Below are 61,020 nucleotides of genomic sequence, written 5' to 3'. Positions count from 1 at the left end.
TGGACACAGCCAGGGAGTGGGAAGAGGTGTGGCAAACAAATACACAAAGCATGTCTCCACAGCAAATGCCACCTAAGTTTTAGTGATGTGTTGAATCCGAGAGGGACCTGTATGTTCAAAAACTTGTTTCTTCAGCTGCATAAGTGCATCTGATCATACGCAAGTACTGCTCTGTTGATTTGCATAAACTATATGTGAAACTGCCATGTGCAAGTTCCACAATGGTTTTGTGCTTACTTTTGTGGAAGGAATTGGGATAGTAAGGAAGCATTAACCTAAATAATGGAGAACATAAAAAGTCAGGTGAGACAGAAAACTAAAGCACTGTCGGATGCTACAGTAAAGAAATGACTGAGTAGACATATGAGGGGCTCCAGCCTGCTGCAGTCTTTTTCTAACTCTTCTGAAGCATTTTCTTAGTGTAGTACTTGGGCTTTCTCCTTTCAGTAGACTGTAGTAGTACAGCTCTGAAGCTTTTTTTAGCACTTAGTATAAACATTTTAGTAGTTAAAAATTGGCTCCTGGTTATTCTGGCATTTTAACATGAACAATGAGAATAATCAGAATAATTTTAGAATAATAACTGGGGGGGGAGAGAGGCAACCATTTTAGGTTTGAATAATGAAGGGGACCAGAAGCAGGTTAGGGATTTTTGGCTTATTGTTAAAAATGAAACAAGATTTCTTCTCCCATCACCTCCAAATAAAAAACATTTTTAATTTCAGAAGTTTCAACCACTGCCTGAAAGGCAATAGAAAACCAGTTAGTGGGTTCAAGATACTTGGCACCTGCTTTGTAAAGACTTTTCCTTTATAAATGTGGAAACCACAGTTTGGTCCTCTCCTGCAGCTCCAGGTCACTTTTTAGCATAATCGTTCTGATGACAGGGCTTGAAGTGAGCACGATGGTGATTCTCTTGTCTTCATTGTCACGTTCTTGCCTGTGTCACCAGTCTGTGGTCCCAGTGAAGCGTGTTGCACAATTTGCTAAGCTTAAGACAGAAAAAAGTTGTTACTTCAAGTTCGTATAATGACAAGTCATGCAAGTAAAACAAAACAGAGCAAGTCCAGAGACGGAAAAGCAGTGATAATCCAATACGTGAAAATAAAGGATTAGAAACATCAGCTCCAGGCATGACCATATCTGATTGATTCCAGGGAAGATTTCTTTTCCATATGGGGACCAATTTCCCTGTCAGGGTGGTATTTCTCGTACCTGTCCTCTTTCAGTCCCAGACCTGCACCCCTGCCCTGGGCTGACTGGTCTGGCATGTTCCTAAAGAGGAGTTGCTCATCACTTTCCATACTGATCTTGGGTTTCCTTTCTCGTCCTGGACCCAAACAAACTCCCTGTTTGTACTGAAGCCTGATATGATTCTATGACACCCACCTCCTTCAAGCTACATTCTCCTTTTGGGGGCCGGTATTCAGTGGGCAAATGCCAGAGGAGGGGCAGGGGTCTTGCTGAAGGGCTGGAAGGAGGTGCTGCCATTGAGAGGGGTTGTTGGGAAGTCTGTACTGGATATCCAAGATGGGTCTCACCCCCCAGCTCTGCTGGAGCGTGATCTTCCAGTGGCAGACAGTTTGCATGGCCGTAAGTAAACGCAGACTAGACACTACCCTGAAAAATAGTGACTTGTTCCTGGGTCATATTTGCAATGTGAAAATCTCATTAGTTATGTTTGTACAAAGTGTTTCGCAGCCGTTCTGTCTCCCTTTCATCTGGTGTGGGAACCCAGGTTTCGAAGCATGTTTGATGCCTCTGTTTGTGTTCCCTGCATGACTAATTCGAACCAGAGCCATTTCAACCTGTTTGTCCGATAGGCCCAGAGATACTACAGGGGATGCAGATGTTTAAGGCCAGACATTGCTGTTAGTCCTCCGGCCATGCAGTGGCAGAGCTGTTGGTCTGAGCTGCCAGGCTCCCCACAAAGCCCCATAAGACCCAGACCCACGACCATAGGCTGAGACAGGCACCACCATGGGCTGCTAGTACAAAGGGTTTTGGAGGGAAGTTGTGCCTAAACCCACTTGAGTTGTTGGCAAAGTATCCAGGACCTGGTAGTCTTTCCAGAGAGTTTTTCCAAAACCTGGAGCTCACTAGGGCTTTGAAACATGGGCGGGCGAAGAGTTGGGAGGATGGTGCCTACTAAGGGCATGAAAGCCCAGTCATTAGAACAGGAAGAAGGAGACTTTCTGTTCCAATGTAGGAACATCTGCAGAGCTCACAGTACTGTCCCCTCCACTCCAAGACCTCATGGCAATGTGCCAGTGCTGCTTTACACCTCATTTGGGTGCTCTGGCAAAGGTCAGAAAAGATTTCAAGATCTGTAGGACCAGCATGACTGTAACTGATGCCAAAGGCACTGGCTGGTACATGGATGTCTGTATTCTGCTTCAGCCCTGGGCCATTTCTGCACCCAAAATTGAACTGCCCTAGGAACAACGTGGAACTGGAAATGGCCCTGTGAGCTCACACCGGTCTGCAGGCAGCTGTAGCTCCAGGCTGTGGTTTTGAAGTAAAGAAAAAGCGAGGGTTCTGCTCTAAAGTGCCGTATTTTTGAAGTGCCTTTCCATGTTGGGCATGAGCCTGGCACACCGCGGGCACTAGCAGACCTTGTCACCACTGCGCCTGTTGTGATCCCGCACTCTGCACCAAGACCTCCTTCGCCGTCGTCTTGAGACACCCATGAAGGCTGGGATTGCCAAGGCAGGTCTGAATTTCTGGATGCAGCCAGCCCCTGGCCTTACTCAGCTGTGCAGCTATTTCATCCAGTTGGGACCACAGTGGAAACTGAGCTAGAGAGAATTTAATTTGCAGTTGGCCATGATGGGAGAGTTAACACTGTAATGATCCCAAAAAGTATCAAGTGTTGTGCAGCATCGTTAGGCACAAATAAAAGGATATGCGGAATTCTCAAGAGTGAAACTTGAGCTGGGGGTATTAAGTTAAATTACTTTTCATGCTGTATGCATAATAGTCCCTTGGTGAGGTTTTCACTTACAGTTCAGCAGGCATTTACATCTCCTACAGTCTAATGCTGCACTTTCAGCAGAAACATAGGTCCAGAAAATGGCATTGCCTTTACATTAGTTTGCACCTAAAGTCTTTTAAAGTCTTCTGGGATAAGGAGACTATAAAAAATTGCCTCTAATCTGTATAATCAATTAATATTTTTTGGCTTCTATAAGCTAGCAAGTGTTCACTTCGTGTCGCATGAGGTACAAAAGCACGTTTGACATCAAGGTGCTTTAATAAATTCCCATTGGCCACAAAGGATGGCGTTAATGTGGCCACATACTGACAAACGTTGCAAAGATTCTTTAAAAACACACAGGTTTTTATAGCTGGGGAGGATAAATGAAAACGTGGAAGTACTTTTTGCTGGAACCACACACAGGGAGATAGGATTTGATGGCAGTCACAGGTCCACCTGTATTTCTAGCAAGAGAGGAATATAGGTGAATAGCATAATCCACACTGCTGTTTAAAGAAAGTACAGTTAATGAAGAAATGGTGGGTTTATTTTCCAGAAAAGGAAAGGTATTCCAAAGAGCTGACAAATAATTTTGCAGAGCTAATAGCACTGCTGTCAGTGCAGGACATGGTATTGTTTCTATGTTTAAACAGTAATAAGAGGTTGTGTGTACGTATCCTGATACGGTCAATAGCATTCCTGTTCTGTGACAAGACAACGAGAGATACAAGAAGTTGCAATACTCAAAACACACGGGTTGGAAACGCCAAGTGGCTGCTGCCGCTAGCTTGTCCTCCGTGTCCCTTTGGAAAGCCACCTGCTGCTTTCGGAGCCAGTTTAAAACTAACAATTATTCTTGGCAGCTCAACATGTATAAAAGCAAAGGTGTGAGCAGGGACACGTACCATCACCAAGAGCACCGGTTACAGTGAGAAAACCTAGATGACCCATCAACAAGGCCTGCAGAAGCTAGGATGGGAACTCAAGCCAAAAGGTGAATTTGGAACTGTAGAAGAAAAATCCTCTCCAAATTTCATGGCATTCTGGAAAGGAAGGAAGGAGTGCTCCCAAAGCCCCAAAGTTCGGAGTAACTCTGATATCAAATGATACCATTGAATAATTTGATAAGGGTCTCCCAGGCTGCAGGTTCTCCCTTCTTCCTCAGCTCAGGCCAAATTCTTCTACATGAAGTTGTGAGCTTTGCATCCCTTATTCCTTAGGTGCCTGACTTAAAATAAGCTAGTTTGCAGAAGAGTTCAGGACTTGCATCTGCTGTAGAAGGCAACAGAAACATTTAAAGTACATCCCACATCACTTTACAGCAGTCCCCTGGTAGAGCAAATGTACTTCTTGGACTGAGTAATCAGGCTCTGGTTTTCTGTTTGCAGTATGACAGCACTGCCCTTCCCTGTGTTTCAGGGATGTTCAACAAGCACTTTGTTCTGTGACGTTTTGGAGGGGTTTTTTATAACATTCACCATGCATCACATTCAACATTCATATCAGGAGGAAAAGTGTGATTCTGTCTTTGTAACCAGGCTCATTTAACATACAGTCAGTAAGGTATGGGAAGGCCTTCTATGCGAGCACAAGTGTTCCTAAGCGACCTCAGAAAAATGTGCAGAGAGGCTGAAATGGGATCCCTCGCATCCTTTCCCAGTTGCGTTGCCAGACTGCGCTTTGCTATGCCACAATCTCCTCTTCGTCTTCCAATTTCCCCCAGTCTGTGCGCATTTTGGGTCCCCCGGCTCTCTGCCAGGGTTCATTTTGCCTGCTCCAAGCCTCCTTTTCCAAGCTATCTATCTCCTCCTTTTGCACACCTAAAATGCTCTGAACGCCGTTCACCCAATGTCCACGCAGCCTGGAGACAAACAGGTAAAAAAAGAAATGAAAATCCATGCTTTTGACTCTGAGCATCTGGATTTAGAGCTGCTTTGGCCTGGAGGAGGTAGGAATTGTAGTTCTAGGGAAGTCCTGCTCTGGGTCCTGGAGCGTGTCCCGTGCTCATGAACTCACCAGAGAACGGAGCCTGCAAGCGCTGGCTGGCCTCTGGCAAGCATGTGTGAGCTACAGCTGGCTTGTTTTTTCTCCAAAGCCTTATGAATTGGCCCAATGGAGACGGCATTCTTGCTGAGATCAGAAAAGCCCATCTCAGGAGTAAGGTTATTTTTTTTGTCCGGTTCCAAGTCCCACAGCTTTTCGAAGCAGATTGCCAGAGTCTTGGGAGGGGAACGTGGGGTTTGTTTGTCTAAAACCTGGCTATGATTAGGTTAAGGATAAAGTTCGTTCTCAGAAACGTGGAGCAGTTGTGACTGAACACTCTGAAGAAAACCCAGTCTTCAACGCGCACCTGGCAAGGAAAGCTTTGGCGTAAATATTTGCTGATTAGGCAAAAGTATATGGAAATAAACCCAGAATCCAGACAGGAAGATGCCCTGGGCGTCATAACCATAGGTTCACTACCAGTCATGTACGTAACTTCCATCTTTCTCTCCCTCAGCCCTGAACTCTGAGAAAATTCGGGCTCAAGGAATCCGTGTGGTTTGGGCCAGATTTGGCTCAGTCTCTGTTTTTAACTGGGTGTCTTCAGTGAATCCATTTTATGGCTGCACGTATCTCAGATTCTGCTTTCTGTATAACGAAGTTTGGCTGCTTGAGCCAAACCTAGTAATGTGCCAAGACAGCTCGGCTATACAAATGAGGTTATAAAGGTTTAACTAAACCAAAGGGCTGAAACGGAGAGTAACTAAGTCATGTAGAGCATATCTAAGCGGGGTTTTTTCCTTGTGTAAGTAAATGTTGTATTTTGTTCACAGAGTATTAATTTCTAACAGCTGTTCCTCAGTATACCTTCATCATCCAGCACCGATGGGTCCCTAAAGTGCTCACAATCAGCCCTGCCACCCAGGTGAGGTCAGTGTTGCTATTGCAAAACTGGCTGGCTGATGTTACTGACTTCTGCCTGGAAGAAGTTTGATAGTTTGATCATAAAATGCATTCAAACCATGAGACAATGCTGGGGGAAGAATGCAGCCTTTAACTGAAAGGAGAAAAGATTTCTATCAATCATTAAGCAAACCCTGCAGCACACAGTTCATACAGCATACCAGTACTTGGTGCTCAGCAACAGCCGCGTAGGTCATACGTTCAGGCTCATGGGGCTCCTTTTCTGGGTTCCAGCATCCTCTGTAGCCCCTAAAACAAGGGACCTGCCAGGGCAGCTGGAGTTTGCGTTTTGATGCTGTGTGAGTCGGCTGCAAGAGACAGGGCTGTAAGACCCCAGCACTCTGCCAAGTCTCATGGTCCTTCTCTTTCCTGGATCAGAGAGGTCCTTTTACACCACCTGCCATCTAAGTGACTCTGCTGAGTCTGCACGGGAGCAGAGCCAAGGAGCAGCTTCATGCAGACAATGGAGGTCTTGGTCAGAAGGCAGCAAACGTATGAGCCAAGAGGCTTGCCCAGTGTTAGTAAGGATCTGATTCGTTCACAACAGCAGCGGCTCGGCCAGCGTCTTGGATTAAACCCCAGAATCTGGGCCCAGCTGACACACAGCGTGGATGCTGTCCTACAGGTTGCTTGACACGAGCCTCCCCTTGTGCATATCCACTCCCGCTGTGCTTGGCTGCCACAGTGCTGTGGGGCTCCCTCCCTCCTCTCCTCTGCCATGGGAAACTTGCCGTTGAGTCCCTCCCAAGCCATCACTGACCAGGCTGCAGGGACCAACACCGGGGCACCAGGTACTTTCCCCTGTGCAAATGAACTCCAACTTGCCTGTCCCCTCAGCACGCCACCACAGTCACCAGTGGGTGACATCCCATCTCTGCAAGCTCATCTTCCTCTGGAGGCAGGAGCCGGACACCCCATGTGGTCCTATGTCTGTTCCCTGGGCCCCTGCAATGACCTGGTCTACCTGGGGGTTTTGAAACGTGTCACACCAAATTCTTACGTGGGTGAAGCTCCCACATGGAGCTACCCAGAAGGACTGGAAATGATATTACAGTCTATAAGACAAGGGGTTAGAGTTGCAAAGCACTATTTGTTATATGGCAGCAAGCACTGTCAGTGACTGCAGCAGTGCACCTCATTGCACTTGCCCATGGGGATCCAGCCAGGGTGCACCTCACATATCCGCACCGGGGCACACTGACATACTGTACTGCACATGTGTTTGGGTGTAAGGACTGGTGCTTTTTTCTTTCCCTTCTTCTATGTTTTTCCATATTAAACTGCAAATGCAGAAGGCACACACTGGTTTTTATTGCAGTGAAAAAGTCAACCCTGAATCTTTCTGTGCAGCTTATAATGAAGCTTCGAACCTGAGCTGTCTTGCCTGCACAGCTTTTGTAATGCAGTGGCTGCTCTAAGGTAGTGAAGACACATTAAGAAGGCACTTTCTGTAGGGCAGAGATTCCCCAAATGGTCGTGTGCTGGCAGCCAGGGCTGTGAGATGGACTTTCTTTCCTGCCCTATGCAGATAATCCCACTTTGCCCCAGCAAACCCCAGTTAGTTTGCTTCCAGTGGTGGGAGCTGTCATCTTTTCTTCCCTGCATGGTGCGGGACAGTGGATGCATGACACAAGGCTGGAAGAGACTTCTACAGTGAACCCCTAACTCCAGTGGCAGCGCCGGTAAAGGGGTAGGTAGGAAGGATAAGTCTAAGCAGCCGGGGTAGCGACTGTAACATCAAAAGGCAAAGGGCTCAAAGGAGAGAAAACCAGGGTATAAAGCAAATGGATGCGCCGCCAGCTCTTGCGGATGCCCTGCAGAACCCCGCCGCTCCCTCTGGTTTTGCCGAGGCGGGGAAGAGGAAGCCGGTGCCGGCGGGCGATGCTCCGGCAGCGGCCCAGCGCTAGCATTTACCACCATCTCGTGGTGAACCAGGAGATAACAGCCCAGCGCCGCCCCCGCTCACCAATCGCAAGGGGAAGGGCAATGAGTCGATCCTCCCGTCTTGCAGCCTGCGCTGTCCCTGGACACCCCCGGCACGAAGGCGATGCCGGGAACAGGGTTGACCAAGGCTGCGGGGAGCGTCAGCGGGTTCGTTCCCTGGAGACCGCCGGAGACGTGCAATATGTGCGCAGCCTGGAGGAAGTCCAGCCGACAGACCCGCGCTCCCCACCGCACTCACAAAGCCCCAGTAAGAGACCTGCCTCCCGAAGAGCCCTCCGTCCTGAGCGGTGGTGCGGGAGGCCGCAGTGCTTCTCCTCCAACACTGACATAACAGTGACATAACACCTCTGGAGGGGGAAAGAAAACAACCTCCCTGCTCCCTTTCCTGTGGGTTGGTAAAATACATGAAACCAGCGATGGCAGCGAGTTGGGTTCACAGTGAAAGAACTGATGGAGATCAGTTTAGAAAGCAGAATTCCATGGGAGGGCAGAGGAGGAAGAGGGCTGCCAAAACCATGGGGCAGATTTATGATTTCCTACTGAAAATACATGAAGCAATTCTGAGCTTTGCTCTAGCTGCTTTCAGAAACCTGTGGCACAGTTAACAGGCCTTAGGGCGCCACTAACTTCTGCGTCTGAGCATCCCCCCAGCCTGATAATAAGTCAGAAAATGTCTTGGGTGTGTGTGGAGTGGGCATTAGTGAGCTGTGATCTGAAACAGACAGAAGGGAGCTGAGGATTAAGGCAATGCAAACCCAGTGATGCTTACTGAGTGCCGTCAGAAAGCAAATCTAAACAAATGCTCATCTCATGAGCCGGCTGGTTTACATCTTTACCCCATACAGAGCTGGACCTCAGGTTCAATGCATTGATTAACCTGTGGCCTACAGGAATAAGTTACTTTTTGCTTTCCCCTCCATCTCTTATTTTGCAACAAAACCAGGGAGAAGAGACATCCCTGTGCTCTGACTTGCATCTCCTCTAGAAAAAAACAAAGACTTTCTCCTCTCATTTTTGAAGGATCCCTAGTGTGGATTGTTTTGCCTGTGGATCCCATGCCAAGCTCCCTTTATTCCTCCACTCAGTTCTTGGCTGTCCAAGATGACCAAAGCTTACTACCATTACCCAAGCTGAAAGCTCATCATAGCAAGATGGCTGGGCCATGGCCTCTGTGCGATGTTCAGCTGTGGCACATCATCCCCATTGGGTTCAGAGTAAATTGCTCCTCTCCAGTTTTCAGCAGACTTGCAGAAAACCTTTGAGTCCCTGGACTGTTACAAGTTTGATTTCTCCTCTCAGGCAAGATCACTTTCTCTGTGGCGTTAATGATATAAGCATTCCTGTTGTTTATCTTTCCATGCAGAGTGATGCATGATGACAGCAAGGCTGTATTATATTACACTATAATAGCATTTTCCAAACTGATAAAACAAAATACCTGCAGCAGAGCCAGCATGTCCGAGGCATCCTGGTGTGTATTCAACAACACACGCAGCTGTGCATATTTCTATCTGCACAGCCTATGGTCAAAGAAAACTGAAAAGAAGAAAATGGAGGAACTTTTCTATTGTTGCATTAGAGGACTGGGTGCTGTGACAGAGCCCGGGTTATCTGCGGAGCACCGTGGGGCCTGTGTACTGTGTGAAGGACAGACAAACCAGAACCGCCTCTCTAGAAATGGGCCATCATTGTAACTTCGATCCTCACTAACACACTCACTGCAACCTCCCACCTCCCTCAGCTCCACAGTGTACCCCTTATCTTCAGGATCTAATACACGCTTTTACTGCTCACAGAGAACATAACTTACATTGCCAACAGCTCAGTTTATATTTAGTCGTTATTAAAAGCTGGGGGAAGCAAATAAAAGACACTATTGGCTCTGAGAAGCTCTCTGCTCTGCAGGCAGTCAGAGGGGATGACCTTGAGAGCTCCTCCATTGCTGGCTGCTGCAGTAATCACTGCTGCTGAGAAAATGAGCCTGAACAGGATGAATTCAGCACATGATTTCAATGCCTCTTCCTGCACTTGGGTTTTTTCCTTTCTTTTTTTTTTTTTCCTGAAAAAGTCTCCCGTATTCTCAACTTTCAACTTCATTTCTCTGTTGTTCAGTTGCCCTAGAGGTTTCTATCCCACTCACTTCATGCTGTCTTCCCTCTCATTTTCCCTTCCCTCTGGTTTCTAGATCACTGCTTTCTTAGCCAGACACACTGTGTATTTCTTTGTGTGCAGTTTTCTTTTATCCTTGCTATTCTGTTACTTTATCTTGCTCCTTCCCTCTGTCTTTTATCTCTCTTCACTCTCTTCCCCATCGGTTTTTTGCACTGTGCTTTTTGTATCCTGGCTTACATCTTGTTACTTGGACTGGCTCTTTATGAGCATGTAAAGCTCACTGCATTTCTTCAACCTTTTCTAGTACAGTCTCACCATCACTTACACTACACTGACTTCATTGATTTCAGGGGTACTAGGAAGAATAAGGGGATAATTCATTTTGGAAGAGATATGAACTCAGATATTACAAAGTGGTAAAATGAGGAAAAGTATGCTTACAATAATCCTTAAACTTCCTGTTCCTGTGTTGCAAAGGGAAAACTCTGCCAGATGTATGGATTTGCTAGAACCCTGGAGCAGCAGGAGACCTGCCGGCATGACTGCAATGTTCAGGCTTCTTTCCAGAGCCAAGCAAATACAGGGTCAGATCACCTGCATGACTTCCAGAATCCTTATGGAAAAGCAAAGTGTTCCTCCACTAGCCACAGTCCCACATTAGACACTAGAAATGAAATTTGGAACTACAGATGTCTGGGAAAACTCATGTTATACAACCTGCATTTGTGTTGCCTTTTCCCCCATGGCCAATGACAGAGCATTTCTTTTTCCCCACGTTATCTGTCTGTGGGCTATGAAACAGAACGAACATCTGTCCCCTTGTCCAAAGAATCTGCTGATGCAGTTTGTTAAAGACAGAGAAGTGCCAAGATTAGGAAGACAATTTCTATTTATGAGAACTGCACTATCAGTCCAGTCCCTAGCGCTAGGCAGTTACACAGCACAGCAGCATCTTACATCACCTTAGCTTGTTCCCTGGCTTGTACTTGGGTCAGCAGGATGGCAGCTTAATTGCCAGACTGCGCAAAAGAAAATGTGAGAGCAAAATTAAAGGACCAGACCTCATAACAATGAGTATCTGAGCAGGCTGTCAGTTATTTCAGTCACCCTTCTGACGACTGAGCTTGCAGGGCTGGTAATGCCGCTACCAGCAGGACTGCAAATAGGGTAAGGCTTCCTAACAGCTGCTTATTAGCATTCATAAAACGTTGTGTCTAATCCATCCTTATTTAGTCACAGTGATTTAATATCTGAAACATGCTCATCCTCTATAATTCCCATTAGATACATTCAAAACTCCTTATGTCATTCAAAGCCTTTTCAAAGTCCCCAGGCCACCAGGATAAACATATCCCCTCACTGTTGCTGCAGCTTACGGCCGTTCTTTTTCATCTTCAGCTGAAGAACAATTTTCAAGCGCTCAAATGCCCTCTCCAACACAGCGATTTAAAAATCAAAATAAAACCAAAAGCAAAAGAACATAAACTGGCAGGCAGGCCCTGTAAGGCTGACTTTGCAAAGCCAACCTGCTTAATGGCCTGTGGTGCCCAACTCAGCCCAATGGATGCTGGCTGTGCTGTGGATCTCCATCAGCCTCTGAACACTGCAAATGCAGAGCACAACCCTCTCCAGTGGTGACAGGAACTAGCAGGGATCACACTCTGCATGTCACATTGCTACTAACACACAATCTGAATTGCTGTCAACACTGAAATTGCTGTAAAGCTGCGATTGCTCTGCGACAGGCTAAAGGACTTGAGGAAGCAGATGCAACGTAGAAATATATTTAATCATGTCTTTTTAAATTCCATGTACTACAGATTTTTCAAAATAGCTGCATTAAAAGTTGTCTTGACAACATTCCCAGTGAAAATACAGTAATTTAATCTATGTTACCTAAAGCATATTATAATGAGGGTATGAATATATCATCCCTTAAATAGAATTGCTAGCTCTTTCACTGAAATAAATTGTCCCTTTGCACTTTACAATGAATACATTTTTCATAGCAAGAATGTTTAAGAGTTAATTTTCCTAATGAACACAGACAGTGGCATGGCTTTCCCACGCTGCCCTGGAGACACAGTACCGACTTACATTTTGTTACACAGAGCTGTTAGGATTGTAAGTCACTCCTGCCACCCAGCAGCCTAGGTCACTAGGGGCTGTCCTTGGCCAAGTGTCTCGTTGAAGGTAATGTTTTCTCCTGGTTGCCTTTTCTTAGGGGCAAAATATACCAAGATTTGCACAGAGACTTCATTTAGGCAGCAAATGTTCTCGAGTTAAAAATCAGGTTTGGCACTCAGTGATGTAGTTCAAAATCCACCTTCATGACTCTGAACAGGGCAGTAAGTTTCGTTTCCCTTCTCTTGCTTCCCTCATCATGGAGCCCAGTGCTTACATACTGAAAGGTTGACATGGGAAGGGACCGCAGGAGATCATTTCGTCCAAGCCCAGGGTCACCTACCACAGGTTTGCGAGGACCCCGTACAGTTGAGTTTTCAATATCTCCAAGGTAGGTTCATAGGGTGCTAGGGCTTAGTGTACCTCCTTGGTGGCAATTCCTGTGCTGAGCCACTGAGTTCCTTGGTGAGCCCCTGCATGCAGGCCAAGTCAACAGACCCCTTGTTCTTTGCCATGCTCCCGTGACAGGAGGCCACCAACAACGGGGTCTGGCTGCACAAGAAGGTATAAGGCAGAGAAAGTAGGAAACATGGACTGATCTGGGAAAAATAAGGGTGGAGAGAGGTGAGAGAAGGGATCCCACCTGCTGAAGTGAGGAAACAGGTTTGATGCATGTTAGCGATCCCAGAGCAGCAGGTAGGAGAGTAGGATCCTGGACTGAGGGGGTGTTGTTAATAGAAGAGAGGTACCTGGGGTTGATGTATTAGTGCGGTGAGATAGATTATATTAAAGAGAAGATAGGGTTGGAAGTGTGTCTTCTTTAGTGCTTGTATGTGGCCTATCTAAGGTCTACTTGAAGAAAAGCCATTTTTTTCTCCTCCCCTTGGTGTTCCTCTGAAGCCTACACAGGCCAGAATGACAGGGTCCCAACTCAGGCTCTTTTTGTGTTGCCTGGCTTTTCCTCCATGGGATCTGTTGGGGTTTTGTTCTAAGCTTTGTGCTCTTAGATGTTTCAGCTGCAATGATTTTTATCATGCTTACATCAGGCAGGAATGTATCAGGCTTATATCAGGCCTGACAGTATATCAGCCTTTCAACCGCCGGCTGTTTGATCAGGTGCACAGAGGTAGCAGGAAGAATTCAAATAACTATACAATACCTATTGTTTTTCTATCTACCAACTCCTCTTGTTCCCCATCTTTGCTTCTAAAAGCCACGGTTTTCAAACAGCCCTTTGATCTGACTTTCACCAACTGTCAAGTTAACCAGTTCCTGCCTTGCATACAAAGGGCATTCACCCTCCCTTGCTTACTCTAATTCACTGCTGGTGGGTAACTACTGCTGCCAGACAGGTTTATAATGCCATTGCGCCATCTCTGTGAAGTTCCATATCTGCTTTCCAAAGCAACATGTAAATCCAAATCTAGTATTAACTTCCTAATCAGTGAATTGCACCAAGAAAATGATTTCTCAATCATTCCAACATGACATAAAGTATGTCTCAAGAAAACCAATGCATTGGTCATGATGAGACAATGAGAAAGAGTGGACGGATAAACACCATGGCCTTGATGATTTAAAAGCTCCATGAATGTGAGAAGTCTGCATCTGATTACTTCAAAGAAATCCATTCCTCTCATCCTCTCTCTCGTTTGCTTGGCCTATAGCAAGGGAGAAAATTCATCCCTGCTGTAAGCCAACTGAAGTCATTCTGATCCCGTTGGTTTTAATGCTTACTGCTGTGCTTTTTGTATTTTTATGAAGAAATAACATAAAGAAAAGAAAAATTAGGGAAAGTTACAATAACAAGTGAGATATCAAGCAAAGATTAAAGCAAGAAACAAAACCTTACAGCTCAGCGTGGGGTCAAACACACAGAAAAACAGCATTTTATCTTTAACTCTCCTCTTCCCTCTTTGTGTATACAGTCTCCTGTTAGACTGTCATCAGCTTGCCATCTCACATAGGCCCGACATAGTTTGCATCTTAAAAACTGAAAACTGTGAAAGGATAAAACTTTGCTATTAAATGAGGTGGATATATTTCATATAGATTACATGAATTCCAAGTGACCTTAACATGTTCATGTAAAATACAGGAGTTGTTCAAGGAGAAAGCAGATACTTCTCTTTGCTGCAAGAAGCTCACTCCACACCAGAGAATGCCATGAGACTCCACACTGGAGCTCAAGTGGAAGGGACCCTTTCTTTCCGTTCCCACTCTTTGCGAAACAGAGTGATGTTACCTAAGTTTGTCAAGTCTTTGCATACGTATCTCTGTATATATATTTACATGTGTTTGTAGGTACATACATGTGTATCTGCCTGTGTCTAGGTGATACTTTGAAATGAATAAAGCTATAATCCTGGTGAATCTTCCAAATCTAGGGGCAGTGCAAGAGTAATTTTCAGAACTGTAGCTTCACATAGGCACATCTAAATCTTGTCTATATCTTCTCTGTGTCTGGACCAAAATCTCTGTGCCTTAGTATCCAAGGCTTTTATTCTATATAGTAATACTGCTTTGTAGTACAGCCTGAGATAAAAGAGAATTTTTCTCTCATTCTCCTGACCTTTTCTGTTTAGGGAAGAATAAAATTAAAAGGTTAACTAGCAATGGAAAATCTTAAACAATAGATAACTGCAGTGTTTCAAGGACTCATTCTGTTGATGACTAGCAATAAATAGTATCTTTTGTCTTCCTATGTGTCTATTTTGAATAAGCCAGCATTGCTGTATACTCTTTCAGCTGCAAAGCATCCTCACTACCACTTCACAACACCCACCCCAACCAGCAGAAAGGGCATGCTGTATGCACACCTGGGGATATCTGCTGCATGGATTGCAGTGTAATAAAGAGGTATCTACATAAACCTGGGATTTAGAAGCAACCAAGAGTAACCACCCTATGTAGCGATGCTTCAAACCTCATGTAATAAGAAAGATAAATTAGCAACACAGCACTCACGGCTCGGGTACTACTGTAACGGCTATTCAAGGTGTCTACAGCACAGACCTGCTCTGCACAAGCACAGAGCAGCAGTCAGGGTCAGGTGTAAACAGAGGAGTCCACAGCGGGAGACCTGCTAGTGACACATCAAACACTTCTGTTTTCTCCCTGGGGTAAAATTCGTGTTGTCTGGTTACAGCTGTATTTGTGAGCTCAGCTAAGGGCATCTGCCCAAATAAATGCATCAAAGCTGAACACAATAAAGCTCCAAATAGGGAAGTTGGTGACAATACATAAATAGTGAAAGTAGCTGTGTGCCCAGTGTGCTGGAGAGGTAGATAGGGTTGTATAAATATGGCACTTGTCTTTGAAGATAAGGTGGCCATCTAGTCATCTAATAAACTCATTTAGGAGTATTCTGCCCTGCTGAGACATTTTAAAGAACACATTGGTGGATGTCAGCTACGATTCCCATGTGTACCTCAAGAAGCACCCAAATACTGTGCCTAATAATCCTCATAGAAGAGTAGCTTACATAGAGCACGGCAATATTGGTCATGTCAAAAAACATGGCTAAAAATTCCCTTTAAACAGAGCTGCTCCCTGCCTCTCTTGGGTATATTGTTGAACCTCCAGGTAGGTTTAATAGTTTAACATCAATAGTCCTAACATTTGAATTATATTTAACATTTATTAATACTGCTATTTCATAGAATCACAGAGCTTTTGAGGTTCAAAGGGACCTCTGGAGTTTATCTGGTTCAGTGCCTGTTCAAGCAGGGTGACCTAGATCTGGTTTCCCAGGAACATGTCCAGCTGGCTTTTGATGGATGAAGACTCCCTAGCCTCTCTGGGTAATCTGTGCCAGTGCTCAGTCACCTTCACAGTGAAAATGTCTCCTTATGCTCAGGTGGCACCGCCTGTGTTTCATAGTTACTAATATTTTAATTTTAATAACCCCCACAGAAGACTGAAGAAGAAATTTTATAGATGGGGATAATGTGGCACAAAAAGAAAAAATAATAATTGCTAGTCTGGAGCTACCCAGCAGCCCTGGGTCAGTAACAGTTGTGGTCTCCCAGTTCCTTTCTCTCACATGGATTCCTTTTCCTTTAGAACTTGCAGTGTCTCTTCCTTTACCTGCCCATTTCATCCACCCTCACCAGGAGCAGGAGCAGGCTACAGCTGCTGCTGGTGAAGCAACAAAGAGAACTTTCAGATAGGCCAATCTCCATCCAGCACTGGACTCTCCTCTATAGTGGACAGCAGATGCACAGGGGCACAACCAAGGCCATGCATAGGCTGAACTCTCTCCTAACATGTCCTCTTGATCTCCAGCAAACAGCCATTTAGGAACTTTGTCAGGGACTGTAGTGACAGGACAAGGGGTAACGGGTTCAAACTTAAACAGGGGAAGTTTAAATTGGATATAAGGAGGAAATTCTTTCCTGTTAGGGTGGTGAGACACTGGAATCAGTTGCTCAGGGAGGTTGTGAGTGCTCCATCCCTGGCAGTGTTCAAGGCCAGGTTGGATGAAGCCTTGGGTGGGATGGTTTAGTGTGAGGTGTCCCTGTCCATGGCAGGGGGGTTGGAACTAGATGATCTTGAGGTCCTTTCCAACCCTAACTATTCTATGATTCTATGACTAATCGTTCCCTTTTTAGCATCTCTTCAATAATCATCATTCCTAGGCCTGTAGTGTGTCCAGACCCAGCATCTCCCTTCAAGTTGCAGAACTTAGTCTATTTAGTCTTTCCTCACAGTGCTCTTTTCTGTACGTTTCCTGGTTCTTCTACATCTATTCTGTGGTGTGGCAAGTGGAACTAAGCAGAGCATTCAGTAACCCAGAGACAATGTAGATTAGGAGAGCGACGTAAAGACGTGTTCAGTTTTTTTCTCAGCTCCTTTCCTTATAGCATCTGACATTATTGGCCTTGATGAGAAGAAAGTGCACGAAAGACAAGAGTGCATGGTCAGCTAGGCATTACAGATTTGTTCAGGTTGGAAGAGACCCCAGGAGGCCTCCAGCCCAACCTTGTTCTCAAAGCAGGGTCCAGCTATGGGGTCAGACCAGGCTGCTCAGGTGGTTCTTGAAAATCTCCAAGGATTGAAACTGAACAACCTATCTGGCCAATCTGTCCCACTGCTGGGCCTCACAGGGAAAAGGTTTCTTCTCATACTCAGCGTGAACATCTCGTTTCAACTTACGACATTTTTTTCATCCTCCTATCCACCAGGCACCACTGTGAAGAGCGCAGCTCCATCTCCTTGACATCCTCCCTCTAGGCACTAGGGACTGCTGTTAGGTCCCTCTGAAGCTATCTCTTGTGCAGACTGAACAAGTCCGGCTCCCTCAGCCTCCCCCCATAGGTTATGGACTCCAGCCCTGACCATTTGGGCAACTTTCACCGAACCTGCTCTAATTTATCTGTGTGTTTCAAGTGGAGGTCTGGAGGCAAAACTGGACATCCTAATCTACATGAGGTCTAATGACTGCAAAGTCAAGGGGAATGAGCACAGGTCCCAGGACAGGCCCCTGTGGTACCCCACTAGTTACTCACCTCCAGGAAGAGCACAAACCATCAGCCATTACTGAAGGTTTAGGAAAACTTTGTAAGCAGAGGTTGGCCAATCTACTTCCAAGACTGATCAAGACTGGTTCATGCAGATCTGGTTATGCTAGTCTTGATCATTATTACCAGTGGAGGAATTGGCCGGAGGAATTTTCACCTTTTGCTTCCCTTATATTCAGTGGAGAGACATAGCAAGAGCATTGCCAAAGGATAACCCATTCTACCCACTCTAATATAGATTTTTAAGACAGATGGGATAAATCACTGAGGGCTATCTGTCTCCACTGAGAAAGGAGCTTAAACATCTTGTTTAAACAACTAACCTGCATGTGGCTCAGGTCAGTGAGATGAGCCATACACTCACCACCTTTTTATTTTAATTCCCTATCTGTAAAATGAGGATGCTAATGCTTCCTTGTTCCTCCTATCTTTTTGAACTGTAACTACTAAGTTAGGCTGAAAGGCGTCTTGCCTGGTGTCAAGAATAACAATATGCTACCACTATTAATGATGAGGGGGTGGAAGATGGAGCTCCTAGAGAAAGTCAATTTTGACCATCCGCACGCAGCCTAAGAAACTCATGTAGAAGAGACATGAAGGGAAAATACAGTGGTGAACTTCCACAATTTCTCATCCTCTCAACCTTTTGAACTGCTGCCAACTTCAAATCTAAACTGGCATATTTCTTATTTTGCTGGTTTTAACAGGGGATAATTATAGCTCATTTTTCCACAGCTTACTGCATAAAATGCTGAGCAGCACTTCTGTCTATTCTTCTTAGCTCTGAGGAACTTTAACTACTTTTGATTCCTGTGTCCCAGATAATCATTATTTTGTAGTTAAAAGTTCATTAAAATGAGGCCAAACATAGATGAAAATGCCAACAAAAACATGTCTGAAAAGACGGATGAATAAAATGGCAGTGCCAATAGAAACAGGTTTTCTCACACGATATTTTTAAACGTATCTAATGAACATTTTATAAACTTTATTTGATAAAACGGACTTTATACAAAGAATTGTCCTAAGGATGGGGAATTTAAAAATGTAAATGTACACTCTGAAGCAGCACGCAATGAGGACACTTTCTGCAAATATCCACATGCATTTCTGTCATGACCTAGAGTTCAAATTTCTCTACTGTTTTGCAAACTATGGAAATAAGTTTAAACTATAATCCACAATTAAATGAAAATGGAAAAAGCATGTTTGAGTTGCGGTCCTGCACTTTTACACAATTAGGAACACAACAGTTCCCTTGGGTCTTCCTTCTTTGGCTGTGAAGGAAAATGGCTGGTTAGTATTGGCTCAAAAACAGGAGGTTCTGTCTCCCCTTCTTTTAATCCAAACTCCAATTGAAAAACACATCATTAGAAAACATACTTTCAGAGGTTCCTCAAATTTTCCTTTTTTATTTGAAGTTTTCTACATTGAAAAGATCATCCCTTGTTTCAGCTTAAACTTTGCTAATGAGAAGGTCCTCAGGTTTTTTCCTTCTCTATGGATGGATAGGGAAAACCCAGTGGTTTTCTTGATAGCATAAAAACAGCGTAGATGAACAGGGCACCAGAATCTTAGATTAGGACAGAGATTCATCACTTACAGATAGGGCAAAGTTCAAATAATTTATTACTAGAAAATACCTAAAACAGCAAAGCACACTTTGAAGCACAAATTGCAGCCAGAATTCCTGGACAGATCAAAGCAATAGAATCTATTTTCCGACATTTAAAAGTAACTCTAAAATACTAAATAGTTGTTAGTAAGCTTTGTGTTTTGTAGCACTGGCTGAAGAAGCCTAAGAAGCTGTCAGAGTCTGGGCGGGCCAACAGGCAGCAAGGCAGGACAATAACCTAAGTAATCACAGTACTAAAAGTGTGTCTCTGTCAGCAAACACACTTCAGAGGCCAGATGTTTGTGGAAGCACAAATTCTGAAATAATCACGCAGAGCACAAAGCAGGGCAGTTCTCTTAAACACGTCTCAGCACCCATCACCTCTGCTAGGGCACTGGCTGGCAGGAAGAGGATACAGATAACCAGCAATGACTGTCTGTTACGAGGGAGACAATTTTTTACTTGCCAAAGGCAGCAAATATACCCATGAAAACTGTTGTTCACCCATTCCTGACAGTTTACAGCACTGTTTGCAATGTATTCCAATGAGAACCTGATGGTCATTCAGAGAGACAAAATGAATCTCTTTGTTCATGTTATGCTGATAAAAAGAGACAAACATGAAGTTCTTGTTATAGAATACAAGAAAACCAGGATGTTCCCATGAGTCCATTACAGGCCTGACACTGTACTACAGATTGAACCACATTGTACCACAAAGATACAGGATATGTAGCTCTTCTTGATACTTCTGCAATGCACTGCATCCACTGACTACATTTGTATTTGTTGTATAGGAACATGTTTTGGTGAGAAAAATATTGGGACTTACATTGATTGGCTCCTTGCTTATGTTAAGAAAATTTTATGCAATATTAGAACTAAACAGTGTATGATGCAAATCTTTAAGGAAATGAAAAATCACCCACATGGCAGTTATTCATTATGGAGATGTTCAAAAGCATGCAACTTCCACTAAAAGTGCCAGGAGTTGAGTTCTTAAGTTCCCTGTACCTTCAAAGCTTTTTCTCTTCTAATGTCATGGAAATTTAAATTGTTTCTACATTTTCTTCTTAACTGCTGCAGGACCTGAGGAATAATGACCCAACCCCAAACTGCTGTGCTCAAATGAATCTAAACAGAAAAAGAAAATAAGCCAGTGAATAGGAAATGTCAAACAGAAGAAAAACAAATTCATACAAGTACATAAAACATAAAATATGAGGCCAGAAATTATTTCTGGCTATGTGGTTACTTTGGTAAGCTCAACAAAGAGCCTTTCCAGACTGGTTTTGAGCCAACCTAATGCTTTTCTCTTATTAAATAACTTCAATGATTTGTAGTCCTGTTTGTATGCTATTTCCTCCTATTTTAGTCTTCACAGGATCAGTGAATGTTAGTTCAGGGATACTATCTCTCCGAAGCACAAGAGGCTTAGTCAACCTGTTCTGCATAAACATCTGAAAATACATAGATCAATTGATTTACCAAAGGCAGTACAGTATCTTACATGCCCATTCCTTCCTGTCCTGAGATAGTAAAGATTAGAGACACGAGATGCATTTATTATGCTTTCCCTATGCTTGAACGATCATCATAAAAATGTAGTTCTGCTAAGTCCATAGACTAAGAACCAAGGATATTTTGACTCCCTGTGTCACACAGGGCCATCACAACAGGGCTTTAAGGTGTGAAAGCTGATCAGGTAGCAGTCAAACCTCACCAGGTTTTCTCTGACTCAATTATGAAGAACAGTCAGGCAGATGTGTAACACGGGACTGAATTAAGAGGGATGGTTCCAAATTTGGTAAAGTGCGTCAGTCCTGTTCCTTTCTTAGGGCCTGAAATATAAAGAAACAGGATATGTAGCTCTTGATACTTCTGTAATGCACCTTCTATCCAAAAGAATCTTGGGGACAGGTGAATGCTTTCACACACTGCTGAGAACCTGAAGCTCTGCAGGTGGAGTTCTGAGGTCATGATGTGAGATAGCCAAAAGGACTAACACAGGTAGCTGGAGCTGCAGGAAGCAGCAGCAGCAGCAGGCTGCTCTTAAATAGATCAGGCTAGCTAAGTACCAAAGCTCTACCTTTGATTGAAAAAAAGGCCTGTGACATCTTAAACAACCACAGTTTGTTGGGGTGATGGCCAAGCCAGCATTTCCAGTGTCATTTGGAAATCCGATGCACTTCACATACCAATTAAAGAACATCCTTTGGGCTCCAGTGTCCCAAACTGTGCAGTCCTGCTAGTCTCCCAGCTCCAGCTGGTTGGACAAACTGCACCAGCATCACATCCAATTTGAACCCACCTTTCAAAACATGTCTCTTCATCCTCCTTGTGCCTGGTGTCCCTGATCACCACCCTGACCAACAAACTTGATCACTCACAGGCAAGTCAGACTGAGCAAAGGACTGGCCTCCACCTGACAATTTTAAAAGCTCTTGTTCAAGGAGGAATACACATCAACATTGATTTGAGCTTCTCTGCAGTAGCTGAGAGAAGATCTTCTGTCTTCCCATGATGTCTCTTCCAAAGCAGAGGAACAAAAAATGCAAACCATGAATGCAGCTGAAGCAGGCACATCTGTATCTCTGCCTGGACACTACACTGAGCCCCTATTTTTACCCACTGTTACAGCTAAGATGGCTGATTTACAAGGTCACATATTTTGCTGAAGGCCATATCATGAGTCATTTGATTAAAACTGCCCTTCCTGGCTCTCAGTCCTTTGCTCTACTCATTAGTACACACAATGTAATAAAATGTTGGAATATCCCCAGAAGGGAGTCTTGCTTAGACCACTTCCTCTGTAGTTCACTACCACAGACCTCAATTCTTGTCTTGGGCAGCTTTCCAGCTGAACTACATGATGCAAAATAACATTTTAAGTTAAATTTCAAGTGGGATAATGAGCAGCTACAGAACTTCAACATTGTTCTAAATTTAAACAAAACAGCAAGAGGAATTTTAGAGAGTATTCAGGACAGTAAACAGAATAGAGGCTAAGCAAGTACATAGCAGACACTGTTCACCCCTGCTATTATCCATCTTGACAAGCATTCTTCGATGCATTTATGAATTTACGGCCCTCCTCCCTTGCCTTTTTTTCAATTTTTAGCAAAACCTCCTTACCCAACACTCTAACCCAGGATCATGGAAAACTGAAAAAAGCTGGTAAAATTAACCAACTGCGCTGACTGATGAGAAATATTGATGACATTAGATACTTCATTAAACTTGCATTAAAACTCTTCTATTTAATAACACAGTTTAAGGAAGGGTTCATTTTATAAACTCACAGGGTGTTGGAATGAAAGATGTGATAGTTCCCATGTAACCTCATAAATTCTCTTGCTAGTCAGTTTCAAGTCTATGAGCTCTAATAAAATTCTCATGAGAACACAGCATCCGTCCACAAAAAACTCCTGAACCCCCCATGGGAATTGGCTGGTTTGGAAGGGTTCAGGGTTCAAGCCTGTGGTTTATTTATTAAAATTTTCTCAGTAAATATATCATGGTATAATAGATAACAACCACACTGTTCTGCGCTATTAACATCCGTCTGCCACAAAACGCATGAACAGTAAGCTTCAAAAATAGGAAGGAAGAAGACCCTTAAGTTACATTTAAATGTGGGTGCACTGGACCTTTTCTCAAAAAGAGGCTGAAATCATAAACAACAGTGAGAATCTGATTCCTCATTTTTCCCCTCACAAAAACACTGTCATCAGAAGCAGCTCTACGCACAGCTATAAAATGGGAATTTGGATCACCTGAGCTTTTAATAGAGTGGGTGGAAGTTAGACACCTACAGTGCCAAAAGACAATCTTGACTTAGAGATAAAACAGCTGTAGCATTAGAAGTATAAATCTGATCAGGAACACCATGTCCATGCTGGAAACACAAGAATTTTGTAAAGTCTGTGACTGGAGGCTCTGAACCAATTTTACCTTCTCCCTCTATCAAGTCTTCAAACCAACCCTAAAACAGTACAAACTCCTTCCCTTGGAGCCAGTGAAGAGCTGTAGGAATGTGACAGACAGCAGTAGCTTTTGTGATGCAATACTGTACCCAAGAACTGCTCAAATACTCTTGTGATGAGTTAGATAGCTGGTTGGTGACAGATTAATTATTTTAACACAGGATCCACAGTCATTTCCACCCTAAAAGGCTCCTCAGGGAGAAAAAGTATTGCTAAAATCCAGATACATCTTTTTTTTCTCTTGGAAAGCAAAACCAGTTGGTCTAAATCCACTAATCTGGTGGTGGTGTCTTGGAGAACACTCTGAGGAAAAGCACATCTTTCATAGATGTTTTATGGCAGGTCAGTCCAGGCCTTTAGAGGCAGGCTCTTGGGGTGGCAGGCACAGGGAGGTGTTGAAGTCACCTTCCTCCCTTCACTGGAGCCAGCTGCCAGCTTCCAGCTCTGAAAACGATCAGGCTGAATGTCACAGCTCTCCTGGTCCAAAAGATACTGCTTCATGCAGGTATGCAGAGCATCGTAGCCCCGGCACACCGCAGGATTCATGACTGTCAAAACAAACATTGCTCTACGGTGCCAGTGTTGAGCATGCCTCAGACATCCTCCCTTTCTCTACTCAGCAACCCCCTTATCCTCCTCTCTTTTCCTAGTACTTCTGTACTGACAGTAAATGGGAGGGGAGGATGCTCTGTGGAAAGGACAGAATACCCTTGCATATTCCCTGTCTTGCCTCCCTGGGACACAAATGCACAGCTTTCCTATTCAGCTTCTCTGTGCTCCATACTGCACCCCATACTCACCTCCCCATTTCCCAAAGCTGATGCTGTATTTGCCAATAAAGAACACAAAACTGGGCAACAAAGGAGCCATTAGTCTCACCTCTCTGTAGCCTGCGTGCACGCAGATCCACCTCAGAAAAATGGACTTTGTTCTGATTTCTGCCACCGATCTACTGAAATGTAAATGAGTTTTACTTTTCATTCTCAAAGAGCTCCAAGCAAATTCACAGGCTTCCTTCACTTACCATAACACCACCCTGAATACATTCAGAAAATCTGCTTAGCTAGGACACTTGAAGTTCTGGCTTTGTATTTCTAAGCAGTGTGCTTCATGTTCCTCCTGGGACTGCATTTTTAATAAGAATTCTCTGTATCGTTCCTTTCTCTCCACATGAGCTTGGCACATGTACAGTATTGGGATGCCTGGATTAGAAACATAATTAACAAAAGTATTCAAACAACCCTTTTTTTCATTTCCTGGAAGAAATCAGGCTTACTGTGTGTGCGTATGTGTGCATTTGTGCTCAGGCATGTGACAAAGCTGGTTTCCTTCACACTGACACAATAAATGTTTAAATACAACTTTGTAAAATTCAACTGTTCAACATGTAATGTTAAAAACCATTAACAACCTTTCTTAATTTCTCACTGGAATCAAGAGTGTGATCCTAAAAATTGTGTACACTATTATTTAAGGCTAACCAGCTATACCTGTGCACATACAGAAGTCTGCAGGCACAGTACCTTTACACATTTATACCTCTTTTCTCTGGAATACTGCTGGCATTTGCCAAATGATTTACACCATATGGCAAACAGAAAGCAAGGGAATACAGCATTCATTGACTTTTGTGAAGTAGAAACTAGATCTGAATTCCTTTTTAGCCCACTCAAAATCCTAAGGCTTTAGGAAAAGCTTCTGCTCACATTTTAGCTCCAGCAATAACAATGACCTGCAATTTACATAGCACATCTCTTGAAAAAATCTCAAATTTACAAAGATTGACAGGGGTCATTTCAGCTAACAGTGAACTGCAGAGATGGAGGGAAATAAGTTTGTGACATAAAGAGATAGGCCACAGAACTGAAAGATGAAAGACAAGAATACTGTATTCTCTTGAAAAATGTAGAGGGTAATAGGTAGACACACTATAAATTATAACTCTGAATTATCCTTCAGCTTGTAAAAAATGTCAGGAGACCTTCAATACCTATAGATGGTCAGTGCCTCCGTTTTCAGCTACCTCTGACAGATGGCTCTTCTCTATGGCCCAGCAATGATACGCCAAGAACAAGGATTAGAGACTGACTCAGGGCAAGAGTGGTGCAATACTTTGCAGCTGTATTTATAGTCAGGCACATACCCACCTCCATTTCAAAAACACCATGTGAAGACATACTGAAACAATAGCAGTCACATAGTTCTATGTCCCCACCCTGATTTACCACCATAAATCATGCTGAATTGAGAGAAAAGGCTACTCATCGGTTACATAAGAACCCCAGAGCTTATCTGTATCCTTTCTAGAAGCTAATAGTTCTATATACATTTAATGCATTAAATTATCAATGCAAATCTCTTCCATTCCCAAAAGTTGAGGATTCTGTTACAGATCAAATCATCAGTTAAACTATTGGCCAGTAATCACAAAACCCAAGCCAACTGCTGACAAACCAAATCCATAACTGGCACTTATAATATATTTATAATGTAACACGTGGCATTTGTTAGCTCTTTACCACATTTTACACAATCTGGTTATTTCCTGACTCCAGTTCCAGTTTCAATCACGGCTCTTCATTTTATATAAAACACCCAAAAAATAAAATGATTCAAATGTCTTTATCACCTTGGAAAATGTAAACTGTGGGAGTGTGAAATATAAAGTCTTCACCATCCAGTAAAGCACCAGGCCCAGATGGCCTCTCTGCAGAGTTTTTCCAACAATTCAATTTACTGCTTCCATCCCATTTATGATCCCTTTATTGAGAATCATAATAGGTGTTCAAAAGACATTTAGTAAAGCAACTGTTAATTTTTTCTATTTTGGATCCTGAAGAGAGTCTGGAAGTAGGTTTGCTTGCCCACTTATCACTACCTTCAACTGTGGGATGCATCCAGACCACCACAGCTCTCCCAGGTTCGAGCAGTGTCAGCCACCTGGCTGCAGGCAGCTGCCTGGCCCTGCTCCTTACTCTCTCTCCTCCTGTGGCCTACATGCCTCCCAGGTATGGCTCTCCCTTACTTTGGACCTGGTGGGGACACACAGCCCACCCCCCAGACAAACAGTATAGATAACGTCACCCATGAAGATAAAGATGTGTCCAAAGTGTGTATGTCCGTGGATCAAATACACAAAACTGCCTGATCAGCATTTAATCATGTTACAGAAGATAACCATCAGCAAGATTAAACCATTACTGGGGAATTACAAAGAGACTTGACACAAAGCACAGGGCAGACTGTAAATAAGTATAAAACATACATGAAAACTCTTTACAGGAGGGACAGACCTTGAAGGAGAAACAGCTTTCTCTAGGGGGTCTATGTGTTTCATTCAACAACTTGCAGGGAGCTCCATAAAGGGGTTTGCACATGCAGGCATCTGCATAAAGGTAGAGGACCCAAATCTCCCGCAGAAGGCATGCATAAAGAGGGAAACATGCAATGGGAAGGGGAGGTGTTTTTGTAACCCACAGTACCCATGAGTGACGGGGTGCATACAACTCCGTGCATGTATACGTCTGTGTGTTTCTGTGCATGTGCATGTGTACACTAAGGCAGCTCTGGGCTTATAGGACTCTGTTTAGGATTTTTTACTATGGTTTGCCTATTGTATCACTGATCTTGTATGTGTAGTTCACTGATTGCTGGTTAATTACATACTGTCAATAAATCAATAAACTTATTTGATCCACATTTATTTTAAACTACGTGAACTCAGCAGTTTTTCCCTGCAACATCTGCTGAAGCAGCCAGAGATCTCTGTAGCACAAGAATTTTTCGTTTTCTTCCAGAGCACCAACATTGAATAAATTCATATAAAGAATAAGTGCATGGGTAGTGAATCACATCTAAATACAGGTGAAATCCCTTAAGTGCATGCAATATTTGTCTCAAAATAATTATTCTGAAGTAAGACATTACACATATGGTTATTTCAGACCTATTTCCCAAGAGTTTATATGCAGATGTTACATGGTTATTAGCATTTGTAATTAAACATGCTGCTATACTTTAGTTTAGGGGTCAGCACTTCCTGTTTGCACCATATTTTCCCTTTGAGTTGTCTGTCAAAAGAAGAAACTGGGCTGGATCTGGATCTCAGTTACCACAATCCAACAGAGAAGAGCCTTAGATAAGTCCCACTAAGGAATCAAAACTATAACCATACAAGTGTTTCTTGCATGTTGCAGAGTTTCACTAATCCTACAGGTTTTGGGGTTGGTTTTGGGTTTGGGTTTTGGGGGTTTCTTTTGGTTTTGGGTTGGGATTTTTTTGTCTGTTTGGGGGGTTTTTTGTTTGGTTTTTTAGTGGGCTTGGGTTTGTTTGTTTGTTGGTTTTTTCATTGGGGTTTTTTTTTTTTTTGGTAATATCAACTCAGAATTTCCTTTTCCTGTAAGACAAGACAAATCTCTTCAATTTTACTCATTTAATTGGCCTGGCCAAATCTACCTCCTTCCATAGCTGTAATAACATATTCTAGTATTCCCTAAAGCACGTTTTGCTGTGCATGCCTGGATATGCTAGTCAGTGCTAATTTGCTATAATCCTGCTGTCCTGACTTTCCCAGACTGATACATATGGAGGCAGTTTCGTCCAAAGCATGGACTTAGCAACAGCTAAGTCACAGCCCTGAATACTGCCCAGAATGGATGCAGTACAGCAAACTCTCCACACATCCTCACAGTTATGTACAGGGCATAAATGGGCAATCGATCAGGAAGGCTCAAACACTTACCAAAGAATGAACTTTGAACAATTTGGTAAAGGAAACAAACACAACAAAATCTATTTCTGGGCTGAAACTATAGCTGGATATCCCAGCCAAAGATAACTGTATTTCACAAAATCACAAACATCACATGAGGGTTGACAGTGGAAAAACACTGACAGGCCATTGTCTGCAGCACTGTATTCACAATACTGTAATTATAGCTTTACCATAATGAGTGTAACTCTGTGGTCAGAAAGATGGCAAGAATATGATATTTTTCCATGGAATACTTCTTCCTTCATAGATGTTTGGCCTGAAATCTGGACTTAGAATTGCAGTGTTGTTGGCATTATTTTTCTCACATTTTCATTTTTGGGGGCTGATCTACATAGTTGCTCTAACTTGGGTTCTCCTTTCAGGTGCATAAGTAAAAATTACTTCATTTTTTCCAAGCTTGATTAATTGCACATAAAAGTAGATGCGTAAACACTTTCTATTATTTGATGTTTACAATCCTCCCTTTGCACCCACAGCAGTACTCCTTTGGGTATTATCAGCCACAAAAAATGAAGATAGCTTTTTCTCTCTTTTCAAATTAGGTCACCACTGTTACTCAGCAAGATCCCTGAGGTCACACTGAGCTGTTCTCCTCCAGGCTGGCTTGGCAAAAGACATATCCTAACCCACGCTGCCTGATGACAACTACCACAAGATACCAGTCTTACACACACTGGGGGTTCTTTACCACATGGTTGGGGAAGGTTTCTGGCTCCTCTGCTCAATACATGAGCAAAAAATCCCTCAGCAGAGACTAAAGACCTGACCCCATTAACGAAGCAAGCATGAAATATAGTATTGTCTAATATACCCTCGTGTATCTAAGTGTGGGATGAGCTTTGGAAGGCAAAGGAAATCAGCATCTGAACTGCTAAAAATGTTACTTCTGATAGGTCTACAATATGGGTTTGGTAATCATTACTGGAGGCTGCCGAGTTGTGGGTAGCCCTCTTTCCTGGATGGTCCAACTCTAATGAGCTCTAACAAGGAAACAAGGTCAGAATCTCACTGGGAAAGTACTGGAACAAGAACATTGCTTTGAGGGCCCAAGCCTGTTCACCACTTTTTCTCAGTAGTACTTGTGTAAGCAATACTCCTGATGTTAATGTGATTATCTAAAGGCAAAAGGAATAGTCATACAAATAAGGGCTGGGATTCATGCCTAGTAATCTGTCTAATCTGGCACTCTCTCTCCTTCAGCTGCACTAGATGTTTTCCATCAGAAGACTCTCAAATAATAGATCCAAAATACACTGATATCCTGGGGGAAAATTCTATCATAGCTTATGAAATCTTTCCTAGGACATGAGCATTCATCAAGTTCTGTGCAGACAGAGCAGAAGGATCCCAGGAGAAAAGTGCAATATCAGGAGGGCTATAGTTTAGTCTAAGGGTCCCTTTCTAAGTGCTAATACTATACGTATTGTCCTAAAACTGCAGATCTCCTCAATAGGGTACATAGCAGTGCTAGTGATTTAAGCACCAGGTTTCACTGATGTAAGAGAACCCTGAGATATCAACTCAAAAGTAAAATACAAACTCCTATCGACATCACATTTGTCCTTACACACCTGAGGACACAAAACCAAGGCTCTGAAAAGAACACGACTGATTTCCTGGTAGGTCAGACCAACACCCAGCTCACCCCAGTATCCTTCCTCCAATAACAACAAATGATAAGAATATGCAAACCAGGCGTATGCATTTCCTTTGTTCTCCAGCATCCACAATCATTGCATTAGGGACGTTAGGGAGCACACATCCATACTCATTCTTTAAGTATCTCTTTATGAACTTGCAGTCCATCTAATTGTTTAGTCTCCTTTCCAGTCTGCTGACCCATCTGCTTCCAAAACATCTGCTGGCAGCAAATTCCACAAGTTCACTATACCTGCTACATAAAAAAAAAAAAAAAAAAAGCTATTCCCTCGCATCTTTCCTAAAATAACCACTTTTTGGTTTCAATGAGTGCCCCCTAGTTCTAGTACTATAGGATTTGGAGAACAATGAACTGCATTCACTCTACCCACCGCCTTGATTTTACCAATCCTGATCATATCCATTCTCTCCTAACTGAAGCTCATATTGTGGGTAGCCTCATTCTCTTCGATTTGCCCCCTGAGAGTATGGTTTGTGGGCTTGAGTGGGACTGTCCCTCCACCTTTCACTACCCTCTTCGAAACATGGGCAAGGATCAGCTCTCTAAGACTGCAGTTCCAGAACAGAAATGCCAACAGCAAGCTAAATTTTCTTATGATTTATCATCATGGCTTGGCATAAAGTTCACTGAATGCCAGAGGTGGTTAAAGGAAGGGACTGAGAATTGGGAAGCTGGCAACTGAGATAAGTTATTGCAAAATCACAGCTTGAGCCACTCTCTGTGCAACCTATAAAGTTTAGGATCTTGCAGACCTTTTCCTTCTGGGAGGTATGTTGCATTTTACTTTACCTTCTTTTTTTGTATGAGAATGATCTGAAGGATGCTTTTGATTTGGATACTCCTATCTATAACCTTGCCCTTAATGAACCTGAAAAATGGCCCAGTCATGCTCCTGCCTGTCAATGGCCATGGGTAGGTGTGAAACGGCAAAAACAGTGGGCATGAGCTAATGTCTAGGAAAGAGTAAGGATAGGGCATGCTTATATAAACTTCCATCCTAAAACCTTCCTGGCTTCAAACTATTTTTCAGCCCAGGAAACTGCTCATATAGGCATATACAGTTTTTAGGTATGCCTCAGCGTGTCTGCCAGAATTCGGGCAAGGGATCCGGTGCTCCGGCCCCTCAGTGAGCTGCTCTCTGGAAAACTGTTGTCCCAGTGTGTGCAGCTAAAAACAGACCCCTTTGTAACAAGCACATAGTGGTGAGAGTTATCAGAGATCCAATGTCTATCACAGGATGATAAATATTAGGGAAAGAGTCTGAAAATATATGCACACACAAAAATCCTTCTTCTGTTCTAAGATACTTTCATCTTCATGAGGCTTTTTTCAATTAGATGAAAATATTACACAACGACAAACAAGCCACTTCAAATGTCTCTGAAATCCCTTGGGATTTCACTCTGATTTCCTGAACAGCTTTAAAATCCACATATTTGATAGGAAAGATGGGAAATTTGGGATGTCTTGGAAGCAGAGCACAGCTAGTAGCCCGAATCTGGATTTATTTAGACCAAGGATTTCTGAGATACTGAAAAGAAAAACCTCCATTTCGTCAGGAGATGGAGTGTATCAGCTTCTGAGAACTCAGCAAGTAAAACCAAATTGCTACAGTGACCAGAACCCAAGGCAGTTACAGCGCTTCCAAAGCACTGCATATCACAATCACATTCTTACATTTTGCTCCGATTAATCTCTCCACTATAAAATTTAGCTAAAGCCTGATTTTGCTGGAGACCTCAAGTTAAAATTGTGGATATAATCACTCACAATAAAATTGAATATTGTCAGGTGCCAGGGCCCACAGGCAGGATTCTGTGGGCAGTGTTTGCTACCTTCCAGAATTACTAGCTTGTTGGATTCAGCAGCAGGGAAGATTCCTGAGATACCACCTGACAAACCATAATTCTGCATTGCATTTCACTGAAATTACCGAGAATTTCAGTCAGTGCCATACCCACTCACTCCCAGCTCTTCCTGTGCACCCTGATGCTTTTTAGACCCTCCTGACTTACTGACAGCTTACAGAATCTATTTTAATAGTCACCCTTTTGTACCAGAACATAACTGACTTCTTCCCTATTTAATCTGATTATGACACCTGAAGCCTCTGAATCCTCATCAAAGAACACAGTTTTTAACTGTATTTTGCTCCCCTTCCATAGTCCCACCTGCTGAAGAGAACAATCTTTTGCACAGAAAGAATTATATAGTTGTCTCAGGGTGCTTAGCCGCTCTTCTCCTCCAGTCAGGACCTTTTCTCCTGTCTCTAGTATTTCAGAGGCACTACTCCATTCTACAGATCCTTTCTGGTATCACATTATATTCTAGGATAGCAGTTAGCATTAAATCTTACTTGGAGCTTAAAACTATGAGTAGCCTTTGGTGTTAATGCAGAAAGACCAACAAAAACCGCAAACAGGAACTAGGTCTTTTATGTGATTCATCCTGCCAACAACCTCTCTAACAACAGGTAGACTAAGCAAAAGTGTTCAAGGGTAGGGAGATGGGCTGCATTACAAACCCCTTAGAGGCTTCTTGTCTTATACAGAACAGCAGCAAAGCAAAGCACAAGTTCAGCCATTCTCTGGAGAGATAGCATACATTCAATGTGAATGCAGGTGGGCCTAACAAGAGGTCACACATCATTAACATGGATGGGACTTTCTGGGAACTGGGCTGTACAATTTTAAGAAGCCTCCACTCCACATTTTTAACACCTATTCTCTTCACATTACATTTTCATGAAGATGGAAAAATATATCCCTTAAACTAAAGCAATTTACTTGCCAAATCTGAAAGCTGTTTTTCCAAACCAGAGATGCTAGAGGCTGTTCAGTGAAACAATAATGTTTATAATAGGCAAAAACGTGCATTCTCCCCTAAATTCATCCTTATAGTTGGCTTGATTGTTGTAAATGGAACTTTCAAAAACAAAGCAAACAAATCATAAAACAAACCCAAATAAGCTAAACTAAACCAGCTGGAAGCAGACACCCGACAGGGGAAGTTTCAGCTCAGACTGGCAGTTATGAACAACGGAAAACTAGACTAGAAAGCTCTTAGCAACATTAACACTTGCTTTGCTGCTAGCTCTGTTTATACCTCACTGTTAGGACTGAGGGGTTTGATTTATCAAGCTACCAACAAACTAATTTAATTCTTTTCCTATTAAAAATCTCTCATGGGTCTCACTACCTGTACTGTAACCATTTCACATCATAAAACAGTTGATGTAACAGCTTAGAGAGAACAATACCAAACACTTTTTGCAATTGAAAATGGAAGTGAACATAACAAGCAGCATATAATTACACGAATTCAAATTTAGCCCAGACTTCAGGGTTATCCAGTCTACTTTGGTAAGAAGTATCATTGAATCAGTAACCACAACTAGTCATTATCCTAGAGGTGCCAAAAAACACTCTATTTGTTCCACTTTGGAGCTCCCTCAAGTAGAATTGCATGGCTTTGCTTCATTTAATCCACTGTTTATTTTACAGTGCTTTTCAAGAGACGCAAGTCCCAGAACACTTCATAAAGAAATCCAAGATTTATGGATTTCAGCTTATGAATCTGCTTTCCATTTGCATTTTGGAGCCATCCTGCCCTCAAGTGTCCTATGTTTGTTTTCCAAAGTTGCTGTACCTCCAGTCTTCCTTCCCACAGATACTGGTGAGATAAGGAGGGAAGACTCTGTTTTCCTCCGAGCAGACTTGGACAGCTTACATGGAAAAGGTTCGTATCACAGCAGTTAAATGCTAACAAAAAAAAAAAAACCAAACAAATAGCGTGTCACGAGTGGAAACTAAAGACGTTAACTCTAATGAGAATACTGATTTACTTTCCAGCAAGCTCTTTGGAGCGGAAAACTCCCACACCTATAGGCAAAGAAATCTAAATGAAACTGAAGATTTTGGAAAGGATTTTCTAACGACCCCTGAAGAAGGCAGCTATCCAAGTCACATCACACAGCATTGTGCGTCCCTCCCTGTTATGGCCATGTTTATGCCCAGCCTGTTTGCAGGAACAAGGGAAGTGTGGGGAATGTTGCATGCAGGCACCCCCAAATTCCTGCTGAAGGACCCATCCTGTACTGATCAAGAACAAGCTCACTTGAGAAGAAAACTAAAGAAATACCGCCAAGGGTGACAAAACAGGCGCAAAAATAGCTTTTAGAAGAAGAGCTTCAGCAAACAGGGCTACCAGACAAATGTTCAAATAACCATGTCAAGCAGTTTCATACACTAGCTACGTGTGTAGCATCTCAGCCTTGAGCTTTGCACCTGTTCTTTGCCCGGACAAACACCAGCACTGGGCTTACGTTTGCATGACTTCCTGCAGGCAACCCTCAAAGTTTCACAGGTGTCTCTAGGGTGGTGCAGGCAGAAGACCCCCACCAAGCCTCTGCCCTTGTCTCCATGGGATGTGCACCCTTCGGGTACAAGCAGCGCCGCAGACATAACTCTTGTTCATGCGTTCTTCCACCCCCACCATGGCAGGCTGGGTATTTTAGGTTTAAAAGGCTAAAATAAGCAACGCATCTTCCCGGTGCTGGTGAAGCCCAGGCAGACGAGCCGGGCGAGGGGACTCGCGAGGCGGAAGACACTAACCCCGGAGGTGGGCCCTGCCGCCGAGGGACCCAGGCAAACAGGGTGCGGGGCCCCCGCTCGCTGCCCTGGGCCACACGGGTCTGTCTTCCTGACCTCCCGGCTCAGCCACAAAACGCGGCTCTCCCCGCGCAGTGAGCTCCGCAAGCGGAGGCCCCGCCGCCACCATGGCGGTAGGAGCCCTCCTTCCTCCTTCACGGATAACCAGAAGCCGGAGAGGGGGCGGTGAACCTGCCGCCGTTGGCCCGGCAGCACCGCGGTGCAGGCCCCGCGACGCCTAATGGTGCCTGGCGGCCAGGGAGGCGGGGCTGGGGGAGGTCGGATGAGCGGCGCTGCGGGACGAGGTACGATGGCGGGGTGCCATGGCCGGAGGGGCTGAGCCGCGGCCAGGGGGCTGAGGGAAAGCGGGGGGCGCGGTGGGGCTCCCCTCGGCAGCCGCCCGCCTTCGGCAGCGGGTTCCGCCGCGGCGGGTGGAGAAGCGAGCGCGGAGCGGAGGCGGCGAGAGGGGTCTGCGGCGAGCGCGGGCCCGGGGCGGGAGAGGCAAGGCCTGAGGCCACCCCTGAGCGGGAGCGTTGGGCTGTGTGCCTAGGCCACGAAGGCCCTGTGGGTCAGAGGCCGGGCTCAGCCTGGCCGCTACCACTGCGGACCTTGGTTTAGGGGTGCCACGGCCCCCTTAACCCCGCTCGTCTTCCTGACGTGATTACAGCTAAGGGCGGGGTGGGGGCTCGCTGTGAGTTGCTTGTTTCAATATTAAAAGATTGATGTACAACAATGAGTGTGTGCTCTTCCCTGGCGCCCCTTTAACGCTGTGATCAAACCCGCACCCACTCGGGTAGAAAGGAGGATGCACTTCCTCAGTGCATCAGTGTTCATCCGTCTGGGTGAAGGCGGTGTCTCCCACCAGCTGGTGGGGGAGAGGCCGTAGTGCTGCTGCAGCTGCCTGGCCATTCGTGCGTTTGCGAAGCACAGCCGGAGAAGTAGAGATCAGCGTTAAAACAGGAATTGAAATGCTTTTTGGAGAACAGCAGTGTAACCTGGGACAGTGCATCAAAATCTAAAGGTGAAACAAAAGGAGCGCAGACAGAGAGAGGATGAATCTTCTGTATGTATAGCTTCCCAAAGATGGCCTGCCTGGAAACTTTGGGTAAACTCCGAAAATTCCTATTTTTACTTGATGTTGCCGGGCCTGTCACATTCCACTTGAAGTACCTGAAGTACAGCCTTGTTGATGAGGCACTGAGCTGTGCACTGACAAGACCTGTATGTATCCGTAGTGTATGCCCAGATCAGCTATGTGGCACAAGCACAACAAAACCTTGGGGTGGTGTCAAGCTTTTTGCTTGCATACATGTGTGTTTGACTGAGAAAAAGCATGCCACATACATCCCCAAAATGCCAGTCTCCCCTGCTGGAAGTACAGTGTACCTTTGTACTGAGGTGTAAGGAAGGGCAGCAGTTAGTGAAAAAATACAATAGCCAATAGACACCCTATAACCTTTTCAGTGTCTTGACACGTTAGTTAAATATGATTTAGGAGATTGTAGTGTTACTTGGAACATTAATGTTTTTTGGGTTTAGGTTTGGTCTTTTTTTTTAGCAGGAGGAAAGATTTTGTCTTCAGTTGCAATGTGTTTTGTTTTCCAGAGTTGGGACCATGGCTGTTGACTGGATTGGTTTTGCATATGCTGCATTGCTGGCTGTTGGAGGTGTTGTAGCATACACTCGTAAAGGTAAATACAGCAGGGTTTGGAAATGAAGTATTGGGGGTTCTTCCTCTGCACTTTCTTAAATAAATAAATACTGCAAGACATTAAAACTTTGCTATGATGAATACAACTGCATGTGAAATCCATCCTGCACTGTTGTAAATGAGCTGAGTCTCATGAGATTTACTTGGGTCAACATAAGCATTTAAATGGTCACTTTTTTCTGCTAATCTAGCTGATGAGTTTGTTTTCAGGCCAGAAAGGGCTGTCATGTTATCTTTGACCTTCAGCATATTTGGGGCCTTTTCATTTCCTTTAATCAGCCCTCTGTTGAGCACAGAGGATAATTTTTGATTAAAGCTTGTTTTCTGTTGGAGCATCCAGGCCCGATTCTGAGATTCCCAGGTGCACACTGTAAAGAAAACCCTTTACTTGTGCATTCTGATTTGGTGGTTAATTATCTCGTACTCTTACAGCTGTGCATTTTCACTCGAAGATAATCAGACAGGTTTTAGGTTATCACGTATTATAAAGCGCAGTTTCCATATTCCAGTAGGTTTTGCAGCCCTTTCAAGCCTTGCTCGAGCCGAGCATCCCGGCAGAGGTCGCAGTGGTACCAAGGACGGGCAGGCGGGCAGGCTGGTCCCTGTGGTCTCTCACACAGTGCAGAGATACCCCGGCAGTGCATCAGTCTTCTTCGCTGTGACCATCATTCATCCTGCCTCCTGTGATATAGTCACTGTTTTCCCCGGTTAGCGTGCACATACTTTGCCCTTAGAGACATGGCTTTATACCTGACTACCTGATTTGTACCCAGCTGCACCCACTGACCATCCCATTCACTTGTTCTGTTCGCTCTTTAATAGTTGGTCAGTCCTTGTGGCAAATCTAGATTATTTTTCTAATGGTAATAATTTGTATTTTCTTGCAAACTCTTGATTAAAAATGCTCACTATAACAGGACTGGGAGCTAAATGACATCTGGGGGTCTGGATTCTTTATTTACAAAGATTTGGGGATCAGCTTAATGCAGGTAATGCCTGCTGTGCTGATTCTACACTTTTATCGTGGTATAGAGTCAAAGGCCTATTCAGAAACCTAAGAATATTACTGAAACTCTGGATTTTATGAACCGGTTTTATAATGGCACTGAAAGAAGGTGTCAAGTTTCTTTGAAAAGACATATTTTCATCTTCATTGTGATCTATTTGTGTTTCATTTTTTAATTGTGATGTTGGTAATACCATTTCTTTGTCCAGGACTGATATCAGACTAAAAGGCCTATGAATACATGTGTGGTCCAATTTACCTTTTATATGTATATTGACACATTTGTATCATTTTTTGAGACTCCCAAGTGCTGTAAAACCTAAGTTAAAATCAACAGACAGTGTAGAGAAATTACAAAAAATGCTTCTAAAGGTACTCGTGGTAGAGAAAACGGCCAAATTGAGGTTTGTGCTTCAAAGATTATTTTTCCCAAGCTGCAAGTATTACGAGCTTCTGATCATCTTGTAATTTAGTCAACTTTGCCCCTAATGCCATGCAAGAGAATGACCCAGCTGTGGAGATATTGCTTCTCTCTTCACACTGGCTGAGCTAACTGCAGTGTTGCAAAATCAGTTCTATTTTTAAAATATTTGGATAACAATATGTAGAGAGAGAACTACAGTGCAAAGATTGAGATTAATGACGCTGCACTAAGAAATAACACTTCAATGGTTTCTTGCAGGTAGTAAAATCTCTTTAGCTGCTGGTCTCACCTTTGGTTCTGTGGCTGGTTATGGAGCTTACTGCATAACACGTGATCCGAGAAATGTGAAGATATCATTGTGTAAGTGTTTTACTGCAGTAAACAAACAAACAATGAAAATCCTATCCCCCCCCAAAAAAAAATACAACGGTTTCCTGAACTTGATGTATAATCCTGTCTTTTATCAAACTTTGAGTATTACTTCTTTTTAAGTGTTAGCTTTTAAACAGTTTGACAACCTGCAAAATTCAAGAGTTGAACTGTAGAACTATTTGCAGGGTAAGGCAGTCATTCACACAAAGCCAGCAGGTGTGTTTCCACCTGGCAGCACCTCCTTTTATTAGATGGTTACCTAACATTGCAAATATTGTGAAAGCCAGCAAAGAAAATATGGGAAAATACTAGAATAAAGTCATTGGCACTTCAGATAGGATGTAATTTGAGAAGTAGAGTAGGTGTGGTATCCAGTCTTTCCCAATGTAACTTATCTTCAGCTCCCAGTGACACAAAGAGTTTGACTTAGAGTTTTTTCTTTGTTGCTAAGAAATACAGGATACAAACTATGCAGTAATTGTCATGTTACCTAGTTTGCCATGAAACCCTCATGGAGGCAAGAAACTACAATCTCTAAGGGGGGCATCAGCTTCACACAACTGATTTGCAGTAAGAGCTGTTGGGAGCTTATCTCACTCATGATTTTAGCAAAGATGGCTTAGGTTGTAGTTTCATATGCAGAAATGCATTTAAAATACATTTAAACAAGATAATGCACAATCACCATTTGATTAATAATGCACAATTTTGTACCAGATAAGAACACAAGCGCTTTTTCTGGACTTAGTTAGAATTTATGGTATACTGTTCATGCTGGCTTTATGTTTTACACCAGCCACAGATGTAAAACTTCCACGTTCAAAAAATGTTGAATAGAATCGTTATCAAAGTGTGTTACCACCTAGTTCTTTAATAAAGGTGGCAGTGGCATACCTGATCATAGAATCACAGAATGATTTTAAGTAGCATATGTAGCATACAGTGTTGTACTTTTATGGGTTAATTAAATTACTAATTTGGGTACAGAATTTCTGGAAGAGAATACTAATTAAAACTTACTAAATGTTGCCTGTTTCCCAATTCCCTGGTTTGGAAAGGACTAATACAAACATCAGATATACTAAAATATTGACAGTGTTGTGCATTTCCTGTAGCTGTAGGCTTGTGAGGACTTCCTTTCAACTGGAGAAATGTATATTACTAATTTAATAGAAATAGCAATACAGATGAGTTCACTATATTTGCCTTACAAAGTTCTTATATGTAGAGTAAAAGGAACAAAGACTTCTTAAAGTAGTCTTAGTTTAAAATGATTATAAAGTAATTTTCTAATTGCTTAAAACCTAAACTTATGTTTATCCTTGGCTATGAATGGGTGGCCTCTTCAAGATTCACCTATGCTGAATAAAACAAAGGTGTCTGAACTATGTGTGGTAATTTCTGCCTGAAGTGAGTTAGGAAGTATTCATACAAAGTACTCTGCCAGGGCCAACCATTCAAGGTGGTTTTAATCTCTTCCAGGCGGATGTATCTCAGTCTGGGAGAGGGTGTCTTTTGGTTTTTATGTGCATAGATATCACAAATGAATAAAGAACTCAGTAGGAAGACTTCAGAGGAAGGGAGAGATTTTTGACATGTTCAAAAACATCTGCAAGTCCTAACCCTAAAAACCTTTGGTGGCTACTGTATCTGCCAGTAAGGATAATAAGGGCTTTCTGTAAAAAAGGTGTATTGCTTTTGTAGAAGATCAGAACGTGTTCTTATGCCAAACCTCCAAAAGTTCCAAAAGCAACTAGAGTACAAATGGAAGGAAGTTAAGTGCATGGAAGAAAGTGACTGCTCTGAACTTAGCAGCAGAGTAAATTGCAATGCAAAATTAAACAAGTACCCAAAGCTGTAAAAGCTTAAGGAAAAAGTAAAATCCCCCTTCAAACCGGTAAGTATCTATAGTATTTATCACTTATGCAAGTAATGTTTTAGTATAAGACCTTGATAGTAGGATTCTTGTAACTTGTCCTATATACAAAGAGTATGTAGCATACAGATACCCAGGCAAATTTTCTCAGCTGTTTTATGTATTATTCTTTCGGGCATTTTCCCACTCCTCCTGAAATTGACTGTGTGCTTTCTTGAATACTTTAATGCAATTTTATGTGTTTGAAGTAGGTGTAGAAATTCAGACTTCAGTATGCCACAGTTTGTGCTATTCAGAGTGCAAGTTGATACATCTAATTGATTGAATTTCTAATCTGAATCTGATTTACTGAATTGAATTTGGCTTGGTTTATTGAATTTCTTTGACTGATCTAAGGTGAAATAGTGCATATTAGCATTTCTGAAAATCAGGTCTAAAAATTGCATGACCTGAAAACTCACTGGAACACACGAAAAGCCAGATATTAGTAACCAGGAAGAAAGAACATTATAGAGTAAAGAGGCTTCATAGCCTGTAATTAATTGCAGATATAATCAGGGCTCTGGCAAGATGCATACTGTGGAATAGTCGACTCTTCAGGTATTCCTGAGAGGATCAAGGGAATAGGACCAGAAAATAAAAGCAATGGATAATGGAGCATAATAGATTTTTTGCAGGGTGTTTTTAATGACTACACACTCATAACTGGTAGAGTTTTGTAAGATGCTTTTGTCAGAGCTTGTTTTATAATGCTGGAGGGAGTTTAAAGCTAATTCTTGACACCTGTGAGCACAGGACTGTCCACAGAGTTTGCAGAGAATTACCCAGGTGGTTTTAACTATTCCATAACAAAAAAAGGGAAGAGATTTATGTAACTGACATTTCTTTGACTACAAGAGCCCATCTGCCCGTGAGAAGTTCTGCCTCTCTGTTCACCTCTAGGAAGCATTTCAGGTGACACTTCTTTAACAAAACTAACTGTCTTTGCAGAGTTCTATGTGTTCTCATTGGTCTCCTCTTTTATGTAGCGCTCTGAAGGCGTAGTTTCATATGAAATCCCCATGCTTGATCAGTTCATTGCTACCTCCATTTTTAGGTAAAACTGCTCCAGGGTGAAGATTCAGTTCCTTTCATGACGTTTGTTCTCTGCTGCTGGCACTGCATTTGTTGCCCTCTTGGGCTGCCAATCTCTTGTCGCAGGCAAGGATGGCTCCCTCATAGGAAATGAGTGAACTTGTGGTCATGATGAAGGAGATGCTTATAGCCATATTCTGTACCTAAAACAAATGGAAATCCTTCTAATCTAGTTTTTAAGGCTCAGCAAATGAAGAGCTAGCATTCTAAAACCAAAACAGATAAAGTTGGATGCTCTAGCTCTTTGAATAGTTAGAAATCAGCTGCAATGATCTAGGGTGATGGGATTTATAAGGCACTATTCCTGTAATTTAGCATACATGTTACTGTTCTGAGGAAGGTTCTTCCCATTTATTTGTATCCCCATGAATAGAGGGAAGTAGAATTCATTGTCTGACAAAATTAGTATCTATGAAATAGGATTTAGCACTCCGCTCCATGTGGAAACCTTATTTGTAGCTGAAAGAAATCATAGCAGTGTATTTTGGAAAAGCAAGAATGTTTTTATAGACCCTATCTCTAATCTGATGTTTTATTAAATTACAGTTCATAGTAAAACAGCAGTGACCTTTGATAACTCTCCATGTTCCTGAATGGTGCAATGGGAGAACTGAGAACATAAATATGTTGAATTGTCTTTTACAGTTTCATCTTTTCTTTTGACCATTATAATGGGAATGAGGTTCAAGAGGTCCAAGAAATTAATGCCAGCCGGACTAGTAGCATGCCTGAGGTAAACGTATATTAAGAATCTTAATGTAAAAAATCCACTGATTTTCAAGTAGTTGCCATGTGACATATGATTCAGACCAGTATCAGTGGAAGTTATTATTGTCCAGCAACTGTATGATTTAAGCGAAATTAGTTTGAAGGTCACAGTCCTGTTTCCAGTGAACAGCTTTTTCATCTCACTAGGCGGATACATCTGACATGGACTGACTTTCTCAGCACAGAAAGGAGAGATCTGCAGTTAAATATTAATGCATATTGATAAGGCTCTTGGAAGAACCTGAGGTAAGCCTCAGTGTTTTGAAAAACGTACGCATAAAATTAGTAATTGGATTTCATCCAACACAGTCATCTTAGTAAAGACAAGCACTTTTGACTTTTTTTCCAGTCTGTAACTCAAAACATATTTCAACTATAAGTCAGAATCTTCACCTTCTGAAGGTGTAATAACTGTTCCTTTGTTGTTACTACATTTAATATAGCACCATTAACAGTTTTACTTACATACAGGGAGGAAAAAATCAGATGCAAATTGTCAAGATACAAAACTTAAGAATCAGGACTTAAACTGGAAAATTTCCATTTTGGATTGCTTTTCAAGCCTGGGTGGACTGTGTGTTTCCACAGACACCAAGGCTGTATATTTAGATCTTTTAAAAGATTGCTTACTAGAGGCTCTAGTGTCAGGTATGTATGAATGTGCTGTTATTCGGTGATGACTTTCATACACAACTGTATTTATGGGGTTTATTATTCTGAGGTTTTTAGGGGGGTTGATTTTTTTGCTTTTCTTGCAGCCTTCTGATGATTTTGAGGCTTGTTTTGATGCTGCTCTAGGGGAATTTGGTAGCATCAGAACTGAAGTACAACTGCCACACCCACTGAACAAGCAAGCTCTTCATACTTGAAAGACAAGTTTGAACACAAGTCTTACCTACATTGCATTTACCTTTTCTGTAAAAGGTCTGTACCTGTTATTTGATTATTGACATTTGCTGATATTTTGCAAGCTTTTTATTAAACTAAAACTGGCTTGTTTATAATATATTTTGATCTACTTCTGTTTAAGCACTCTGTTAACTCAAGGGATCTTTCTCTGTTTTATCTCTTGTAGGGGTGCTGAGCACCCCAAGAAATTGAGTTAGTCTTGCTCTGAGAGAAGGATATATATAAATACATGTTTTGCTAAAAAGACTTATTGTATTGAACCATAATTTTCTAGCTTCTGAGATTAAGTAATCAATTCTAATCGCAGCTCAGGCCTGTGCTATGTTGCACTAGAAAACCCACCTTCCTTTCAAACACTGTTTCTTACCCCACTGTTTCTAAATGTAAAAACTATCATCAGTATTCAAATAAAATGCAAAATGCTTGAAACTTCTTAGTTTTTTATGCAGACTAGTGAACCATTTTGTCAGCGAAAGAGTCTGGTGATTGTCAGGGTCTGATTGGAGAAAAACGCCAGTGCCGGACCCTGTTTCTGTTTGTGATCCCACTAGTGAAATTAAGACACAAACGAGGTCAAGTACAGTAATTGGACTGTTTGTTTATTACAAGTTACAAAAAGACAGTTACTATAAAAAAGGGAAATTATTGTAATAAAGGGGATAGCAATAGGACAGATCGGAAAAAAGGTAGAAAATGAAGCAAGGATTCGGGGTGCAGAGAGAGAGAGTCACCACCATGGATCCAGCAGTGTCCCAGGCATCTGTTGTCATCGTTATCAGTGTTGGGAGTTCTTCAGTGTGCATAGTCACTATCAGAGCAGAGTGTCCCCCAAGAGTCCGTCGGAGGTGGGTGTCCTCATGGAGGTGTCCTTCTGGAGTCCCCTTGAAGGTACCCTGTGGAGTGTGTCTTGTGGAGTTGCCCTCATGGCCACGTCTCATGGGTGGTGTCCCGCAGGGTCCCTAGTAGTCATTGGCAGAGAGTGTCCTCACAGAGGTGTCCTTCTGAAGTTGTCCTCATGGCAATGGCTCCCTGGTGATGTACCTTGATGATTACTTTTCCCCACTTTATAATGAGTTGGGGGGAGTACCTCTATTCTTCATGTCATTTACTACATGTTCCTGGTGGACCAGTTTCCCTGGTCTTGCAGCCAGCTGTTCAATTGCACGTGTGTCTGCACACACACGTCTGCAGCAATTCTCAGGATATTGGGTAGCAATTCCTCACACCAGTCCTTGAGGTAATGGACAGTGGAGTCCCAGTTCAGCTCCTCACTCCCTTCTCCCAGGTAATGGATGGAAGAGTCTTATAACACCCCCCACCCATCTCTGAGACAGTGGTCCGTGGAGTCCCATTTTAATACCTCAGACCAATATTTGAGACAATGGACAGTGGAGTCTGATTTCAGATCAGTCTCTCACAGTGATCTGCTTTATACTCAGTATGGTTTAAAACATAGCATGCTGTAAATTTCCACTTGCATGAACCACAGCTGAGGAAGAGTCATCATTACGCACAAACAGGATCTAAACTCACTCCCAGTACTCTTCTAACACATTTGCTGTTTGTGGTCTTACACGGTGAAGCCGTCCCCATACACAGTGGAGACTATTTAGACATAAACTCTTCAGGGATTGAAGTTGCTTTGGCTTGCATAGAAAATAATTAAATATTCACTGGGTCTCAAAGCTTAGCTAAGACTGACTTCTGATGCACAGGAATGTGTAGCCAGTTTATTAGGAGACTAAATATGGGTGAGTGCACTGTTGAAAACAGAGACATTTTGCTTCTTTTAATTTCTTTCATGCACAGCTTGCTTAAAAAGACTGTTATATATCAGATCTTAATGCTGCACAAATCCACCAGCAGAATACCAACTTACTGTTACAGGCAGGAGCTCAGTTGGTGACAAGGGAGCAGCTCAGATGTCTAAGTAAATCCAAGCCCAACTGTAATCCAGAAGCTTTTGCTGAAATCCCTGAGTAGCTCAAACAAGTAGCCTTTTCAGCAAGTCCCTATGGGACTGAGGACACACGAAATACAAAGGTGATATCCCATGCCGGTCTCTGTTGATGGTTCAGCAATCACAGTGCTTTTCTGGAATTTGAGTACTATGGTGGGCATGGCAAACTACTACTTCCAGCTACCTAGAATGTGATCAGTTCAACTCCTGTGAAGAAAAACAACTAACCTCAAGGATGAAGAACAGTTTGTGGTACTGTTTGTAAATGAAACAGTGATGGTTCCTGTGAAATCAGGATCACGCATCTGAAGCAGTAGTGAATGTTTTAAGCACTGAGGAACTAAAACTCCTTTACTGAAAAGGCAAGCAGCCAGTGCAGTTCTCTTTACAGCTACCTGGGAAGTGTCTGGAGAAGTTAAAACCTTGCCAAAAAACCCATCAAGTGGCATCTCCTCGCTGTGACCATCCAGCCAAGCAGCAAAAAAACCCAGCAACAGAACAGGTGCTTCCAATGGATGAAAACCACATCAGGATAATTAAACACAAGTACTCTGATATTTCAGTGAACAAAGCACTTCCAAGAGATTATGTGGGGATTAAACAAGTTCCTTAGCTTTGCCCATAAACTTACAAAGTCATGAGTTTACTTTTATTATTATTTTTTATTTATTTGGTGAAAGGCAGGGGGAGGGGAGTCTTTCTGCAGTAGTCTGGAACCTATAGCTGAAACATTTTACCCTTCCAGGCAGGAACTGTCATCAAAGAAAGACAAAGTATCAGCTTATTTTTTTTCATGCACCTGCTCCACAAAACACTATTTTCCAGACTCAACAGATATAAATTTGACTTTTTCTGCAGCTTAAAACTGTATTTTGTTTCCGTGATTATGACATCACTGGCTATATGATTCAAACTACAGAATGCATCTATGCAATTTACACTTAAGGCACACATCTGGTAATCTACTACAGTTATGTTATCTTAAGCAGCCACATGGTTAGATGCTATATATCTTCTTCACCATGGCAACAGTCTTCTCATCTATTGGTGGCTTCCTCTGGCTGCCAGGCTGTAAGAATTTTTTGATTGTTGGAATGTTGCTTGTTCTTCCTTTAAAAGCCTGTAAAAAGCAGCAGTAAAGCCAATGAGAAGAAGGAAATTGTAATTCCATCCCTGATAGCTTAAACATCAGGCAACTTGGATTTTTACTTCTCAGACACGGTTATTAAACACAAAAGATAGTAGGCCTTACAGCCAGCTCAGCACTCAGCATTTTCCATTGGGAAAAATGAAAAAGGGCAGAAATACAACATACTAGTCACCTTCGAAAATGCAGGTGTGAGTATTCTGATCTGCAATGCTGGTGCTACAAAGTTTACCTTAGTTTCCCAAATGGGGATGTGAAAAAAACAATATTCAAGAGTTAAGATTCATTCACAGTGCAAAGCACCACGAAACACAAATTATAAGAAACTTAACAGCTCTTGCATGTAATTTCTTGAGAATATAATTTTGCTAGCAAAAAGGACAGGAACTGCAGACACAACAGGCTGCAGACTTCCCCTCCTGATGCTCATTGCTGTGTTTGAAGGCATGGAAGGAGCAGTTACAAGACCAAACTGGTAGCATTAGTAAGTGAATTCCTGCCAGCTGAGAACAGCTCAGGAAAGCCAAGCTGGAGAAAGGAGAGCCCACAGGAGGCAACACAGTGCCTGTGCTCAGATTATTGTTGTCAAGAGAAAGAGACAGATAACTACCAGTAACATGGTACAATGGTTCAAAAGATTTAAACATCAGTTAGCTTTTAAAACTGGACAGTGAAATTTGTCATACTGCATATTGAGACACGATGATTACTAACCTGCAGCAGAGGGAATGCAGACAGTATATCAGGCTTCAATTCTTCTACCATTAAAATGGCTTCCAGCAGATGGATGTCTGCCCAGCTTAATTTGTTGCCAACGAGATAATCCTGGCCATGGTCTTTTAAGGCCTTCAAAATACAAACGAGTTTAAAAAGCCTATAGGAGGTAACAATTTTATCTAGATATTCATCACAGATGGATTTCTACAAAAACACAGGAGAGCAAATCCGTGCAAGAATCTATTACCTTAGAAAGTGATGGATACTCTCACGACAAAAAGTTAAATCAGAACTCATGTTTCAGTGTGTGTGGACCTGTTATTCACTCTAACCTACTGCGGCAGGCAGCTGTAACAAATCCAGTACCAGAAGAAGACTTAATTCATCCAAAAGAAACAGGACGAAAGTAACCGGAAGAGGTAGTCAGGAGAGTTTACCTGTAGGATACTTCCAGTTTATTTTTTTTTTAATTCAAGTGAATTCCCAAGCGTTTGAGCAAATCTGAGTTTGCCGATTATAGTTTGAAACAGGTCAGGAATGAAAGAACACAGCTTTTCCACCCTTGGCCCTGCATGGAAGGATTCCTTCACGGCAAACTACTGATGCAAGAACCACAGCCTGCTGCAGCTACCAACTGCTGTAACAAACAAGTTGTGGTGAACACTGCAGGAGCAAGAGAAGGAAACATGTCTGTGCCTGTGCTACTATAATGCTACCCTTAAACAACTACCAAATGCGTGCTAAACCTCAAGTCTGTAATTTTGGAAGCCAGTTCTTTCTCCAGTCCCAATTTTCCCTACTAAAATCTGCCACTTTTACTGCTTACACCTCCATGCTGAACACTGGCTCCATCATACAGTTCCAGAGCTACACTGTCACTTTGCCATCTGAAATGGAGGTGTGCAGCGACAGGGGAATGGAGTGGCGGGGAAACCTGTTCCCCACTTTACTGCCTTTGTGGACTACTGGTGTTTTAGCACTTACCTTTTCATAAACAGGAAAGTATCTGCTTGTAGCTCGTTCAATGATTAAAGCAAGATTCTTTCCTTTTGTGTCGGCTGGTTGAAAAGGGAGATACATGATCATTTCCATCAGGTCTTTTGTTCCCTCCACATACATGTCAATCCTGAAACAAATATTTTTATTTCATGTTTCTCATTTTACCATTTTGTTTTTATTATTTCCCTGAAAGACGGTGCTGAAGTCATCACCAAGTAGAATGCTTGTTAGCGAATGTAACAGAGGACACTTGTTTGCTTTCTTGTTCTTCCACTTTGACTCCAGGTCCATTTGTTTTTCAAAGCACAGGCTCACAGTTTGTGCAACAAGCAAGGTATAGGTAAGAGTTCGCGACTGATGTATTTTAAGTGGAGTTCACATTGTTCTTTGTTGACAACCTGTTCATCTATGGCATGTGACAAAAGACCACGTATATAAGCCACACTAGAGAAAAAGATAAAAACCAGTTCTGAGGTCTAATCATGGAAGGATCCAGTTACCAATTGCCAGTTCAGACATGTCAGTCCATAATAATCCCCAGAGTCTCTGGTGTTGCACCTCCACTGTCGCAGAAGTAGCCCTTTACAGGAAGTGGCAGTCAGTTAGGTTAAGGACTTAACTGAACTCTTTCATTACTTTTGTTTGTTTTACAAAATAAGGACTTTTGCTTTTGCATTAGCCCTTTAATTATGATAATGGAAAATACCCACAGCTTACATAGCAAAGTAATACTAGGAAAATACTGGTCTAACTTTCAGTAGCTTAAGCCTCTGAACATGTCCCTTTTAAGATCAGATTGAAGGATTCTTTACATTTTGAAAAAAGGAAACCGGAACCCGTAAAGACACTTCATTTTTTGCAGGCAGCTGTGCGTTTGTTCTCCTGTTTTCTCAGCTGAAGAGGAAAAAACCCCAAACCAACTACCGTAACTAGCCTTTATTATTGTATAAAGGTCTTGCAGTTGCCCAGGAACTTAATGCACTTCTGGTCTCTGCAAAATCAAATGAGCCTGAGGGCAACCATGACATTCTCACCGTGTTGACAATTAACAATAATTTTCCAGTCACAAAGTCCATTCTCCCAATCCCTGTGTCTGAGGAGACAAAGCATGAGCAGATGTACAGGCACCTTTACATGCAGATATTACAAAGCAGTATTATTCTCAGAACTATTACAAACTATGGCACAGTATTAGCAAGGTTAGTATGCACTGTTACTGTACCAGGCTCTCTCCTTCAGGTCTTTTCCATAGAGGTTGTACTTCCCTGCTATGTAGCTGCTAATGGCTCTTGTCTGCACCATCTTCATCCCATCGATCTCCACCATGGGCACTTGCTGAAATAGCAGGTATCCATCTTAGGAAGACAAGGAAGCAAACTATTCACTGCTATGCTGAATCTGAGAGAGACCCAGTAATACACCAAGACAGCTCCAATTCTGAGGCACGAACGCATCCGCAAGCAAGCAGGTCTCTCATCTCTTCTTTTTACAGGTTACATTGTACTGGAGAATTTACACAAATATCACCTGTTACACCTCTGTTATATTGGTGTGAATTTATGCTTAGGGTACCATTTACAGACTCACCACTGCATAGTTTTTCTAAGTCTTCCTTCTTTTCTATGAATTGTTCCTCAAACTGAAAAGCAATGATAAAAAAACAACACTGTGTCACAAAAAACATGGAAAAGTGGAAGGACGTCTGGAAGTTAAACTACATCTCTCCACAATATTCCCCATACTTGTCATGACTGTGTTCACCCCTATTTCTATTCTTCGTCTCTCTTCCAGCAAATAATCCAGGACGATAAGTGTCCCCAACCCCACAGCAATGTACAGTGGTTTACACTTCACAAAAGCTCTCTGGTTATGAAGGCCAGTCTACTTGCCTGCACAAACAATTAATAGAGACCAAATCATTCACTTAAAAGCAGCTGATATAACATGAAAGATTAGTAATTTTTCAATAAGTTATGCCTGTTACACACCATTTATGTCCCTCTTTACCCCTGCTGGCATATTTATTTTCTTTTTACTGAGAAGGACTTTTTAATGAGGGCAAGATCTTTGTTTCCTCAGCACTTGTGCTCTGCAGCTTCTCTGTCAGCAACGTTCACAAGTGAGCGCCATTAAAACCCCTTTTATTTCCAACAGAGAATCAAGAGTTTCTGAGAAAACAGTTTTAAAGCAGCATTTTCAAACAAAAACTGAATGTAGAAATTAGGACTCCTTAGGATGGTTTTCACCTGACCCGAATCTGCCTTCAGGGCAGCTCTGCTGATGTATCTGACTTGGCTCCTAACCCAAAGAATGACAAGCACTTTAGAGAGAATGTTGTAAAGGTTTTCATGTGGTAGGCATGGTCTTTCAGTGGAGAATAATCATGAGACACAGGGAAGTAATGAGCATTCAAAAAAAGAGATACACAGTTGTGGTGTGTAGCAACAGTTTAAGATCTCAGCTTAAAGTACATTTCAAACACTACACTTAACAGTTCTCTTTGTATATTAGAACTCTTTTACTGTGCGACTAATTGCTCATGAAATACAGTAAATACAACATAAGAGAGCGTATCACCGACTGTAAGCATTCTGCATAACAATATGTGATGTGTATATCTCTTGAGCACAGATGTAATTGGGAAGCCTTTCCAAAGGGTATGTTTAAATCACAGATTAATCTGATCACTTTATAAAAAAGGTACACACCTCAACCCCAGCTGCTGCTAACAGCCATCGGATTGACTCCATCCTCCCCCTTGCGTTGGAATAGTGCAGCTTGGGCTTCCCTGCCATGATCTCGGACTTCTTTTTTCCTGACAAATTCAAGAGGAAGATCTTATACAGAAGGAAGTATTTTTTAAAATTACCATATTAAATGTTCCACTCCAAACTACTCAATACAGCTGGATGAAAGTGAGGGTAAAAGGGCAATCAAGGCCTATATACTTGATGCAACCAAGTTTCCTGTGGGTTAGTGGAAAAAAAGAGAAAGTACACATACCAGAACATGCAACAATTCAAAAGAGAATGAGAGAATATAATAAGCACCTAAATTCGTATGTATATGTTTAAATCATATAGGTATCTTTAAAAATACTAACATAGCTGCAAGAGCTCTACAGCCAAAGCAGAAGTGCAAGGTAAGACTGAATAAACACATTTTTGCCTTGTAGTGATTCAGTCTCTTCGGTAGGTGTTTGGTTTTGTGGCAGCACTCACATCATATGTGCTGTGTCACATGAATTGCTTCACCAACCCAGAGGCACCAGCGTTACTTTCCCCTTTCTCATGATGACAGTTCAGAGTTCTGTGCTCCTGTGCCCGTACAAATATGAGCTTATAACAGCAACGTATATTCCAGAATGTATTTCACCAGGCCTACTGACTTCCGTATGTAGCTAGTTCTGTTCTGACCACTGGCCAAATCACAATATATGCATTATAGATAATGCCCACTAACTTAAGACGCAGTCCAATTTTATGATCAACAGTTAAACTGTCACATGGATTTATATCCTATTTGCCCTAAAAACGTACCTTTCAAATCAAAAAATCAAATCCAAACAAACTGGTCAATGCCCACAGCAGCAGGGAGCTGAAGTCAGCACACCAGATCATGGCACTGGGATGAAACACTTTGCTCCTTCCAATTCCACTAACCAGTGCAGTCACATGCCATAGTATGACCTCAGCAGCTGATGTGAGCTTGCCCGGTGCTGGAAACAAAGCTAGCGCTGTACTCTTATCACTAATGGATCCCAGAAGAATGAAGCAGGTGTAACAGAAGACAGTGTGGCAGTGATTCATCACTAAGCAAAGGTTGCACCTGTGTACAGGCAGGCTTATTTATTCTTGGACAGACTTAGATAAGTTTGTAATTTAGCCACAAAGTGGAAACTTTGGCCATGATTCCAATCCATGAAGAGGACCAAACAGGACAAGAGTGAAAGGGGAGACCACATCCATGGCCTTCTCCACTTAAGTCGTTTGTGTAGGGCTGTATCTTCAATAGGCCCTATAGCAAACAGCCATTGTTCTACTCAGGGCGTGACTCACAGAAGAAACCTGGTGCCCCCATCCAAAACAATGGGTCTGCAAAACCACTGCCCTGCTGCCACCTAGCCCTGGCAATGCCTATATCCCAGACACCTCAGTCTCTCTTGCAACAAAGTTCCCCTGACACATAAGGACGTGCTCAATAATAAAGACTTGATTATGTCTTGATGGTATTGACTTGGCATCTAGTCTACAGCTGCTGGATGCCCACGCAGATTCCTGTATGCCTGAAGAGCAACAGGGTGCATAAATAAGGCATTCAGAGAACTGCCTCATCACAACTACCTTTACCGGGCCCCACATCCAGAAGACCATGACCTCCACTTCATTTCTAGTTCCCGTGCGTGTGAGTTACATTATACCCAGTGAAAGAGCTCTCAATCTTCCATGCTTCAAGAAAACCTTCGCTCCCTGGTGCTCAGGAAGTAGATGATGGCCTCAACTCCGCTCCACCTGAGAGAACTGCACCGGGGCACTCACAGACTGGACTCACAGACTCTAACCTTCAGTTCATGGGATCAAGGCTGGAAACAACCTACAGTTACAGACTAGCGTAAGCAGAAAGAGCAAACTTCCCTGGCCTCTCCCCAAAGCACAGTTAGAGCTGATAAAAGTCAGCCCAGCCAGAGCCCTGTGCTGGCCCATGTCCCCTCAGTGCTCCACTACAATCACCTGTGGAAGCCAAAGAGCAGAGCAAGGGTCAGTGGGAAAAAGTCCAGGTATCAACATAACCTGCACTTGTTCATCACAGTTCCTTGTGGGGATTGGCCAGGGCTTGAGGCTTTTCGTGCTGGCAAGGAAAAGTTTACCTTTTTCTGGAACTGCACTGCTTCAGGACTGACCTTGGGGCTTAGACTGAATACTTACACACCGTTCGTTGCAAAGTACTTCGGCCTCTCTGCTCCTGCTCTGCAACAACTACCTCTTTGTAGAGCAGTGAGTCGTGAAAGAGTGGTAAAGTTGGCAAATTGCCTTTCTTGAATAGCAATAACTGACCTGAAAACAAATCACAAACTTTCTCGATGTTCCAGTGCATCAGATCTTCCTTGGACCTCCACCAGGCAGATGCCAGTGACAGCTACTGCTGCAATCTCAGTTTTTAAAAAAATCACCCTGTTTTGTCCAAAACGATTCAGGCAGCAGCCCCCCAGTAAGGGACAAGTGAATCTAACAGCAATCCCATAATTGCTGCAAGACCTGAAACTTGCTTCCTAATTGGATGCAGACCCCCAAGCAGTTCTCTGCTTTGCCCCTCACACACCACTCGCACAGCGCTGCTCAAGCGCAAGAGCCTCACAGCACAGGCCCCGTGCTGCATCGGGCCCAGCTCCGGCTCCAGACCATCCTCAGGCTAACTTCTCACCAGCATGCGGTTTCTACGGGGCCTCCGGCCAAGTGCCGATTCACGAAGCGTTCCTTGCTCCACCAGAGCTAGGACGAGCGTTTGAACGAGTGAAAGGCAAATTACCTCCACATTTTAAACCCCCTGACTCCAACAGCAGCTCCTCCGCGAGTTTCCTGCTGAACCCACCCACGGAGCGCCCCCGTGCACGCCCTCGCTGCCCGGCCCGGGTCCTCTCCCGGGCACGGTCGGAACTACAAACCGCTCTGACACGAGCCTCGCCTTTCGCCCTCCCGGCAAAGGGCACCGGCTGCCCGCCCTCCGCCCCGGACGGGGGCCTGCAGAGAGCTGGCAGCCAAGCCCACTGCAGCCCAGCCCAGCCCAGCCCAGCCCAGCCCAGCCCGACACTCCGGGCGCAGCCGGCCAAGCACCGCGCAACCCGCCGCTGTGCCGTGCTGCTGCCGGCGGGCCGCCATTCCACCCGGGGAGCCCCCGCCGCCACAGGCCGCGCGTCGCAGCACGGCTCACACCCTCGCCCGAGTAGGGACCGGGACCGGGACCGGGACCGGGACCGGGACCGGGACCGGGACCCCCCCACCCCCCTCGGCCCTGCGGAGCTCCCAAACTCCGCAGCTCCCCCCACCTCGGCCGTCCCCGCCACCCGTACCCTGCGCACGGAGCGCACCGCCGGCGGAGCGCAGATCCGCAAGGCCCACCCTCTCCTCTCCTCCTCACCGCTCCTCCCCTCCGCGGCGGCGCCGGCCGCCCGGCCTGCTGCTCGCCCTCGCCCTCGGCGTATGATCCGCACGGGGGTACCGGGTCCTGGCTTTCCGCCGGTAAACCGCGTCCCTGAGCCCTGCGAGCGTGGCTGGGGGAAGAAGAGTTGCCGCGGCCTTGTCCTGAAGTCTTGCGAAGCCGCTCTTCGCAGCGGGCCGCGTTCGAGGTCGGCGGCATGCCACGGCTGCGCCCCAGAGCGACACGGCCGCCGGGGCAGAAGGAAGGCTGCGGGGCCCCGAGGCGGCAGTGGGGTTCCTGGCGGCGGCGGGGCCGGGGGAGAGGCCTAGGCCGCAGTCCCTGTGTGAGGACAGCCGCCTGTCCGTGTGCTGGGGGCCCTGGCTCTGCGAGGCCGAAGGCTGGGTCTGCACGCAGGCTCCCAAACGCTTGGCTGTGCAGGGGAGCTTGCACAGCGGAGAGCCGGCAGCCACGGCCGGGCTTCTCAGCTCGAGCGTCTGACCGCGCTCTGCAGCCGGCGGCGCTGCGTGAGGTGGAAGGGCCCTTGCACAACTCCGGTCAGTGCTCTGCTGCAGGAGAACGCGGGGGTTTTCTTTCCTCATGGTGAAAACTGGTTCCAGGCAGTGCATTTCTGATAAAGAAACTGCCTGGGCTGGCAAGAGTTTTAGTGTCCCGAGTTTGCCCAGCATAAAACTGCCAGAGTGCTGGCTGGGTTTAAGGCACTGGCTGTTGCATTTACAAACTTGGTTGATTTGGTGTTTAAATAATATACATATTTATATTATTGTTCGTAATATTATGAACTATTCTCTCAGTAGCAGAGCTTGATTTAAGTAATTACAATGTACATTTTGCATTTAACTGAGTTGAATATAGTCACATAAGTGAACATGAAATCCTGTGTTTCAAGGTCTTAACTAGCCTCTGACACCATTTGACTCTTCCTCCCTGAAACAATAAATTTTACAGTTGACAATTAGTGACAAGTGTTCATTCCACAGTCAAGTCTGCAAAGTGCTTTTGGCTGCTACAATAGACCTTTTGTTAAAGGAAATACTGGTGAACCTGCAGTACATGAGTTTAAATGTCTACTGACAGAATAGAGATGCAGTATGACCTCTGGTCCCAGCATACTCTGAGTTAAGTTCAGAGGAAAGCTGAATTCAAACCTGTCATCCCCATCAAACCAGAACCTGCAGATTTCTTCCAGCATTTCTCAGAACAAATGTATCACCCACTGTTAGGGCCAAGCTGTTTTCGTTTTCCAGCAGCTCTTGGGAATGCCAGAAAGACAAAACCAGATAGCTCTTAGGCATATAAGTAGCAGCAAGAAGTCATTGAACAAACTGATTTTGTGTGTCAATTGTAAGACTTTATTTCAGTATTTTCTCAAGTAATTTAAGACATCCTGTGTTGTCCAGTGTACACCCACACACACACCCACACCCAGTGCAGTGAGCTGTTTCATTTGCTGGTCTGCTTGTGTAAATATAATTTGGAAGTATTTGCAGGGGCTCAAAACAGTCCCGTAGTTAAGGAAAGAGATATCAAAAAAACAGTTCACCATTTTCATTATTTTCACCATTAATTTTATCAGCAAACACAAAGACTACAAAGTAAGAGTTTCTGTGGATTAAGGTTGCCACTCAGTGGAAAATTTTCATCACTCTTGCTCTGTCTTTCTCTTGCAGTGGTGGTTTCCTCTGGCTGCCAGGCTGCAGGAATTTCTTTATTGTGGGGATATTGCTTATTCTTGCTTTAAAACTCTGCAAAACGAAACAAAAACAGCACTATGTTTAAGAACAATGGTAGCTGTCAGGTATTAAGATGTTATCGATTCCATAAAAGTAACATTATGGGTTCATCCTGCAGAAGAATCTGTATGCTTTGTCCTATTATTCATTTGTGGCTATAGTGACAGAAGGCAGCAATAACCACCAGTATTTGAGGCCAGGTAAAAGTTAGGATACTTGATTTTTTCTGTCACTTCTCCACTCACCCACCCACTCTCCCATATTTCTCAGCCAGTTTAAATCAGTGGTGCTGCCTTGTCTGTTAAAACTGTCCACTCAGTTACCTGCAAGAGAGGAAACTTGGCAAGGAAATCAGGCTTGCACTCTTCTGCCATTAAAAGGCATTCAAGTAACTGCACATCTGCCCTGCTAAGCTGATTGCCCACAAGAAAGTCCTGTCCATGGTCTTTCAAAACCTAAAACCAGAGAACCAGAAGTGATTATTTTTTTCCCTTTCTGTGACTTACTGTATCTTCAAAGCAAGGTCATACACTGCATGGAGTTATCCTTGAAAGAAGGAAATGATGTAGAAAAAGAAGGAAGTGTTAATTTGAATCTGTAGTTCAAATGAACAACTTGACCACACTGTCATCCTAGGCATAATTTCTCAGCCCTTGCTCTTCCGCATTTCTTTCTGCCAGGTCAGTTGTACCCCTGTTGCCTTCACTTCTGTAGCTCCTGTAGTCAGCACTACTGTGTTGAAGGCTTTATGGGATATAACCATATAACCATCACTGCAAATGCGTGTGCAAGATTTACAAGACGCTTAAGTTCAGCCCAGGGCATAGAGTATCTTGGACTCTTTCAAATTATGGGCAGATGCCTTCTCACCTGTTTCCTGTTGAATTTGAGGAATTTGGGAGATCTGTCTGTGTAACCTGTGCCTCAGGATCTTGACACCCAGCTAATCCATCCTCCCTTTTGTTACAGAAGGAGTTGTAATGCTTTTACACAGCATGAATGGTAGAGGGGGTTCTGCATTAGGAGGAAACTTTATGTAGAAGCTGATGCTATAGTGTCTTTTGTCTGAAATAACACACAGACTGCAACATGGACATCTGGGGAGCTCAGTGTGTCCTGGCTTTTTGCAGCTTTGCATCTCTCTCCTAGATTTGTAGTACCTGCTGTCCCCTGTGTAGCATCCTATCTCCATCCTCATCCCAGTCCCACCAAAACCACAGCATTTATATGTTAGTGGTAATTTTTCTTCTCTGTTTTCCTCAGTAAAAATTGTTTGTGTAGGTCCAGTATAGAGCTTCAGGAAAACAATATTAATTAAGCTACTGCATCTTTGCCACATACCTTCTCGAAGACTGGGAAGTATCTGTTTGTGGCCTTGTCCACAAGATTAGCAAAATGTTGTTGCTTTTTATCCTCTGGTTGGAAAGCGTGCATCATCAGTAACTCATTCAAATCTATTATTGCTTCCACATACATATCAATTCTGAAAAGAATAGATCCATTTGGTCAAGTCAGACACAGTAGGTTGAAACAGCACAATAGCTACTGCCATAACCCCACTGAGATGTTGAGAACTCTTTGCCTCTTCTATCCAGTATGCCTAGCTTGGAGCAGTTCTCCCTGAGATGCAGTAGCTTCTGGACAGGAGAGCATGGGTGAAAGAAAAGTGCAAAGTGCCTACAAAAAGCTAGAAGACTGTACCCCTTCAATTTTTGACTAGGAGTGATACTTCTCTGTATTAAGGTTGCATTAAGGATGGTGTCATCCAAATGTGTTAAAATCCGTACAAATCCTAACAAATATCTTAACGTGTTTACCAATGCTAATTAAGCATTTAAAAATAATTCAGATCAAGCCATGTGGCCTAGAAGCCCTGTCATTTAATAATCAATTAGTAATTCTAACTCTAATTCCTGGTTATTAGACAAGGCTTTTTTTTCCTTCGAAGACATTTCCCTGAATTTGATGTGGTGAAAATACCTGCTGCTGCCAACTGTGGGAGAAAATGAAAAGCTGCCTTATAAGACGGTCTGTGCTCCTGACTGCTTTCTTCTGTTAGCTCTATGCTCTTCATGAACTCCCTGGCACTGTGTTGCCTAGCTAATCTAGCTGGTTATTACTGTTGTAATACAACTGTACCTGCAGTCACAGTTAAAACATGCTACATGAGAAGATGCTGTATCACCCTGAATCTAACTATGAGCTGGGATATCTTGTGTTAACACAGAGCAGTAGTATGAACTGTAGCCTAACAGGAAAATATGGTACTGTTACTGTACAGGGCTCTCTCCTTCAGGTCCTTCCCACAGAGGTTGTACTTTGCTGCTATGTAGTTGCCTATGGCTCTTGACTGCACCATCTTCATTCCATCAATCTCCACCATTGGCACTTGCTGAAACAGCAGGGATCCATCTAGCGAAAAGGGGACAAGACAAGGAGACATTCAATATTTGAATGAGAACCATTAGTGTGTGTTTGGCAAAGGAATTGTCGTGAAAGAAAGACTTGGACAACTCAATATGAGTTGCCAGCAAGCTTTGTTTATTGGGCTTCTACCTTCGGTTAATATAACAGTGAATATGCAAATACTAGGCACTTGATTGGTTCTGGCACAAATAAGGCATTGTGTAAGCTCTATATTTTTGCAGCTACACCATGCACCCCCACACCATCCTCCTTCTCATGCACTTATCACTTAGTGGCCTTGGCTGTGATTGGTCATAGTATGTTGCTGTTTGCCGGTGTCCTTCATTTCCTCATTATCTGGCGTGAGAGGTTTGCACCATGTTCTACACAGATGTCTTGTTTCAGCTCGTTGATGGGAACGTGACCTTTTGGCCTTTTTCGACAAGCCAATCCTCCACAAGGAATCACATGTATAATTTTTTATTTAGAATCATAGAATCATTTAGGTTGGAAAAGAGCCTTAAGATCATTAAGTCCAACCGTTAACTCAGTACTACCAAGTCCACCACTAAACTTACGAGAGATCAAAAACCTGTTCACCATTTTCATTATTTTCACCATTAATTTCATCAGCAAACAAAGAGTATGAAATAAGAGTTTCTGTGGGTTAAGGTTGCTGCTCAGTGGACATAAGACTTCTTAGGTGCTCTATTACCTGTATGTAGTATTACCTAATTATTAAAAACTGAAGGAAACTTACCCTTCTGTAACTTCGTCAGATCATCCTTTGTTTCCAGAAAACATTCTTCAAACTGCAGGAAATAAAGAAAAAATGTTGTGTTATCACTGCATATTTTAGCTTCTGCTCTGCATAAGACAAAAAGCTGTGTTTTGGGGAATTTTATTTTTTTTAATAAATCAGATTTGGAAGTGATATCTTTAAAAATTTATTTTGCCATTGTCACATCCTCTCCTCTTCCCTCTCAGATGTGATTCATAGTTCTGTGCAGGTAACGTTTTGGCTAAAGCTGAGATGACTGAAAGGCACAAAACCCTGTCTACTGAGCAAACGGTGACTGTTCCACTTCTGATGTCAGTACTGGGAGAAAGGAGGGTAGGTAAATTCACACTGAAGCAGCACAACTGTGGTTCCTTTGCCACCAGCTGGCAAAAGGAGAGGCAAAGAGAAGAGATCGAGTGTCCTATGTAGCTTTCTGGCATATTGCCCATTACTGTGACAAAAACTCACAGCTCTTAAAACACGCAGATCCCCCACACTACCACGGTTATTCCATGGAACATTTTTTTTGCTATTTTGGACATTGGGATTTAACTGAAGGTCTTCAGAATGGAAAGTGCTCAACCCCTGTGATCAAAAGATAAGAGACCAGGTTCTGCTGCTGTCGTTTTGGGTTTTTGCTTTCATTAGCTACTGGGGAGAGGCATTTATGGTGCTACCAGTATGCCTGGCACATGGTGCTTGGAACTGAAATGGGAACTTGCCCGCCTGTTTAGGGTAAGCTAGTCATTGTTGGCTTGGTCAGCAAAACACTAAATGCAGAGCTTGAAAGTGCTGGTCAGTCACATTTCTTATAAGGAACAGTGAAAATACATATTTGTCAGATGCTGTTATTATAAAAAACAGGACAAACCTCAACCCCAGCTGCTGCTAGTAGCCACCGTATTGATTCCATTCGGCCTCGTCCATTGAAGTAGTGCAGCTTGGGCTTCCCAGACATGCTTCCACTGATTTCCTACTCTCTGGAATAAAGTAAGCTTTGCAAAACAAAGATTTAGAATGCAGGTTTTGAGTCTCTAACAAGTTCTCAAGCATTGTTCAAAGTTGTCATGGTTGAAACCAATGATTTATCGTCCAGGACGCTCATCACATTAGTAGAGGAGGTAAAAGACTATATTGAAGGACTGCATTGTATTATTTAGACTTAGAATGTCTTTTATATGTGCAAGTTAGTTAAGCAAAACTGTACTGGGAACAATTGTCCCATGTCAGAACAAGCAAATCAAAACCCATTTGCATCCCAAACTGGTATGCTCTGACCAAAAAAACAGGGCATGTGAGATACACTGCTCTCTTTATTTTGGCATTATCTCTGGATAGATTACTGTTTAATCAGATACACCAAATAAACTCACCTATTCCTGTGCTTTCTTCAGCAGTCATTATGCTCTATCATAAGGTAACAGGCCTTCCTGTTACCCCCCCGTAAGCATTCAGTTTCATTTACAACACTCCCCACTACTCCCATTTCTTTAGGCAAGCATCTGAAGACATAGAATTTAATTTTGTCTAAGGTAATAATAGATTTCCCTTTACCACAGGCAGAGCCAACATGCAATACCTGCTTGGACAGTTCCAACGGCTGGAATTTAAAGCAACAACAGTTTGTAGACAGGCTGTCATGCCCCCAGTCAGAATCAGTGCGTGCATATCAGCAGCGTACATGTAGACAGTGCTTAGTTTGTACTAGCTTCACAGTTATTAGCATCATGTCAACAATAAAACCAAAGCATTAACAGCAGCAAAAAGAAAATAGCTAAAACCCCACCATATTCCCCTTGTGAAAAACATATTTTCTCTGAAATAGGAAGAAGGTGAGAGCAAACACTCCACACTTGAGATCTAGATTTCTTTATCTTAAATCTGTACGCCTAGGAAGCAGTTGATCAATAATTTAACATAACCACTCACGTAACCATATTAGTAAAATACAGACAAGTAATCAGTAAAACCCATTCACTGACTTAGTTCCAATTACACTAATTGCTTACTCCCGTGCAAAAAAGCTTACCTTGTACACAGTATAACTCGCTCTAAGCTCTCAGCAGCTTTGCCTTGAGATTATATAGTTCTGTAGCCCCTCCTACAAAGGGAATTGTAGTCTTTGGGAGACTCCTATTTCTTAAGCAAATAAAAATTATGTCTGTGTAGTCACTTCTCACCTATAGAAAATAAATTCCTGACTCATGCTGACAACATACAAATGTGAAATTCGTGAGAGTCATGGTTATTTGGAAATTCTGTGCCAGCAGAAAACTGTTGCTTCCTATTTTCATTATTTGGCAACCTGCTACTTAAAATAACCAGAACAGCTGAAAAGCTCCCATGATTTAAAAAAATACTGTGATAGCAATAAACAATTTATTTTAATATTTTATGGTTTGGGGGTTTTTTTGCTTTTAATAGTTTGCCATTTTGCGTAAGTCACATCAACTAATTCAGCTTGAATCCTACATAAGGTTCCTCCCTTAGTGAAGCAGGATATTCCTTCAGGATACTTTTCTTCTGTATTTCATTCCTGGACACAGAAGTGTTTTTTCCTGTTCCTCTCAAAATGTCTCCATAGATCTGACTAGGTGAAAATGCACACCAGAGAC

The 61,020-nt window shown here is 43.1% G+C and overlaps 3 protein-coding genes across 10 annotated transcripts; 1 reads left to right on the top strand and 2 right to left on the bottom strand.

Annotated features, from left to right (window-relative positions):
* The first annotated feature begins 34,066 nt into the window (after positions 1-34,066).
* Positions 34,067-42,938, top strand: TMEM14A (transmembrane protein 14A). Of its 5 annotated transcripts, none has more exons than XM_065681511.1 (6): positions 34,067-34,101; positions 35,915-36,000; positions 37,709-37,810; positions 41,478-41,565; positions 41,748-41,846; positions 42,399-42,938. In XM_065681511.1, exons 1-5 carry the CDS (start codon positions 34,082-34,084, stop codon positions 41,821-41,823), a joined length of 372 nt encoding a protein of 123 aa, XP_065537583.1. In that variant the 5' UTR covers positions 34,067-34,081; the 3' UTR covers positions 41,824-41,846; positions 42,399-42,938. The 5 variants fall into 5 exon arrangements, with proteins under 5 accessions (XP_065537583.1, XP_065537582.1, XP_065537585.1 ...); XM_065681510.1 differs by having other exon boundaries at positions 42,359-42,938; XM_065681513.1 differs by lacking the exon at positions 41,748-41,846.
* A 2,173-nt stretch (positions 42,939-45,111) lies between these two features.
* Positions 45,112-53,966, bottom strand: LOC136015499 (glutathione S-transferase). 4 transcript variants are annotated; one of them, XM_065681505.1, is made up of 7 exons: positions 53,400-53,966; positions 50,041-50,147; positions 48,920-48,971; positions 48,555-48,687; positions 47,318-47,459; positions 46,331-46,462; positions 45,112-45,589 (listed from the first exon to the last, which is right to left on the bottom strand). In XM_065681505.1, exons 2-7 carry the CDS (start codon positions 50,125-50,127, stop codon positions 45,467-45,469), a joined length of 669 nt encoding a protein of 222 aa, XP_065537577.1. In that variant the 5' UTR covers positions 50,128-50,147; positions 53,400-53,966; the 3' UTR covers positions 45,112-45,466. The 4 variants fall into 4 exon arrangements, with proteins under 4 accessions (XP_065537577.1, XP_065537578.1, XP_065537576.1 ...); XM_065681506.1 differs by having other exon boundaries at positions 53,468-53,966; XM_065681504.1 differs by lacking the exon at positions 53,400-53,966 and adding an exon at positions 52,387-52,728.
* An 848-nt stretch (positions 53,967-54,814) lies between these two features.
* LOC136015500 (glutathione S-transferase-like) lies at positions 54,815-60,541 on the bottom strand. The gene is made up of 7 exons (XM_065681509.1): positions 60,435-60,541; positions 59,277-59,400; positions 58,385-58,436; positions 57,498-57,630; positions 56,560-56,701; positions 55,542-55,673; positions 54,815-55,230 (listed from the first exon to the last, which is right to left on the bottom strand). The coding sequence occupies exons 2-7, from the start codon at positions 59,361-59,363 to the stop codon at positions 55,111-55,113; spliced, it is 666 nt and encodes a 221-aa protein (XP_065537581.1). The 5' UTR covers positions 59,364-59,400; positions 60,435-60,541; the 3' UTR covers positions 54,815-55,110.
* Between the last annotated feature and the right edge of the window lie 479 nt (positions 60,542-61,020).

Source organism: Lathamus discolor, chromosome 5 (genome assembly GCF_037157495.1).
Source record: "Lathamus discolor isolate bLatDis1 chromosome 5, bLatDis1.hap1, whole genome shotgun sequence".
NCBI lineage: Eukaryota > Metazoa > Chordata > Aves > Psittaciformes > Psittacidae > Lathamus > Lathamus discolor.
The sequence above is the reverse complement of the archived record's forward strand: the minus strand, read 5'-3'. Positions and strand labels throughout refer to the sequence as shown.

What these genes read in the sequence shown, in the direction of transcription:
- TMEM14A (XM_065681511.1), top strand. Translation starts at nt 34,082, where the DNA reads ATGGGATGTGCACCCTTCGG. An exon ending in ATGGGATGTGCACCCTTCGG is followed by an intron (nt 34,102 to 35,914) that starts GTACAAGCAGCG and finishes TTTGTTTTCCAG; the next exon opens with AGTTGGGACCATGGCTGTTG. An exon ending in TGTAGCATACACTCGTAAAG is followed by an intron (nt 36,001 to 37,708) that starts GTAAATACAGCA and finishes GGTTTCTTGCAG; the next exon opens with GTAGTAAAATCTCTTTAGCT.
- LOC136015499 (XM_065681504.1), bottom strand. Translation starts at nt 52,426, where the DNA reads ATGCACTGGAACATCGAGAAAGTTTGTGATTTGTTTTCAG. An exon ending in AGTTTGTGATTTGTTTTCAG is followed by an intron (nt 50,148 to 52,386) that starts GTCAGTTATTGC and finishes TGAATTTGTCAG; the next exon opens with GAAAAAAGAAGTCCGAGATC. An exon ending in ACTTTCCTGTTTATGAAAAG is followed by an intron (nt 46,463 to 47,317) that starts GTAAGTGCTAAA and finishes TGTATTTTGAAG; the next exon opens with GCCTTAAAAGACCATGGCCA.
- LOC136015500 (XM_065681509.1), bottom strand. Translation starts at nt 59,363, where the DNA reads ATGTCTGGGAAGCCCAAGCTGCACTACTTCAATGGACGAGGCCGAATG. An exon ending in TAGCAGCAGCTGGGGTTGAG is followed by an intron (nt 58,437 to 59,276) that starts GTTTGTCCTGTT and finishes TATTTCCTGCAG; the next exon opens with TTTGAAGAATGTTTTCTGGA. An exon ending in CCAAGTTTCCTCTCTTGCAG is followed by an intron (nt 55,231 to 55,541) that starts GTAACTGAGTGG and finishes TTCGTTTTGCAG; the next exon opens with AGTTTTAAAGCAAGAATAAG.